At 37.0% G+C, this 72,089-nt stretch overlaps 3 protein-coding genes across 4 annotated transcripts in view; 1 reads left to right on the top strand and 2 right to left on the bottom strand.

The window, feature by feature from the left end:
• Positions 1–13,005, bottom strand: part of LOC140150345 (diacylglycerol kinase epsilon-like) — a 17,796-nt gene extending 4,791 nt beyond the window's left edge. The window contains 9 exon segments of the mRNA XM_072172353.1: positions 1–136; positions 1,195–1,306; positions 2,561–2,787; positions 3,880–4,065; positions 4,956–5,010; positions 5,910–6,055; positions 8,809–8,952; positions 11,446–12,291; positions 12,770–13,005. The exon segment at positions 1–136 is cut by the window's left edge and continues 4,791 nt beyond it. Coding sequence (XP_072028454.1) covers positions 20–136; positions 1,195–1,306; positions 2,561–2,787; positions 3,880–4,065; positions 4,956–5,010; positions 5,910–6,055; positions 8,809–8,952; positions 11,446–12,291; positions 12,770–12,880 — 1,944 coding nt within the window. The 5' untranslated portion in view covers positions 12,881–13,005 and the 3' untranslated portion in view covers positions 1–19.
• A 6,449-nt stretch (positions 13,006–19,454) lies between these two features.
• On the top strand, positions 19,455–36,436 carry LOC140151303 (cilia- and flagella-associated protein 52-like). The gene is given in 14 exon segments (XM_072173589.1): positions 19,455–19,645; positions 23,507–23,706; positions 24,258–24,392; positions 24,394–24,439; positions 24,442–24,523; positions 24,792–24,891; positions 25,538–25,755; positions 26,720–26,783; positions 27,954–28,066; positions 28,899–29,047; positions 32,220–32,520; positions 32,815–32,917; positions 34,781–34,915; positions 35,369–36,436. Coding segments are annotated over 14 exon segments (1,884 nt in total). The 5' UTR covers positions 19,455–19,572; the 3' UTR covers positions 35,534–36,436.
• Positions 36,437–45,422: 8,986 nt separating this feature from the next.
• On the bottom strand, positions 45,423–69,247 carry LOC140151302 (putative methyltransferase DDB_G0268948). 2 transcript variants are annotated; one of them, XM_072173587.1, is made up of 7 exons: positions 69,052–69,247; positions 61,377–61,571; positions 54,684–54,844; positions 50,354–50,570; positions 49,376–49,476; positions 48,453–48,581; positions 45,423–47,204 (listed from the first exon to the last, which is right to left on the bottom strand). In XM_072173587.1, the coding sequence occupies exons 2-7, from the start codon at positions 61,530–61,532 to the stop codon at positions 47,060–47,062; spliced, it is 909 nt and encodes a 302-aa protein (XP_072029688.1). In that variant the 5' UTR covers positions 61,533–61,571; positions 69,052–69,247; the 3' UTR covers positions 45,423–47,059. The 2 variants fall into 2 exon arrangements, with proteins under 2 accessions (XP_072029688.1, XP_072029689.1); XM_072173588.1 differs by having other exon boundaries at positions 69,056–69,247.
• Between the last annotated feature and the right edge of the window lie 2,842 nt (positions 69,248–72,089).

The raw sequence follows: 72,089 nt of genomic DNA, 5'->3' as shown, positions 1-72,089 counted from the left end.
ATCTTCCAGTGATGTGGTCCTAGGTTTGTTTGGCCAACATAAGTGCCTGTTCTTCGCATGATACATTGACTACCGCTGGACCTTGTTGCCATGGTTCCCCATCCATTTGCATTGGCATCTTGGATAGAATAGTTAACTGTACAAATAAATACAAAACATAACAAAAGTTACCATAATGGCACTTGATGTAGAATCAGTACTGACTCCACCATGTTTGTAGAACATATGCATTGGACAAGCCTTGTATGGGCACCAATGGCCAAAAACCCTTTGTATGTAATGCAATAAATGTCTGGAACTCACTCCGACATTCGATTTCGGACCCTTGCTGATGAATGCCAGAGGTACATTATAGTGGCCTCAATAAGCATCAAACAAAAATGCAATTTTGAGTCAAACTTTTAAGCGGTTGTCACCACTTTCATTTTGAAATAAGTGTAATTTATCATTGCTTTTATTCAATGATTATAAAACTAAGCACTGAAATGCTACAGACCATAGAAACAATAACCCAAGCCTAACGCATGGTCAAGTGTCATCCGGTCCGTGAAAATCAAGTGTTAAACAGTTTGTTCCACAAAATGATAAAAAAAAAAAAAAAAAAAGCGCAGTGATTTTATCGTGCGCTACGCACAGGCACAACGCCTAGACATTGATCCACAAGCCTCAGCACACTTTACAGGTTGTTACTGACCACTAGGGCCCCACATCATTCCACAAACCCTTAAACAACAAATCAGGGACTTTGCTGCTTCAAGAGCGCACACCCTAGACATTCCACAAATAACCATCGCAACCAGGATCAGCTCCCCGAGTTTCGTACGGGTTACAACGAGATAAATTAGCAGTGAGTTCCTTGTCCAGGGGAATTTCAAGCTAACTCAATTTTTCCATGTGAGCGTACTAGGCACCGCCAGGGTTCGAACCCGCAACCTCTCGCACCACAGTCGAACACCTTATCGATTGAGCTAACTTGACTGCTAACTGATACAATGGTGAGGAAATACATCCGTTTTCTTACCACTAATATTGTGTTTATTGTGACTATAATAATGTAGAAAAGATGTTAGCACATGTGAAATGTGCGGAGGCTTGTGAAGTGTGCGGAGGCACATCTAGGCGTTGTACCTGTGCGTAGTGCACTATTATAAATCATTGCGGTTTTTTTTTGTTATGTATATAATGTACACTTACTTTGACTGTTTTGGCTTGACCCAGTCTAACAGGGTCAGCAAGTCCACCTTGTAGTCTTGCCATGTGAAATGATGAATACAAGCCAACCACTTCAACCTGACCATCGTTGTGGCTACAAACAATGAAAACATCAAACATGGACAATTATTATTTGTGGTAGACATCAAATCAAATTCATGCTAGTGGCAAGGTGTTGCCAGAGACCTGTCTTTGGGTAATCTAAATGTAGACAGGTGGAAAAACCATCAACCCATCTTGTGGACGGGCACTTTTGGACTTGAAGCAATTATAAAAATGCATAATCTATCTGGTAAAAATCCCTGATGAGATAAACTGTTAGAACAATTCCCTTGAAAAGGCCTAAATTTGGGCAAACTCAACACAAAAACCCTAAATGTCTACTAGAAGGCAATTTCTGATGCATTATCACACTCGGAATGTAGTACAACAGTCGTTATTTTGATATTGCAATATACGAATGGTCAATTGGTCATAATTATTCACCATGCATAATGCATGTACTGGCGTACTCACTGGCTGGCAGCTTAAATCCCAGGTTGGAATGACCATTGGGTTTGTGGACGGCCCTAGGACAGATAAGTTTTGGATCCTAGTTAAGGCCCTGGCTATAGTGGCCAAGTGGTAAGTGCTTTTGTAGTCTTGACAAAACTGGAGATTAACCAAAATAACTGTAACTAGATCCAAATAATTTGCAGAGCTGAACAGGAACTGCTATAATACAAGTGCACTTGAAAGCAGGAGAGTCAACTCAAGAATCAACAACTCTTCCTATACCTTTATACAGGAGCCAAGCGTTGTTAATCGCTGATGAATCCACAGTCCAGAGTAGCGTATACGCGAACGCAAGGTTACGCGTACGGGTTAGTGCGTAAAATTCGTCATGACTGGAACGTAAACACTCTCTTATGAGTAGGTAGCAGCTAAACATTACCACTTTATTCTTGAAGTTTTATTCCTGATATCAACAGAGAAATAACCGATCTACTTGTAAGGTTGAGTGGCAATGACAAACGGACATTTCGAAGGAAAGAATTATTGTGAATTAGACGATCTTTAGCTTGTTTTCGTTGTTGGGATTCAATCATGTTTCACCTTTATTCATCACCGATTAACAACTCGTGTCCGGCGCGTCTGCGTGGTTTACTTCCCGAGGGCAGCTTTAACGATGCGTCCGGCAGTCAGATGCGGACGCATCATTGTTAATCGGTGATGAACAACGGTGAAACATGATTGAATCCCTAAATCACTACTCACCTTGTTGGTGGATAGCTGCCCACTGCATCAGTTCCTTTCCAGTTTTAACCCAGCACCTCCCCAGTTGACAATGTTAAGAATCACTACTCACCTTGTTGGTGGATAGCTGCCCTCTGCATCAGTTCCTTTCCATAGTTCTAACCCAGCACCTCCCCAGTTGACAATATTAAGAATCACTACTCACCTTGTTGGTGGATAGCTGCCCTCTGCATCAGTGCCTTTCCATAGTTCTAACCCAGCACCTCCCCAGTTGGCAATGTTTAGAATCACTATACCTTCTAGCTCTGGCAAATCAATCAACACACCATCCAATTCAAGCTGCAGTAGTAAAGTGATGATATATTAATACAGCGACATGTTGAGCCTGCTTCAATTGCAAATTACACAACAGAGAATAATCAAAAGGAATGAGTCTAATGTTGACAATTTTCAATTTGGATTTTTATTCATTCATTCACAGTTTAACCAGCGGCAGTTCTCGTGCCACAACTGGACTATGCAGCTTTGGCAGTATCGCTGCTCGTAGTGTCAGAACTGAGCCACTTCTGGGCCAGAAGCTATGTTGCGCAAGACCAAGAAACTATTGCTCAAGAACAAAAGATGACTCGAGGAATATAGGCCAAAATGGATTTATAAGAAAACATAAAAAATATATGGCCCAAACAGTCATTTGCTTTGCATATCCTAATGGTGGGCATCGCCAAGGTTTTCCAAGTCGCAATATTGTGGCAAAATTTGTAATAAATTTTAAGACCACGTTCGGCCTAATTTTTGCGCAATTTTCGACAAACCTAATAATTGAAATAATATTAAATCGATTCATGAAAGGAATTAGGTACATCGCAAGTGCTTCATTATAAGGTAAAATCTAACTAAAATATTATTGCCAAATTGGCAATTTTATTCATTTTTCATTTTGAGTCTATAGTTTATCATGGGATCATTGATGAAGCAGTGAGAATTATCGCATTGCGATAATGAATTGTTTCTTATGATATTGTCGCTTAGCGCAATATTGCACACCCTCAGCATAGACATGGCGCTACTAATCCAACTAGAACAAAGAAAATTTGCAGTATTTGTGTTAACTTGGTAGAGGTGCGTTTGGCCTTCGGCATGTGTACCCATAACAACACATTATCCAAGCAATGTGGTTTTTACAAATACCGTACTTGAAAAATTGCCTCCGATTACCTCAAATGAAGCTCCAACCCTCACCAATACAAGGAAATTTGCTTTTGTATTTCTTTGTTTTCAAATTTTTGATCCTCCCAATTAACAATCTCAACCTTTCCCAAAAGAAATTTATTAAAGACTTCCGTATCCAAAGCTGTTTGTTGCTACTTGTAGTTTCATATTCACATCATAACATTCTGCTTGAAATGTAGAGTTTGCTATTATGATACCTACTTGTACTTTCTTATGTAGATTCTTGCACTCTCGTTCATACATATCCTTGGAACCAAAGATGAGATACCAGGCTTTGTTAAAGATACGACTGGAAAACCAAAATGGGTTGCTCTTACGTTGACGATGAAAGTTGAGGGTCAGTAATGCATCACAACCAACTGATACATAATTATTCATGGTCAGCACCTGGTCAAAAATAAATAGATAAAGAAATTGTTGAATTTGAATGAATGAATGAATAGAATCTGGCAGAGATGATTAAATAATGCCCTCAATACATTAAAAATGTGTACCCAAATAGTTCCAAATGTGTCTGTTTTTCACAAATCCTCGATATCAGGGCAGGTTTTGACAGAAAGTCCTTTGACATGGATCCATGTTTTGAAAAATTGCGCAAATGGTATTCATCTTTGCGGAAAATCCTAAGTAAGTAGTCCACTTGGGAAGCTAATAAACAGAGGGAGTACTGTGACTGAAAAGATCACATGTAATAGCCAGAGTATGGCACAATGGGCAAGTGGACTACGGAGAAGTCTACAAAGTATACAGAGTACTGCACTCTCCTGGACCTGGGATTGGTTCCAATTGCACAACAATAATCTATCACCAGAGAAGGTACAGGCCATGGTTTATGATTGACACCATCCATTTTCAATGAGGACTCATCAGCTGGACTCAATGAAACTAAATAATTTAATGTTGCAACTTATTTTCAATGCGGACTCATCAGCTGGACTCAATGAAACTAAATAGTTTGATGTTGCATCTCATTTTCAATGCGGACTCATCAGCTGGACTCAATGAAACTAAATAGTTTGATGTTGCATCTCATTTTCAATGCGGACTCATCACCTGGACTCAATGAAACTAAATAATTTGATGTTGCATCTCATTTTCAATGCGGACTCATCAGCTGGACTCAATGAAACTAAATAGTTTGATGTTGCAACTCATTTTCAATGCGGACTCATCAGCTGGACTCAATGAAACTAAATAGTTTGATGTTGCAACTCATTTTCAATGCGGACTCATCAGCTGGTCTCAATGAAACTATATGATTTGATGTTGCAACTCACCTTTGGTCTTCTTGGTATTCGGAACCGGGGAACATGCTTGATTGAAACTGTCCATCTGAATACGAAAAAAACATACACAAAAGATCATACTGATGCTGTTTACAGCTTATAATTGAATACAAATATATCAAATTCAATGTGAAACCTCCAAGACTGCTGTCTTCAGACAGATCTTATCAGTCTTAGACTGAGAATATATTTAATATTGAAACAACACCGGAGCAGATCATAATTGAAAGGGGTTATCTTTATCACCCTACTGACAGAAACCTATATGGCTCACTGCACTTATGTCTCCTCTAATGTATAGCAAACCCTTATCATGTCCATGGTTCTATGTACCACAGTGAGGACAAAAATCTGAATTTACTTGTCTCTGTAACCAACTAATTAAATTCTCACTCCCATTCATTTTCCTGGCCAATACCCTGGTAAATTGAACCAGAAATTCATGAACCAGAGCACTCCCCTTTTATACTGTACTGAGAACAAAATTGCTTGACCTGATAGAAACCTGATTTAAATATAATGACTTTATGCTTCATCTACCATGTCATCTGAATATCCTTGTCCATTATCCCAAGCACTAGTGTAAGTGTTCAAGCCCCAAACATGGAATCGCTACTACGTTCCTTTCAATCAAATGGTGATTTTAGCCCTATCTATGGAACATTACACATTATGTACCCGGCATTGAGATTACAGCCAAATCCTGGTAATTAAGCCATCTTTAGTATACCTATAATTGGTAAGCATGGTGAAAATTATTTTGGTTTTGTGCATGTCAACAAGTCCCAACTTACGCTTGCCTAAATTCACATATATGCAAGCACCAGTCACCTATTATTATGCAAAGTGCAACTAGCTAGCATATCATTCCGATTCTATATCAATCCACAATGTTATGAGTCTCCCTAATTATAAGCCGAACAAAGTATAGAAGAGGGTACCTACCTATCTAATGGTGAGACTTTGGCCTGCATAATATCAGCTATGTACTCTTTGACATCATCACCAGCATTAAATCCATCTCCCCATCCTAGTACTCTAGCTAAATCATTCCCAGTGCCAAGAGGAAGGATTGCAATTTGTGGCTGCATCTGAAAGAAAATTATAATGATAAATAAGTGATAATGTACACTGTAATATGGTTAATACCACAATATGTCAGTTCCACATTGCTTCACCATACTTAAAGCCAAAATGTGTGATTTGCTCCACAGTGACACCAAGAATTTTTCTTGAATTTCCACTTTTTAAAAGTGAAAGACTAAGTCTGAAGTGCTTTAATTACAGTAAAATCCAGGATTTATTCAGTGTTCACCGATCAAGTGATGGCTGAAACGTCTTGTGCATGTATGGTCGCATGTCATGAGTTGGGTACAATTTCCATTACATGGTCAAAAATGACAAAAAATGTATTTTTTGATATGTTGTATATATTGAAAACCTCTAATAATTAACACCATTTTTAACCTTATCACATGCTTAATTTATGAGATAATGCTTAATTACTAATTAATTAATACACAGGTGTCTATGTAAATCTCAATTTTCAAATGAGTTTTTCTCAAATTGGACCTCAATTACAAAAATGACTGTAAATTTTTTATTTTATGCAAGAATGTCATCAGATTTGGAGGATATGGTCTCAATACATTAAAGCTTCAAATGAACTATTTGAAATAATTGTACGTATGTTAATTACATTGTGAAGGTCAATGACCTTTTAACGAGTAATTAGCGAGACGGTTATTCTATTATTAAGGAAATGAATATCATGAAGAGAAATGTACACTAGCATGTTGCTAAAAATACTGAAATTCAACTAGGATTTCATTAAAAATGAAAAAAAATGGAACATATAACCATTTAAGGTGGTACTACACCCCTTGAAAAATGTGTGACTATTTTTGCATTTCTCTCAAAAAATAATAACACATTGGTAACAAAAGTTATGTAAATTATAGGGGTATTAGGAATCAGTTACTACACTGGAATTTCAGTGACTCAAGATAAGCGGTATACTTTATTTATGATTTAAAGAGGTACCGCTAGAATGTACCTCATTTTTAACTTATATAATGAACCCCTTGTCTTGAATCACTGAAAGTATATTGGATTCCTTGCCCCAATAATATACATAACTTTTGTTACCAGTGTGTACACAAAATGTAGTAATTTTGAAGTTACTTTTTGAGAAAAATGCAAAATTAGTCACAAAATTTATCAGGGGGTGTAGTACCACCTTAAGGTTGGTCTGAACCCTGGAATTATGAAAACTTTCGGGCCTCATAACTGCTAAATTATTAGTCTAAAGAATATAAAAGTAGACATTTTTAGAATGGAAATGACTTGATGAATTCATCTGTGAGGTCCAATTAGGGCCAAAATGCTCATTTTTGGAGAAAATCCCAAAAAACGGGTTTTTTGGCCCAAATTTTTTCGTGCAACCTAACAAAAAAATTGTTTGGCCAAAATTTTTTTTTTACTAATTTTTAAAAACTAGATACAAATATCTAGGGACCGTTTTTTCATTTTTTTGAATTTTGACCAACTTCACCAAAAATATTTGAAATTTGGGCGAAAATCAGGCTTTTTTATGATTTTTTTGAAAATTTTGCATTTTTTGACCATTTTTGGTGCAAATTTCTCAAAGTTGGTCAAAATTCAAAAAAATAAAAAAACGGTCCTACATATTTTTATCTAGTTTTTTAAAAATTAATAAAAAATTTTTTTTGGCCAAACAATTTTTTTTGTTACGTTGCACTGAAAAATTTGGGCAAAAAACCCGTTTTTGGGATTTTCTCAAAAATGAGCATTTTGGCCCAAATTGACCTCACAGATGAATTCAGCAAGTCATTTCGGTCTAAAATGTATACTTTTATATTCTTTAGACTAATAATTTAGCAGTTATGAGGTCCAAAGTTTCCATAATTCCAGGGTTAAGACCACCCTTAAGTAGTCAGTAATTGTTTTAGTTGTACAAATTCAACATTCAAAGCTGTCAATACATCATATCCTCACTAGATTTGAAAAAGTAACCAGTAGTTTTGACATGCTGACATGTGAATTTTCACATAGGCCCTATTGCACACTCCCGCATCCGCCTGCTCCACATCCGCCTGCTCCTCCACCCCTGGCATTTTTCATTTCAACTGATGTGATTTTTTTACTGAATAATGTATAATTATATGCTTCAGTAGATTGAAAGAGTATAAAATTAGGTTTAAAATGAGGTATCAACCACTGCTGTAGGATATGGGGTTACGGAAAGCCAATCAAATTTGTAACACAATTTTCAGAAAAGTGTAATCCCTCCACCCTTTTTGCATACCCAACTTATGACATGCGACAGTATACATTGAATCATTGACGTATAAACTGTGCATATATATTGCTATTTGTATTAAAATAATTATTATTTATACATGTACCAGCTGCGTGAAGCTCCGCTCAATAACGATCAGCGAGCTAATTAATACACGCATTGACAATATTTATTGTTTCTTCAAAATACCTCGGTTGTTGTTTCTGAAATTTCTGATAACTTCATCTGTAGTGATAGCTACTGATAGGCTTAGACAAAGCATTTAGATTTGTCCAAAGTACCCCTTTTATCTTAATCTGACAAAAAAATAACCCTTTCCTGCAATATTTAGAATGATCATGGTTGCCCACTACAGTGATGAGGTAGGATTGGGGTACATATGTACATGATAGTAACCAAAATGGTCAGAAGGACCTAACATGTACTTCGTGGCTCTTCCTTCCAGATTGAGACACACAGTTCTTTTCTCATTTTAGGTTTAGGGTACGGGTTAGGATTAGAATTTAATGTACAATTTCATACCTTTGGTTTTAGAACATCTAGAGCACGCAGCACCCATCCTACAGTACCGTCACCGCCACATGCTAAAATACGACATCGGTGCTTAGGAATCAAATCGCAGAGTTGCAACGCCCTCTCTGGTGGAATGTCATGAATATCAATCACCTGTGAATTAAAAGAATATATATTATTTCTATGACAGAGTCACATTAGACATGATGGTGTAAAGAGGCTGTCATGCTGCTGTTCTAGCCTAAAGTCTACTCTACACTACGGGAACCCATCAGTCTTCAATGAATCTCTTGGCCATTTGTTTGAAGACTGAGTTTCAACTTTCAATCAAACATAATTTTCTTGTATCTTTTGAGATTTTCATGACCCATGATGACAACTGGTACAAAGTACAAGGACACAGTCTTGCAAAACTCAAGTTGAAAGACCTGTGAATTGTAACAGACATAAGAGAATGTCAGAGGTCATAAGCTACCAAGATATACTTCCGCTCCAAGATGTCCAAGACTTCCGCTCAATACATGGACTGCAGATGATGATTGGACATAACTTTTGCATGGGATCCCTCTTTGAGTAGGCTGGTAGACTGGGATCCTATCTGGCAAAACAAGCTAAAAATAAATGAACGTGCGGAAATTTTGACACAAAAATATGGAATTCCAGATTAAAAGGGCATTTCGTGATCGGTGATCCACAGCATCATCCCCCCTTTTTTCTCAAAAAAGTTGAGATTTTTCTATGATTGGAAACCTCTGGCTACATAATGTTTATATATGTACAAAAAATTTATTGCAGATTAATTCGTTTAGCAAAGATAATAAATCGTGAAATTTGAATTTCGTTCTGCGTAATAGTACGGCACTATAAATACCTGATATCCTTTTGTAAGGAAAACAAAAAATAAAGTTAAATTATCAAAAATTAAATTAGGCCTATATTTAGTTTTCAAGACCCTGAAAGAAGAACATGATTTAATGATAGAGATGAACAATAACTGATGTATTTTAACTGATCTGTTGATCTGTGTTGTTTTTGCAGGTTTAAGGGGGTACTACACCCATTGATTTTTTTTGTGCATTTTTTTGCATTTTGTGAAGAAATTACACACAAAAATTGGACAAAGTGGTATGCAAAATGAAGGGGCAAATCTTCTCGTTTTATTGGTGGTATCGGTATCAATGTAGCTTACATGCTTTTACAGATAGAAGCCAAAAGGAGGTACATCACTGATGATTTAAATTCACTTCATTTTGGAAAGCTTACTATCAACGGATTTCGTTAAAATTTTGGATATGTGTTGCTAACACATTAGGGAAATAAAGTTGATATGTAAAATGGGAATAAGTGGTTCCTGATTTCTTTTATGACTTCATGAACTTGGTGCTCCACAACTATCAAAAAAGGAACTGGTTAAAATGCTTCTATTTTCAATGTTGAGCTATATTTTGTATTTTTAACTTGCGACATTATTGCACTGAAACTTAATTAAGCCATAGGTAACAGGTTACAACAACCATACTACAGCAATGATGAAAAAAATTGTATTTCTTGTCACCTATACAACCATATTGGGTAGTTTTCCGTAAGCTTACCTTTTGTGATTTTGGTAACTATTTTATATTTATTTGTGAAATCCGTCTCAACTAGGCATTCTAAATTGTACTCACCATTTACATCCCAAGGTATATTAGTATATCCACCATGCACTTCTCGATATATATCCAGTTAAAGACAGAATATCAAAATTATGCCTCATATGATATCACAGACTCTCACATGTGTATTCAAAATTGATGCTTAAATTTGACCTGAACCAATTGACCTATAACCTGACATACGGTGACCTAATAGCCTTTTCTTCTCCTAACAACTAATGACTATGCATCTATTGTATAAGTGTGTATTTAATTTATTCAGTGTTATATCATGGTAGGTATTTTGCATGCACCACTATAGATTTTCTATAGAGAGTATAACAAAGGATTTAATGTATTCTATTCATGTACCCTACTTGAACATTTTGAAAAGAATAAATTATGGTTTGTTATGAAACACAGATCTGAGTTACTAGGTTACAGTAAACAAAAAATATATAGGGTTAAAATGACTTACTAAAATGGTTGAAAGTCACTTTATATGTAGATATATTTTATAAGTTAAGGACATGAGGTGATAAACATATATATGTACTTAATAAATTTGCAAGAAAAAAAAGAAGAGGGGTACTGATGAAAATCGGGGTATTATATCGCCTTAACACTTCTGTGGGCCTTGGAATTGTTAATTTTTGGCTATCGAACTTTATGCCTAATTTTGTTGTTTTCTGTCAGTGGACAGTGGAAATCGTAGTGACGGAGGTGTGAGTACCTCGGGCTACTATCAATATCCCTCTAAAATCCCATGTGCAGGTGTCTTATCCCCATAAAAAATCATATATTTGGGTCAAGTGAAGTATAGAAAACATATATATGTAGGTTTCCTTGACCAGCCTGTCCAATCTGTTCTTTTAAATTTCTATGTAAATATGTATTGTGTTTGGGCCCCGGTCTAGGCGAATTTGGCTGACTAGCAAATTTATGTGTTAACTAAGGTTTGCCTCTCATACCTACATACTGCATTGCTTACTGTACACACACTTAAATTCACCTGTGCTGGATTTAACAAATGTCTGAAAGCACGTAATATCATTTCGCCTTCTTGATTTCCACTTTCGCGATTTGCTAACACAATTAATGGCATCCACTTCAGACTTGACGGCGGGTCCACTATCTCTGCCACGCTCCAGTGCCGACGTCCTTTCCAACCAACAAGCTTCAGACGAAGACTATTTGGAGGCAGAATCATATCTCGAAACTCACCAAAGTCACATTCTCCGGGTTCAGACTCTTTGCATTTGTCATGCAATGTTCGTCCACACCATGTACATTTGACATCACATAGCATTGGCTTTGTTCCACAGTGTTCCCCACACACATCACATACAGAACACAGTTGCAAGTTACCTCTAACCCAATGGTGTCTGAATACCAACTCACCATTGCCCTTCACATCACTATTTTTCACTACTTCTTGTTCATTTGACAGCTGCTTACACGGAAAGATTTTATTGGCAATTTTCTCGCAACGATCATCTGCACATATCCCGCAAGAATCGCAATATCCACCATGCAGAATATTTGATTCGCAGACATTACAATACGTAGGTCTGGGGAACACATCAAGATCAACCCAACGATGCCGGTGTCTTGTTCTTAAATTCTCGACTGGCAAATCAAAATTCTGCAAGCTTCGTTTTGATTTGGGTTTCCTTGAAAGTTTGCTAATTGCATAGCATACAATAAAAACAACGACAAGAATGAGGACAACTTGAATTGGGTCCCCAGTCCACTGTAACAGCTTCACATCTGAAATTATCATTATTTCAAGAAGGTTTTTCACTGTAAATTCAGTAAGCTTAAAAAGTTGCAGAATTCTACACCTTCGACAAGACCATCATCACCATCGCCATCACAAAACGACCACTAATTCGGTAATGAAGCAAAGCTCAGTTATTTCAGCTGCTTATCTTGATAAAGATGTACGCATATATATCAATTATACACGACCTATTAATTAGTCAACTACCATAAATAGAAACAAATCATCTTTATGACGTGGGAAAAGACCTGTCAAACACGTAAAATTACATCATGATCCTGTTTGTAAATATTGGCGCAGGGTTGCCAGTTCTCTCATTTTCCACCTGATTTTCCCTATCGCGATGGAATAATTATGGATTTTATGCGATGGAATATGGATTTTATGCTCAGCTTTTCCGCAGAATTCATTTTTTCACCTGAACTGCTTTTCAGAACGTTTTATTTAAAGGGGCATTTCGTGATCCACAGCCTCATCCCCCCACTTTTCTCAAAAAAAGTTGAGATTTTTATATCACTGTAAACCTCTGGGTACATAATGTTTATGTACAAAATATTTCTTGCAGATTAATTCGTTTTGCAAAGATATCGTGAAATTTGAATTTCGTTCTGGTGCACCAGAACGAAATTACAACGCATTGTCTATGGAGCAGTGTAATACACATAATCATGCATAACTCGCAAACGCAAAATCGGAATCAACTGAAATTTTGGGAATAGGCTTTTTTCGTGGATATGTACTGAAAAATGTCATAAAAAGAGGATGCTAGGATCACGAAATCCTCCTTTAAAAGGCACCCATGAATGTGTGCCGAAAATTGGCTTGCCAGAAATTGATTGCCCCCACCCCTCTTTTGGCTGGACAAAATGTCTTACCCCATTTTACCCTCCCCATCAAGGCAAGGGCTCATAATTATTGCACAGCCCCTTAGGTTTTCTGGGTTTTTTCCTAATTACTGAGCATTTGGCTTTATCAGAAAAGCGTTAAGAGAAAAATAATATTAATTGTTTTATCTGGGGGAAAACTTGACCTAACTAAAAGTATTAAAACTGAGCATTTAGCTTTTGTTCAGCAAAGTTTTATAATTTAACGCATTGCTGTCAGAAAAGAAAAAAAATAGCAGAAAACCAATGCAGAAAAAACACAGTGTTTCAGATGATAGGTTTGATTTGATTTGATTTGATTTGATTTGATTTATTGATAATCCAGGCAAACATACAAACAATAGCAGAAAAAAGCCTTAAAACAATAAACACAAATACAATAGTCAACGGGGTCCCTGGGTTAGACTATGCCATAGTCTATATTTTTTGATAAATAAAAGCATGTTATTAACCCGGGTTATTAATGTTAATCATGATGAAAGCATTCAGTTGAACTCGAAATTATACTGATATTTATTACATCAAAATATAAACTAGTATAAAATTGTTATGAAAAAGTTCATATAATTATAGGCCTATTAGTGACAGTAAAAGTAAAGTGTAGGCCTACGTAGGCTTATATTATTGAATGCAACATATCATAATGTCATAATTGTATTGGCACTTCACTGAACAATTCTGATTTTAAAATCTGCCAGTTTATTAATCGCGAAATTCCAGGTTAAAATAGACTATGGACTTTCAATTTTAAACGGGATTTTGAGCGGGCAAAGTCCCTAACACTCACACTGTCAATCATACTTGTTTATCAATCAAATTTAACCGCAAGCAAATACAATACGCGTTCATGCACTTATTGACGCGTTCATGCCCAATTACATAACACAATGGCGGCATACTTGTGTACCATGTAGTTATTAATGGTAAATGATAGGTACCCGGAGGATTTAAACCATAACGAGATCTGGGCGACCAATCACAAGCCAGATCCATTTAAAGATGCATTAGGCCTACATCATGGCCAATTTTAGTAGGCCAGATTTCCGACAATCTCATCCATAGAAGCTCATAGACAGCCGTGTTAAGCATCTCTGACCGCAATCCAAAGACAGTAGTCCACTTGGGGAGCTAACAAACAGAGGGTGTAGGGTGACTGAAAAGATCAGATGTGAAAATCTATCAATTGTGCACACATTAATTAAATCAGAGTTTTAAGCTTAAATACAATATCCAGAGTATATGCAGAATGGGCAAGTGGACTACGGGGTAGTCTAATGATAGGTCTATGAAAGATTTTGCCAAATTTTTAGGGTAAGACCAGTCCTGGGGGGGGGGGGGCACTTCAATTTGAAATGGATATAGGTGTAGGGCTGGCACTTTCGCACTAAAGGGCATCATCGGTGAGAGCAAAATGTAAAAAATATGGGGTCATTGGGTGAGAGCATGGTTTTTGGCATTCGGTGAGAGCAAAATGTAAAAGATATGGGGTCATTGGGAGAGAACATGACCTTTTTTTTTTTGGAATATTTGGGTGAGAACCGAAACAGCGCCTCAGAAACCTCGAAAATCGAATTTCTAGCTCTAAATGGCTTCAAATTTCTTTGTTTTTTTAAAATAAGTAACAAAATCAGTGATAAATGAAAGTTGCTGTTCAGACTTGTAGGGTCTTTGGGTGACAGATCAAATGGAAAAATAAGGGGTCTTCGGGTGACAGAGCATGTGTTCGTAAAAAATATGGGGTCTTTGGGTGACAGCGATGCTGAAAAAGGGGTCTTAATAACAGCCCTACATACGCGTCACCTCCAAAGTTGGAGTGCCCCCGGGCGCCGCCTCATTTGGCCGCTTCGTGGTCATGCCGCGCCGGCGCACACCCCTTCTCGAGGAACTAGAACTACTAGTTCCACCCACCCATTGAACAGGCTGCAGATGGATGGTGGTGGCAGTAAGGATTGAGTTGAGTTGAGTGGGACTATTTTCCAGGGGAGCACAGATGTTATGAGTCCATAGACCATAGGCATAAATCCAGGGGATTGTCCATACAATCATCCCCCCCCCCTCCCCAATGTTGACGCCTGTCGCGCGAATATATTCGACTTTTGCACCCGCTTAACGCGGCTGTGTACTCAAGACGTTGTTTCTTTCGCAAAATTGAGCTTTTTTGATATTTGTTACTTTGTTATGTTTTTTATAAATACAAGGAAAGAAAATCCAGATTTATAAACCCCAACTGCGCTATTTTATGGATTTTATTTCACTATTTCATTCGTGTTTGCAATTTTAAAGAGAAAAATCTTTGTTGTATCAGCGGGGTGACACGCGCGCAACAACGCATCGCGATGCGTATCGCGCAATTTGTTAACGCACAGATACGCTACGCATACGCGACGCTTATCTGCATGCGTGGCGCATCCTTTGGAAACACTAATTTCAAGTGGTCAAATGGCTCCGTTTTAGCTGATAAAATGTGGGTTTTTTCAAGTTCTTTTTCTCGATTTGAATATCAAGTTATGAATGGATTTCGCTCAAACTTCTCAACGGGCTGTGGATTTACCCGATGTTCACATAATATAAGGTAGAAAAACGAAAACTGCCGCATTCTCCTGTGAGATTCGATGAAAGGGCAAAATGTGACCACTTTAAACTTTAACGGCCATTACCGTAAAACCCCGTCTACAAGGATATACCTAAGAAACGCCCTCAATAAAATTGGTTGCTTTTTGTATTTGGAGTTTGAGCAAATATATACTGGCACTGGGTGGCTATGCATTCCATCTAAGTATGTTGTAACACCAATCAATTGTATTGACATAATAACGACTGTTTCGTATATCAGGATCGTATAGCGCAATTGATAGAGCGTCAGACTTTGGAACTGAAGACATGCTGAAGAGAGCATGGTCCGGGCACCGGTTCCGTTTTTTCATTCTCGTTTAATTTTAACTTTTTGACATGTTCTTTTTATCTTTCTTCAAATCTACCTTTCTACTTTTGATTTTAGGTGTGTGTTTTTTGTTTGTTTGTTTTTTTATAGTTTTTTTTTTAGTAATTTTGTGGTTTTATAGAAACTAGTAAAAGCATTTATTCTAAATAATAGCGAAACCCACGGTTAGACAGATGTGTTGTAACTACTTGTCTGTCCTCGTCTTTGCAATTAAAACCTATGTTGCACCTTTGTGCCATCCCAATTCTTGAGGAATGGTAGGTAGGGTGCGTTTTTGGCTTAAGCACGATTTTGTTTCTACTTGAAATGAAATCAAAATAAATATTGTTCTGTTGCCACAATTGCAGTTTTTTCAAAAAATAGATGAGGAATAATAATTATTCCATATTTGAATCTATTGTCCCATCAAGAATAGAGTGTCTTCAAAAACTTCAATCAATTCATCTGACAAAGGAAACTATTCTGGTCATTCAATTTGGTTTCGCTTGCACCTGTTATATCACAGGCGTTGGTAGAGAAGGCACACTTCTCTTGTCTTCACCGAAGTAGTGATGTAAACACTAACATGATTAATTACCATAGCTAGCAATGGACATACACTATTTTTTGTTCCACTTGAACCCATACTCGATGTGACGTAATTAATCGGATTAACTACCATAGCAATTGATGAATACAATTTCGAATATATAGCCCTGCACTTCATCGTTCACGTGGCACCTATGCATTAAACCATAGTTGTCAAAGAAATGCTAATCACTCGCCATGTAAGATTAGTATTTATGAAAAGAGTGGTATTCAATCTATGTTTGGTGACATACGCGGGTGATTAGTGCAATCTGCTTGATGGTAGTTATTGCGATTATCACGTCACTTCGACAGCAAATTGTAGTATAGACGAATCCAACAAGTCAAGTGATGGTCAGAATTTATTCGGCCATTATCATTATACGCTGGTGAAGTTGCGTAATTAATCGGATTAATTACCATAGCAATAGGTGAAAACAATTTTGAACATATCGCGCTGCGCTACAAGCAGGTTACACTCATCACCTGTACTGTGTATGTCTGCAATCATAGATTGAATACAATACTGGTCTTTTCAAAGATACTAATCTTACAGGTGCAGCATGATATGGTTCAATGAAGAGGTACCGCCTGAACGTATCAGTGTATAACATGGTATATTCAAAAATTGTTTTCACCTATTGCTATGGTAGTTAATCCGATTATTACGTAACTTCGCCAGCGTATTGGAATAAAACAGGAGGATGTGAGTTCATAAGGGCAATGTCGGGGATTATAGGTCACAATCGATGTGGAGAGATGGTCCGACCAACAGCCATAGCGAATGGTTCATGTTCAACTAATTCCAGCGGACGGTCTGTGGCTAGTAAGACCACATGCGCAGATCTGTCTCGTCAGGAATTTATTTAATATCCCGAATTTATAATAGGCCTATGCCTACCAGTTCCATCGTATAACCGATCTGCTAGAGAATATTTGTTACCATGTTTAATAAATTCGTATTTATCGTATAATAAAATGTAGCCAAATGTATATTATGTGTCACACGGTTTTCTGCTGAACCACTAGCAGGCTATGTTACCACATCTATGACAATGACAAAGGTGAATTTTGATGATTTTTACGATCGTCCGGATGAGCAAATCACTGAATGGGTCTTTAGTTCCCTCCTCTCCTTATCCTGCCAATATTATATGAATCAAAGAAAAATAAAGAAAAAATAAAATTAAACAAGAAAAAAAGACAAAGAAAAGAAACAATAAAAGAAAAACAATAGAATAAATGAAACTAAATATGAAAAAAAAATGATCACGAAAGGAGTCTTTAGAAAATGCAAGAAAATATAAATGAAAAGTTTGAACAATATTTTGTTTATAAAAGTTTGTGTGACCGTGATGAGGCTCGAACTCACCATCTTCCGATCTAAAGAACCAAAGTCTTATGCCTTGCCAAGTGAGCTATGCTCGTTAGATGCGAAATAAAGATAAAATAATACATTGTATACCTGCTTGTGTCGGTAAATGATTTGCTCAAATTCCATAATGATATAATATTGTGGAGGGCGCTAGCGTGAAATATGCTATCATCACAGTCGCTTCTATTCCTTGTAGACGGGTTTCTACGGTATTTCAATGTTAATTTTCTCGGTAAAATGACGATTTAGGTACACGATAACTCAATAAATACAGCATCTATAGGTAAGCAAATATGATCATCGTAAAAAGCATGATCGACTCAAGAAACGGTTTTCTCATTTTTAATATTTTGGTCTATTTCCGATTTTAGGCATCATTTTGTGCAAATAGGCGTTTGTGAATTTTAAAAGGTTCAATTTGATGCCTTATATGGTCAATATCTCAAAAACTAAGGCCAATATCGAAAAAATAAAAAAACCGTTTTTGGAATGGAGCCTCAAGATTGAGCTAAAACAAAATAAAATATTTTGGAAAGAGTGTTTTTTGTTATGATGTACCTAACAAATATTGCCAAAAACTCACTTTTTGTGATTTTCTTCATAATTGTTGTTTTTACCCCAAATCTGTATTTATATTAAGATTTATTGATGTCTTGCCTTTATAAAAATATATACTTTTATATGTCTTGCGCGAATAATTACAAAGTTATTGCACTTTTACTACATGCATGTCTGAGAGTACACAGCCACCTTAACCTTTTGCACCATTCATCATTTTAGCGTCAAAATGGCAAATTTTTTCTCGCGATGACCACGAACCTATTTGGTCGACAAAAGGTGTAGGATTCACTACGGTATACTTCAAGAAATTTTTTCCAACCCATCCCCCCTGAGCCGAACAAACCAAGTTCTCCCTTAACATGTTGGCACTTCATAATCACTCAATTTTTTCAGTTGCCACCATGGACTGTAGAAATAAACCTACAGTCCATGTTGGCACTTGAAATAATTAAATTTGGTTGAGAATGCCTGCTTTAGGGACCGTCACAAACACTTGTTTGGTGGGGCCTGATGCAAAACAATTTCATCGCAAAAATTTCATTGCCCCCTTTACAGACCTCAACAATTTCAGCCCCCCTTTTTTTTTTGACATGAAAATTATGTGTCAACCCCACGGTGGGTCAACCCCATAGAAAAGCATATAATATAAACTCAATTTTCCCAGGAAAATTTGGTCATTTTTTTTCAGGGCCCCCTTAGAAGGTTCAAACATTTTCAGCCCCCCCTTTTTTTTGCATCAGCCTCCCCCAACAAGTATTTGCGAACGGTCCCTTAGGCCTTAATCAAGTTTTGAGAACACTTGATAAAAAGGTGTTCTCAAATTGAAGTGCATCGAGTGTCATATACTGTCTGAGTACGAGAAATTGATGCAATAGCGCCATCAAAATCCTTCCCAAGTCCCACAATGCACTCGTGTTCCATAGCAACTGCAAGCGACGGATCGTCAAAGAGAGCCGAATTTGCTCATCTATATTTAAAAGAAATTAGGGTTTTTTTCATAATAAGAATTTTAATTTTCTACTTTCGATATGACCGAACAGAGAGAAGAAGTAAGCGAAGATATTCCGAGGCTGGAGCTGCTTTCCACCATTGGATTTAATGGTAAAACAGTGTGTGAACTTCAACAGGCAATGACAGCTTCAAAACATCATTCAATGCATGCATCATTCATACATGATATGCATACGTGTGCATGATTGAAATGAATGAAATCAAATCCATGCATGCATGAGATCATGATATATTATAGCTAAAATAATAGTTTCTCGATCATGAGACTCAATGAGAGTATGAATGTACTGCGAGCACTGCGTAATAAAATGACGCAAGTTTAGTGGAATGACACGATAGCGCGTTCAATTGTGTAGGTAACCCAGGCAAACCTTAGTTAGTTAACACATTTGCTAGTCAGTCAAATTCGCCGACAATGTCAATGCATTTTTACATAGAAATTTAAAACAAGTGCCCGAAGAAAGAAACATACATAAATATGTTTTCTATACTTCACTTGACCCAAATATATGATTTTTTATGGTGATAAGTCACCCGCACATGGAATTTTAGAGGGATTTGGATAGCATTTCCATTAAAAAAAGCTGCTATCATAATGAGACTAAGATCTAGAAACACCCCCGAAATGCCGTTTTGGGGAATTTTGCTATAGCTAAAATAATAGTTTCCCGATCATGAGAGCTCAATAGGCACGCAGTGACAATTGCGTCGCTGTACATGGCGTACAACGCCTACCACATACGCTTTGCCTTGGGTAGCGCTGCATTTCCTGTCGTGCACAATCGATCAGCTATTATCGTGTCATTCCACTAAACTTGCGAAATTATGCAGTGCACGCAGTACATTCATACTCTCATGATCGAGAAATTATTATTTTAGCTATAGCTGAAACTTTTTGATGAAAGTCAATCTTTGACAAGATGTAACTTTGCTACGGAAAGTGCTATGAAAAAATGGTTTTCAGTTTTGGCTTTGTTTACTCAAGGGCTTTAATTTGATATATAAAATGATGCAGTTTGATGGCAAATTTAAATTCACCTAGCATACCTAAATTGTGCACGCACAGGTGACACTGACATGCTGACAGGAAATGCAGCGCTACTGCGCTAGGGCAGGGACAGGCACATCTGAGCGAGGGCGCTATTTATTTTACTTGATATTAAAGCCCTATGTAAATCTGTGCCATTTTGTGCCACTGAAACACCATTTTTGGAGAAAATGATGAATAAAACCAAAATGAATCATTTTCAGACATGCAGATGCTATAGTTTGAATTGACAACAGATTCAATGGCCATGCTTTAGCGTAGGCATGTTCACAAAATTTTCAAGTAGGATATTTCACAATGAAATTATTTTGTTTAAACCTGTGATTATTTAACTTAAAAAATGAGGGGTCAACCATGTCTGTAGGTAAAAAATTAGCGAAGTTATGGGCAAATGTCTGTGTTTAGAAAACTGCGCTTTTCTGCGCCCATCATTGACAATGCCTTACACTGACTTACTGTACAAAAAAGCATGTAATGCACCATTTTTTACCACGATGATCCATTTTACACAAAGGCGATTTTATTTTATGAAATCTAACTTTCACTGCATGCGGACTTCTGTATCAAGGATAAAGTACCAGCACTTTTTAGACTACGTCGTCAAGTTTCTGGTGTCCAAATTTCAAATTTTTGTATTTCCCTATGGGGATTACACAGTTAAGCCATTGACTGTGAGCTACTGTGGACACAACTTTTTGGATTGAATGGGACACAACTTTTTGGATTGAATGTCACCTTCTATAATAAGCAATGTGGACATGTCTACTTTAGGAAGCAGAATGCAACATTGACTTCACTTTTTAATATTTTTTTCAGTGAGATATGCCTTGGTGAAAATCACCGTTTTGGTAAAAAAAGGGGGCATTTTTGGGAAAAATTTCTATTTTGACCCAAAATTCATCTTCTGACAAAAGGGAAACATGGTTTGACAACAACTTTAATCTTTTTCACATAACAATTCCAGTTTACTTATTTGCTGGGAGAAAGCACTTTTTTGTTATCGCTTGGGAAAAATCATTGTTTTTGCCTAAAATGGCCGAAAAATGGCAAAATTTGACCAAAATTAGCACAAAAATCACATCTTTACCACCTTAAAAATTGAATTTTCATACAAAATTTCACAGATGTGTTGGAAATGATAACATTCATAATACATAATATTCAACAAAAATTAGATAAATTACAATGAAAACAAAAAAAATTGACAGGGGGCACAAAATTATCAAGTCCCCCATGCACTCCTATGCCTGGTATTACCACTTTAAAGACTTAGTCTTTATCAGAGAAAATGGCCCAATGTTCCGACAGTAATTTCGTCATAACTTCACTTTATAGCCAAAATAAAAAATTCTCGATCATGAGAGGATGTATCTTCTGCGTCAGCGTACTTTTCATAGAATAACACGATCGCGCGACCCGCATGACCGAACCTTGACCTTGCCTAGCAACGACCGTGTGATTGGTCAATTCTCAAAAGCTGTGTTTGCGCCGTAAGCGCCGGTCTTTGCGTAGTACGCTCGGCGCAAATTACTGTGCGTACCCAAGTAGGCTCTCATGATCGAGAATTTATTATTTTGGCTATAGCAATACAGTAGAAGATTGGTTTTGGTGTGAAATTGTTTCTGAGAAGTTCTCTCTTCCAATAAACAACAATTCATGATATAGAATTAATTTGAAATTTTTATGCCTGTCCCTAACTGCGCTACCCATGGCCATGCCACCCATAGCAAAGCGTGTGTGGTAGGCGTTGTACACCGACGGCCCGACGCAATTGTCATTGCGTGCCTATTGACCTCATGATCGAGAAACTATTATTTTATATAAGAACCTCCATTCACATTCACTTTTACAAATCATGATTTGTTTCATGAAGTAAAATAGCTTACTCTCGATCATGAGACTTGAGAGCCAACTCGATATTTGCGTCGAGCGTACTACACAAGTCGCAAGACCACACACTCATGGACTGGTTTTCCTCAAATGGAAGAACAACTTGTAATTGATCAACCAATCATTTACTGAGAACCAAGCCTAGATCCTTGATGACTTGAACATCATTAAACAAGACCATCAGTAGGCATGTTCATAAAATTTTGAAATTTAATAAATTCATCTAAAATTGCTTTCATTAAAAAGAGAATCATTTAACTTAACAAATGAGGGGTCAATCATGTATGTAGGCCTATAATTGATTAATTGGCAATGTTATGAGGAAAAGTATGCTCGCCTGAATGTCCCAAAATGGGCCAAATTGTGTGTCCTGGCTATCAATGGCTTCCTATGTCATAACATGTGTGTATGTATTTTATGGCTAAATTTTTGAGCACGAAGGGCCATTTTACAAAACATTCGCAAATGTTTCATGCAATGTGGCTTTCATTACTTGATAGTATCAAATATTATTCAAATGCAGATTTTCTAAAAATCATGCAGGTTGGAGTTTTGAGGGTCAAAATCCAAATTTTCTTCATTTTCCTATTGGATTACACAGTTAAGACAGGATCTTGGATCACAAGTAAGCTTAATGAAGCCCGCCCTCACATGTTCAAAATGTGATCATGTCTACCATCAGTGTCTACTCAGTACTCACAGGCCGTATGTCACAATTTTGGCTCATTGACGCACACAAATTTGCAATGCTGCATTACAATTGGCCAATTTGAGGAATTACTGAGCCACACATTGGTCCAATTTCGGGGGATAATGTTTCATTTTGTTGCACTTAATTTCCAGGTATACAGGGTCAAATTATCTGCAATATTGCAGATAGTTTCACCACTGAAACCATATTATTTGTTAGCAAGACCTCAAACTTGTCTTCATGGCTAGGCCAGTTGGCCTGCTTAATTGCTTGGTGTCATAGCTACACACTATGTTAACTGTTTTGCTCCAATTTTCTACAGGTAAAGTTCTTGCTGGTCTCAAAGTGCACCCAGACAAAGAGAATGTCATCTATCCACTTGGCAATACAGTCATTGTTGAAAACATCAATAGTCACAAGCAAGTATTCCTCCAAGGACACACTGACGATGTGTCATGTCTCACGGTTTCCAAGAGTGGCAGGTTTCTGGCATCTGGCCAAGTCACGCACATGGGATTCAAGGTGAGTGTTAAATAGACTTTCCCGTTTGGTTTGCTCTGTGTGTGGGTAGTCCAAAATGTGTTTTTTTGTTTTTAGAAAATTTAACAAATTTCAAAAGCAATCTTTCATATAGTTAGGGCTTCCCAAAAGTTGATAGTATTTTGATGTATCCTTTTTTTTTGTGCATTACCCAAAAGACCATGATTGTATATTACTGGAGGATCTAGGAGGAGTAGATGGCACCAGTCCACCTGGCAAATCTACAAAAATCACCCTGAATGATCATATTTCCAGCCAATTTAAGTATTCAGCTCACCGATAATTTTGCCATATTTCAAATCTTGGATCCATACCTGGATTCCTGGAGCAGCTCATACCCCACCCTTGTTACCAGTACTGTCAAAACATGGTGAACTGCACACTGCTTTTTGAAGCATGTTTCACCAAATACCTTATTTGGTTTTGCATTTAAAATTGCAGGTTGTTCGATAATGAACAAAGAAAATTTTCTTATTGTAGTTATTATAAAATCAATTAATAAATTAATAATTTTCACATATTTCAAACCTCAGGCTGATGTTATAATCTGGAACTACCAAACGAAAGAAATGCACTGTCGTCTCACCCTACACAAGGTCAAAGTTCAATCGCTAACCTTCTCACCCAACGATAAGTTCTTGGTGTCTCTCGGTGGTCAAGATGATGGTAGCGAAAGAAGTATGGGATGTGCAAAAGAAAGAGGCTGTGTGCGGTGCTCCGCTGCTGTTATGAGTGCTGGAACCACCTTCTGTGTAGCTTTTGTCAACAATAGTGACTTCAAATTTGTGACTGGTGGAGAGTAAGTCAATGATTTTTAACTTTTAAAATCGAGGTGGTGCAATAATTCTACTGGGGAATGAGTTATTTGGGTAAAGCTTTTTTTAGGGGTGGGGGTCAAAATGGGGGTTAAGGCATAGAATATTATTGCACACCCCTGCAGAGTCAGTTTAGATTGTTACAGTATCGAAAATAAAACCTTAATGTAAAAGTGTTTCAGTTCGGTTTATTGACAAAGTTAACTGATGTAGTAACTTGTAAACTTATTCTGTTTGTTTGATCCTGTTTAGTCGCACAATAAGAGTGTGGGAGCTGGACCTGCCAAATCGCAAGATACGTCCAGCAGATTGCAGCATGGGCCAACTCAAGAGAATTGTCAAATGTATAGAGGTGAGGTTGGGATATTCAGGAGGGAATTCTTGCCTTGCAGACCCAGTGTTAATTGTCTTTGTCAATTCTTTTCAAACTGATTTTTACTATTCAGTGCATTTGCACAAATTATTCCAGTAACTAGTTATTGCAGTAGGGGGCACTGGTCATTGATTGGGGGGGGGGGTATCATTTTTGTGACCACAAAGTCTCAAAAAGGTTTTTACAAGGACTCATAAATATGACAAGTGCAATATGTTCTACCCTAAACAAGTATTAGCATTATTTTTATCCCCTTCAGAAGCATGTAAATTATTTTTTTGACCCTAAAACTAAGAAAACACATTTCAAAGGTTAGAACTTTTAACTTATTATGTCATGCTACATTTTTCTCAAGTCAGATGACCCTTTACTGATTTATTGTGCAAGGTCTACCCCTTTTTCTAAAATGTCCTTGTTTTTGATACCTTATTCACAAATCACAATACATGTGTACAGTGCCTGATCATGAAAAAAGACCATTTTTATGTGAATCTTTGGTAATGCAAGATATAAGTGGGACCCTGCAGCATAAACAAACAAAATACATACAAGATGAAAGAAGACTGAGCAACTTTTTATTTATTAACTTATTTTGTTGTATGTGTGATAACCGTTCTCATTACAGGTATCTGAAGATGATAAGTTTTTCTTCTGTGGTACAACCAGTGGCGATATCCTTCAAATCAATGTCGATAACCAGCTTCTAAGACACTATGGACCAGAGAAGAATAAGTACATCCTAGGAGTGACAGCGCTGGCTCTGGTCAAGACAGGCGAGATTGTTGTTGGTGCTGGAGATGGTACTGTTGCATTGATTAAAGGGGAGAAGTTCAAGAAAGTCAGGTAAAGAGTGTTCAGTACATACGACATACGTATACTTGGAAATTCAATTGGGCTATTCCAGATGAAATCCAAATGCCTGCGCTCCTATGACTCAACCATGTCCACACTGCCACAGAAAGGTTGTAGGATGCAGCAGCAGAGTCTTAGCCAGAAATCAGAAACCACCCGTCCAATCTATACCAACATTTGACCCACAAATATAAAACAACTTGTCTATACCCATGGAAGGCTCACTGGGTTCAAATATGTCCTGATTTGGCCTTTACATGTCACTTTGAATTAGTCCCAAGTTCATATACCCTTAAAAGCATCTGTTTTAGAGCTATCACATCTGTAAAATCCATAATATACCCGTCTAAAATTAGAGTAGCCCTTCTTATGACGGGCAGACGTATGGCTGGCTAAGACCTTGTGCAGCAGAGATGTGAAATTATACACAACTAACTGGCACAGTGTATTCATTTAATTGATACACTATTTTGCAAAGACCTTTCCCACTGACCGACCAATCGCGTATTAAAAACTAGGTCACGCTGGCATCATGCGACTATTCAGATTGAAAGACGAATGAGATGCTGCTGTGATGATGATGTGATTCAAATAGCCAATCAGAATCCGTCTTCATGTTTACGCCATAAACTGCGCTAAATCGGGCAGTGCAAAAGGTCTTTTCAAATTGGTGTAGTATTTAAGGGATTGTACCTGGTCCCGTTTTTATATGATCTTTCTAACTGTGATTGAAATATAACCTTAATCCTACTGTGTGACATTTGAAAACATTTTTGAGTATGAAATTTTATGCTTATCGTTTTAAAATAGTATCGCAATTTTGCACCCCACTTTCAAAGTTGTAAATTGCAATGTTCAGGGAACTTTGGATTGCAATTGCAATTGCTTAATTCTAGGTCTGTTTGATGTACATTAATAGTACAAGTGATGAACTTTTCTTGTTCTCTTATTTCAGGAGTGCCAAGGTTGATAACCCATCAGGCATTACATCCATTGCACTAAGAGGCCATGGACACCAGGTGAGTAAACAACTAAACACATGGTTCACTTCTTGCATCTTTTCCATACTTGACAAGTGAAGTGCTTCTGTCTGGCTCCCTACTTTGAAATGAAGCGTTACTTTTGTTTGTTCATTTTGTTCTCTGTTGGCTTTTGTTAGTAGTCATATTTAGATATGTGCAATGCCAATTAGCAGTGTTTTCAACTATTCCTGTCTCCATTGTTCATGCTTTGTATACAAAACACTGCTGGTTGGTTTCAATTTTATATTTGCTCTTCTTTGCCATTGATAAACTATAAGGCATGGTCATACTTTTTACATTTAGTTGTTGGATCTATTAGCAATGAGTGTACTTGGAAGCTATGGTAATATTGTATGCTGGGCAGGGAAACTGTTTGATCAGAATCTTGGTGTTTACATTATACTGAAACTATACTTTGTTTCACCTTTTGTTTGGTGGTGATGTTGAATCATTTTTCACTGGTCACAGTATTGAATGGCATGCAATAGCCTTATCCCTTAGAGGGTATGCACATAATTACAAGGGCCGTTTGTAGGCATGCTTTTAGCGCAACGCATAAACAATCTGACATCACTACAAAAGAGGACGTGAAACAAAGTTATTAACTTCAGTCACTTGATAATTGTTGGAATGTAAATACTGGGTTGGAAATACCAGTCTGAAAAACAAAGTTGCTCAACTAGTGGCAGGTGCTGGTGTTTACACAGCAAGATACACCAACACTCTAAATGACAGGGAAGTACACAATTTTAATGATAATCTCCTTTGAACTTTGCTAAGTGTATTTTTTTTCATGTATTGTATTTCCTGAATGTTTCAGGAATTTCCTGGTAAACTGCCAACTCTGATAAGTTGGTCAGTCAGTATTAGGCTAAAAAAAGTTTCGTTCATACAGGTGGCCTTCAAACCTAAATGCAAAATGTATTTTTTAATTTTTTTAGAGTCAGGATGTATGGTAACATACTTACTATATGCTTCAAATTACTTATAGTTATTGTCAAATCAGTGCAGGGTATGTTAGATATGAAAATCAACTTAGAAAATATTACAGATTGATTTTCATAGGAACAAGTTTGGTTACTCAATCAGTATACCAAATTGCCCCTACCTGGGCATATGAATCTTTCAGTATCATTGTTAATATTGTTTTTGATTTTTTCTTTTCAGTTCTTTTTCTTCTTTGACACATCTCACACATATCGATTCAATTTTGCCGAGTTCACCTATGAGATGATAACAACTGGCCATGATTTCCCTGTCAATGATGTTGTGTTTCCATTGTGAGTGTAATGTATACTAAATTCAATTTTCAAATTGGGTTCAAACTTATAAGGTGTACGTTGAGCATAATATGAGCGTGAACACAGAAGTGATAATCACGCTAGTTTACTGATCAACAATCATAACAACAAGATGGTTGACCCATTGGTTATCAAGTGTGTAGAAGGGGCAGAAATTTTGTGGAGTAAGCTGTATATTTTTGTTAGAGGAGTTAATTACAAATTAAGGGGCTCATAAGGTCCGCACATTCCGGTCCCTCTTTTGAATGACTGTTGAGATCCAGAGTTGTTGAACTACTTTCAAAATGCTATTTTTCACTAGGAATCTATTAAAGTTACTGTAGTACAAACTGGAATATTTAGAAATTGAATGTCAGTGGGCAATCAATTTGGGGCAGAAGTCAGCATTGCCATCAGTGCTCCTTGTACTTGCCTTGTCATTACAGTGCCTTTCATCCTGGGTCCCAACTGCACACATATTGCCTTGATGCCTGTTTGAAAAAGAGCATCCTATTGCCATGATTCTCTTTTGATGCAAATCAACGTTAGCCTGAATGGCCTGTATTATTTTGGAAATTGCCTTGTGTCCTTGTCCTTAGCTTTTTAAGTTTTTTCATACAGGATGGAAAAACATTTGTGGGTCCTGCGCTCAGTTAAGCAATTAGCTTTAAGTAATTCAAACCTTGATTAAATTCAGTTAGTTATATCATCAAAGATCCAAATTGACAAAATACTTTAAACAAGTGTGGTTGATTGACTTTGCAGATATGAAATAAAAAGTTGGACATTTTTAAGATCCTTAAAATATTTTGATTTCATTTTTTTCCAACAGTGGAACATCAGAGCTATTTGCTACCTGCTCCAAAAATGACATCCGTGTATGGAATGCTAAGACTAACAAGGAGCTGCTGAGATGCTCTGTACCCAACATGACTTGTCATGCTTTAGAATTCATGATGGATGGCAAGTCAATAATAAGTGGTAAGTCTGTAAACAAACTATGTCAATCACAACAGAAAAGGAAAAAATGGGGGTGGAGGGGGTGAGCAAAGATGGTTGATTGAATTAATGTCCTTATTTGGTCTTGATAACTGTTGCAAATTCCATATTTAACATAAAACTTAAAAGGCCATATGTGTACATCCATATCAAAACGATGCACTTGTGGGTTCATACCACTAAATCCGCCTGTGAAGCGGTTTCCGGTAAAAGTTTATCACGACTATAGTCCCAACTTTGCATAAAAAATGTGCAAAATCGGTACAATATTAACAATTTTAGTGTTGCAAATCGTGTTTTGCTAGAACTTGTGAATGTGATCTCTACTAATTTGAACAGAAAACGCGAAAATTTGAGTGATGTTTACGATGATGAGCGCATGAACACACGAGGTCAAAACAGCGGTTAGCAGTCGGACGTAAACACGGGAAATCGGGTCTTTTTATATAGCGCTATTTTTCTCAAAAAGTAGACCTAAAATATGGTGTCATTTTCAGATATGTTATGCAGAATTTTGTTCTGATTAAGATGATATCAAATATATATTTCAAAGTAAGGCGTAACTCGACTTATAGCCTAAAAACGTGACCCCTATTTTGCACGTAAAGTCTATGGAAAGCTTTTTAGTGGCATGTACCCTTTAAGGAGCAATTCCATGCGTTTTCCGCGCGTCTTTATCTATTTAAAATGCACGCGAAGAAAAGAGGAGGGACATCAACAAGCGCGTTCATGGGCGCCGCCAGGTTTTTTCGCTGTATGTGCGTTTGCCACGAATAGGCCTGCTTTTATTTCCAATTTAATAAAAGTTCCGATTTTGGTAGAAGTTTGAAACCTTTTGATATGAATAAAGAAGAGTTTCAAAATATTGAAAACATTGTTTATTGGTGTTTAAATTACAAAGAAGTTTTCAATTTCATTGTTATTTTTAACCAATTTTTTGTCATTTAAACTCAAGTTTTGGCCTTCAATTTTAATAAAATTACATAAAAAATTAAATTTAAGATATTTAAGTTTCTAGTTTGCTTTATTTATACCACTGCCCAGTATTTTAAATTGTTATAACATTCAAAGTTTAATTTATATTAATATTTAATTTCAAATAGCCATTCATTACATTTGCTTTTTGGACAAAACGGGTTAAAAGTGGCGCTGGAGGGGGGGGGGGTAGGCCTACTTGATTGACATTTCTTGTCTTTTTAAATATTCTGCAGGTACTGAGAATGTTTTAATTTTGAAGTTATGCACTTGTAAAAGATGTTCAAAGAACGTTTACTCTTAACATCAATTAATATCTTCATGAAGATAGCAAATCAGCAACCATTGTGCATTCATGTGCATCAAAATGACGAAAAATGGCAATTGTCGGCTATCATGCTTGTGCTTGAAATCGACATCCTGTCTAAAGTATGAAAGAAAATAACCCAAAATTTCTTACAATTAATTCAAAATGTAGTGAAAAAAATAACAAAATTATTTTCAAGGCCTAAAACCGATGTTTTAGCCTCTTCAAGGGTTCATACCACTAAATCCGCCTGTGAAGCGGTTTCCGGTAAAAGTTTATCACGACTATAGTCCCAACTTTGCATAAAAATGTGCAAAATCGGTACAATATTAACAATTTTAGTGTTGCAAATCGTGTTTTGCTAGAACTTGTGAATGTGATCTCTACTAATTTGAACAGAAAACGCGAAAATTTGAGTGATGTTTACGATGATGAGCGCATGAACACACGAGGTCAAAACGCGGTTGGCAGTCGGACGTAAACATGGGGAAATCAGTCTTTTTATATAGCGCTAATTTTCTCAAAAAGTAGACCTAAAATATGGTGTCATTTTCAGATATGTTATGCAGAATTTTGTTCTGATTAAGATGATATCAAATATATATTTCAAAGTAAGGCGTAACTTCGACTTATAGCCTAAAACGTGACCCCTATTTTGCACGTAAAGTCTATGGAAAGCTTTTTAGTGGCATGTACCCTTGTCGGCTGCTACATGTGTCTCTTTTTGCATAATAACTAGGAATAAATACCAGACTCATCTCAAGTGGAGGTCACTTCAAATTATCCCCAAGTCACATGGTTTAGGAATAAAGAGAACATTCTTTAACACACATGTAGCAGCTGACAAGTGCATCGTTTTGATATGGATGTACACATATAATATTAATTAATTTTTTTGTTTCAAATTTAAATGTTAATGCGGAATGTGGTTTTATTTTGCTTAATTTTATTTATTTTTAATGTTGACTATTAGAGGTAATGAGTGGGTCAATCAATTTAAACAATGCATGTTGGAGTTGGATGAGATAAGCTGCTTTGACTGAATTAAAGCGCACTCGCAAAAGAGAGTGCTTGCAGGCATGAGAATTTTCAGGTTTAAACCTGAATTCAGGCTTTTTGAATGTCCAAATTTCTGCACTTTCTTTTAATTTCGGACTATTTTTGGCCTTTTTAGCCCAATTCCACACACTTTTTAAGGCTTTTTTCAAACAATTATTTTCATGGATGATCATTCTCATGCCTGTGCTTGGGTTTAGCAAACTGGCATTCATAATTTTACCATTTTGGTGGACATTTAATAGAAAATAATTTTACCATTTTGGTGGACATTTAATAGAAAATAAAATTTAAAGAAACAAAACTATGAATTTTGAGATTTCCACTTATACAACACGCATGATTTTATTGATGTGCACAAGGGGCTTTGAGGCAAACAATTAAACTTATAATGATAACCATATTGAAGAATTCCAGTTGAAATCCATTCACCCCCTCTGGAAGACATAACCTTTATCTCCTACGGGGTGTAGATTTCAAATGGAGTCGCCCATTCAGGTGACTGAAATTAAAATACATTCTCCCTTTGTGCAGAGATGCCAACCCTCCTGATTCTCATGGATACTCCCTGAAATTAATGAATTTTGTGTACATTCCTAGCAACAAATTTGACAACCTCCCTGATTCAGGAAGGTTTTGTACCCATTACATTGTATGTTATTCTGAAAATCTCCCTGATTTCTGTGTGAAACCTCACTGATTGCTGAATGACAGAATGTGAATGTTGGCATCTCTGTTTGTGGAATATTAAGGTCATGTCTAAATTCCATGGGGGTGGTTCAACTAGAATAACCCATTAAATTGTTTGGCTTACAGCTTGGAATGATGGTATGATCAGAGTGTTTTATCCTGAATCGGGCAAACTCATGCACCAGATCAAGGACGCTCACAACAAAGGTGTCACCGCTATTGCCAGCACCTCGGACTGCAGACGTATCATCAGCGGAGGAGGCGAGGGTCAGGTACGCGTCTGGGAACTAACCGGTGCCAAAACTTCCAAGTTGGTGGAGGCAATGAAGGAGCACAAGGGTTCTGTGTCCTGCATCAAAGTACGCAAGAATGATGAGGAGTGTATCAGCGCCAGCTCTGATGGTACTTGCATTATTTGGGATTTAAGGCAAGAATGATTTGGTTGTAGCAAAGGCAGCTGGGACAATATTATTGTTACTTAGTGCACCTTGCAGAAGAGCGATGGTTGGTAATTAGGAAAAAATTCATGGGATTTTGACAGCTTATGTTTGCATATGTACATTAATATGCACAAGTTTACAGATGACATCATCAAGCAAAGTTTTTCATTTGTTGCTAACATTTAATTTTGTTTTCAGGACCATAACCCACATTAAGATGTATAATTTGGTGGAGCTATACCGTAGTAGTAATTTTGTTGACTCTCATTTTTCCTTTGTAGACGATTTGTACGCAACCAAGTGATTTTTGCAAACACGTTATTCAAGTGTGTTGTCTATCATCCAAAGGAATTCCAAGTCATTACTAGTGGCACAGACAGAAAGGTTAGTATACTCATTTCAACATTTTTGGACTGAAAATTGCATGGCATCATATCTAACTTTATGTCAAGTTAATCAGTTAAACAAAATGACATTTTTGCTTGACAAAACCAAGTGAATTTTTACTCACTGCAATATTTCGTCCTTCACATCGGAGGACTTCATCAGGTAAAGACTGTAAATGAGACTCGGCAACACCGGAAAACAGTTTTCCAGGAAAGTGGATCAGATGACCATATCAGTCATACCAATGTGAAGGACAAAATATTGTAGTGAGTAAAAATTCACTTTAGTGAGCAAAATTGTCATTTTGTTTATTTAATCAATGAACCTGATGAACTTATTCAACGGAGTTAATCAGTTTTTAGCTATTTCCATTATCATTAATAATTGGGATAATTTAGGCAAAGTAACATTAGATTGACAAAGTTAGTTATTTTGATGAGAAACTGTTATAGCTATGCAGGAGAGTGCATGGATTCCTGCCCAATGGTATTAGTGGATATTTTGGTGCAATGTCAAATTACAACATACACGATTGTCGGTCAACTTTAGGGTTAGAACTTTGGGTTAGAGTTGTGTATATAATGTATTCAGTAGTTTCCCTAGACTTATTTTTTTATGTAAAAGATGTGTCAAATGATTATCTATCCACTAAAGTATTTTAGATGGTGAACTGCTTGCCGTGTGAATTTCTCATTAATTTCTTTAAGGGGGTACTACACCCCTAGCCAATTGTATGCCTATTTTTGCATTTTTCTCAAAAATTATAGCACATTGGTGGCAAGTAAGATATGTATATTATATGGGCAAGGACTACAACTGCTGTACTGAAAATTCAGCAACTCAAAGCAAGTAGTTATTGATTTATTGATCAAATATTGGTTTTCCCTCATTTTTGACTGTAACCCCACAACTGTTGTCTGTGCTGAAATAAAATTTACAGTGCTGTGGTTGTAGTCCTTGCCCCTATAATATACATATCTTACTTGTCCCCAATGCGCTATAATTTTTAAGAAAAATGCAAAAATAGGCACAAATTTGGGCAGGGGTGTAGTACCCCCTTAAAGGTCCGTAACCCGATCGACAGCATCATCCCCCCGATTTTTTTCATTGTTGATTAGGTTTTGGTATCACATAATAGATACTATTTTTCTCATTACTATCCTGAAATTTGACGCTCCAAGTCGATGTATTTCCGGAGAAATCATGAAACACAGCGGTTTTACAGGCTACCGGTTTGTAAAAATAAAAATTATTTCGGATTTCTGGGTAGGGAATTAATTGCGAACCATCGAGGCGGTATGCCGTATTTAGTTATAAAAAATCCACGATGTACATCGTGGGCTGAATTGCTCAATCGGTTAGCGCGCTGTGCGTTACCGAGAGGTACCGGTTCAAAATCTCGTATCGGAAGATTTTTTTTTCCTCTCCATTTTAACCCAAACTTTTTATATTCATTTGAAATGTACATATTGCAAGGGAAATATATTTTGTTTCCTTTTTTCTCGGAAACGATGCGAAAACAACAACAAATTTTTCCGTTCAATACGGGCGGGCATTGTACAGCATGTCAGCATTCGTCATACCATGCATACGAACGGGAATAGTTGTTGCTTGCTTGCCTGCCCAGAATGCAATTCACGTATACCAAGGTATTGGATTGCAAATTTGGCTATTTATTCACATTTACGCTGAAAATGCTCTCGTTTTTTCACAAAGCAGCATAAAGGGGGCGATGTTTGATATTATTATGTAATTTTAAAGACAATCCATATCCAAAACCAATAGGGTTACCCCCTTTAAGAATTCTGAAGATTCAATATCAACAAGGTTAAATTTGTTATTTTTTATCTTTTGTTGTAGATTGGTTATTGGGATTCATTCGATGCGTCACAGATTCGTGAGTTAGACGGCTCGCGTTCTGGCTCTATCAATGGTATGGATATCGCACCTGATGGATTGACTCTTGTTACTGGTGGTGATGATAAACTCATCAAGGTAAGTATTGCCTGCTGGGGAACTTATTTCTTTTCTCTACACAAATTAGTTGGCATAAAGTGGCTATAATTTATACATGACAGTTGCCATAGCTTGTTACATGTTATATTACATGTTTGTACAGGCTCCTGTATCAGTAATACAGTTGCTCAAAGTCCACAAATAATTTCTTTTTTGTAGAGGATGTCTGCCTGTCATCAAGAAACCCTTGTTTAGAGGCATATATACTTGCAGATGGAATTTTACGGTATTTGCTCATTTATGTGCGGGTTGGAAGGAAGCTCATTTTGATTGAGTGCTGGTAAATGCTAGTGGTGGTTACAACCAACCAGCGTAGCTACAACCCCGACTGCTCTGTATGAATAAACATCATTATAACCGGTTACCTACTGTTTAATGGTAGAGTAGAGAACATAATTATATCAATCCTCTTTTTACTTTAATTCTGTTCAGGTATGGGACTACAACAATGGTGAAGTGACCCACGTTGGATTCGGACACAGCAGCTCCATCAACCGGCTAAGAATCTGTCCTAACATGAAGATCATCATTAGTGTTAGCGCTGATGGTGCCATCCTACGATGGAGATTCCCTGGATGTGCGCAGAATGGTCATTGATTCTTGTGTCAGTTAAAGAAAAATATAATTTTGCTGATATATTTATGTGTTTTTTTGATGAGGGGAAACTTATTTCAAAAAATATTTCCAAAAATGTTGAAGGAAGGAAAGAGAGGGAAAGACAAGGAACCAATACTCCCAAATTTCTCCCCATGACTGACATCGCCAATACACAGAGCAGATTCTCCTGTATCTATACCTGTTCAGATAAATCATGAGCAATTTTAAAACCAGTGGTACATGTCTGAATGAATGACATACCCTGTGATAGTGTCGAAAGAATGCATTTCACACATTTTTGTTTAACACGAATGACGATTTTTTTTATTCATGTTTTGCGAAAATGTCCACTTTACAGTAGCTGATATATTGTCAGCCTGATATAATTACATAAGTCGTCCGTACTGAGAATTGAGAAGGAGAAAAACAGCACAAAAACATGGTTACACACTGTACACATTAATTTGTATAAGATATGCATGAATGATTATGAAATATGGTTGGCCAGTGACTTTGAGTTTGATAGATGCACATGAATGGAAAGTTTATGTAATTATTTTATTACAAGGTAATGATATTTTGTGTCAGAACTGGGCAGTAAAGTAAGCTTTGGTTAGCTACAGCAACATCAATATAAATGCCCAGTTTTAATCTAACCTGGGGAACAATTAGATATATACTCATGATTGCTCTGTAAATATAAAATTACATCATTTATAAGATGATATTAATCTTCATTGCATTTCACAAAATAATCCGTCCAACATCCAATTTTTGTATTCATGTTTTGTGTGCTTGTAATGTATGTTCCTTTCAAAAAGTAATATGGAATTGAAAGGGATTGTGAAATGGCTGTGTGTCAAAGCACTGAATGATATTTGGCTCTTGTAAAGTTCCAATTATCATTTTGTCAATTAGATCCAGAAGTTTTTATTATCAATCCGTCCAGGAGTTACTATTATCAATCCGTCCAGAAGTTCTAACCAAAGTACTTAGCCATTCAATGCTAGTACCTTGTTTGACCGTTGCTTCCGTTTTGTGTGTCTATCCATTGTGCTATTTGTAAATACATTTTGATACATTCAGCTTTATTTATCCAAAGTATACTAGATTTATCTAAACATTGCAATTTTCATGAACCAGAATGTTTTAAAAGCATATTCAGCATGTCTTATAAAGATGTCTTATAAAGATGGTGAGTCAGATAATTGGTACCCAAATTAACTATTGTTTGTGTGTGTTTGGTAGTGCTCTACAAGAGAAGTATCTCATTAAGTAAAGTTTACTTGTGAAAATTTAAATTTTACTTGTGTAAAGTTTAAATTGTGAAAATAAGTTTTGATCAGAAGATACAGGTACAACCCACAGCAGCTGAAGGGAGTATCCCAGCATGCATTGCAGTCTTATCTGCTTGCTCCATAGCAAATACATACAAAATATGTAAGAGCCACTTAAATATTGAGAGCTATGGAAAGTTTCACAATACTTTAGAGATCATATTTTTACAAACAAAAGTCTAAGCTCCTCTGATATAAGGGCTGTGCAATAATTATGAGCCCTGGGGAGGGTAAAATTGGGGGGGGGGCAAGAAATTTTTGGCGAGCGAAGGGGGGCAAGCAATTTTGGCAAGGCGAAAGGGGGGCAAGCAATTTTGTACGCGCGATTAACGGGCGCCTTTTTAATAAAAACGCTCTAAAAGGCTTAGGAAAAGCGTCGAAACGCTTAAATATGCAAAATTTTCCTGCTCGCAACATACATCTAGACCATTTAAAGTTTGGAATTTGGGATCCCAAAAATTTGGCATGTTCGGAAAATTCAAGAGTGGCAATTGGTGACATAGCACATTCATGTATGAAAACTAATCCTGTCAAAAGATCCAAATAGCAATAAAAATAATCTGTGTATGATGTATTGATCACCAGGACAATTTCAAAAATAATAACAAAAAATATACATAAATATAATATGTAATGTAGGAATTGTACATTTTGTGATATTAATATCAATAAATTAATTGTAGACTTGTGAATTTCGTTATATAATTTGTCATCTTGGTTTTGATATCTTCACAGATAAAGCAAAATATTGCTGGCCATTTGATGCACCCAGTTTTCAAACCAGTCACATGCGCAAATTACAGACCAACCGGCCACAACGCTAAAAGACCCTATAATGGTCACTCTGAATTGAAATTGGGCTATTCCAGATGAAATCCATACACCCCCTATGGAAGACAAGATTTTAATCTTCTACTCATGGAGTGTGAATTTCAAATGGGGTTAATACCTGAATGGGTGGCTGCCATTTGAGAGCGACACTCCCTGTGTGGAAGATTAAGGTTATGTCTTCCATAGAAATGTATGGATTTCTAGAAGAGACTTTCCTGATGATGTCTACCATGCATTAAGATATTTAGTTCTAGAGTTGGGATCCAATTGGTATGCAAAATTGCAAATTGAAGGAAAAGTGGGCATATAAAGACATTAAAGCAATACTCTAACATGTGCTAAGGATGCCATCCACATTTTTTTTCAGGTCTTGTCACTCTGCCCAACACATCGAGCCAACCCAACTTGGTCATGATCAACACAGAGACATGCATTGGCACTGGAAGTAAATAGCAATTTAAATTTTCTTTTTAAATTACCTTGTTTATTCGGTTAAAATTAAAAGGGACATATCTGACAAAGTAAACTACCATTCTGTTGAAAAAAAATAAAAATCTAGTTTTTATGGAAATGTTAGGATATTGCCTCTTCAGGACCTAAAGATTCAGGTGAAATGAACACATTTTGTTTTGTCACAAAAAAATTAGACAAGAAAGTGCAGGCTTGTTTTTGCAATCAGAAAATGATCTGTAAAAATTTTCACAAACCTGCCTTTAGACAAGTCAAAATTTGAGAATTTGTGCTTACTGGAGGCATTTCGTGTTAAAAGTGGTTAAACAAGCTTTTTAAGATAATTCGAGGGTGCTGAATTTGAAAATGCTGTTTAACCAGTTCAGTTTTGGAGTCTTAGCCCTCAAAATTCAAAAAACAAAATGGCCGCCATTTTCAACATATTTTTGATAATAACTTGAATTTTAAACAGCATAGGAGGTTAAAAATGGTGCCAATATTCATGTTTATGATGCAGAGGAACCTAGATTGATTGTTACTTAAGTTTCAAGTGGTATGGTTTTGCCGCCATGTTGAATTCCAAAATGGCCGCCATTTTCATCAAGTTTATGCATTTCCTGCTATAACTTGGATAGTAGGCAGCATAGAAGTTTAAAAATGATGGCAGTACCCATGTTTTTAATACCAAGGATTCCAAATTATCTGTTACCTACTATCTGTTGTAACTAGTCACGGTTGCCACCATCTAGAATTCCAAGATGGCCGCCATTTTCATCAAGTTTCTGCATTTCATGTTATAACTTGGATAGTAGGCAACATAGAAGTTTAAAAAATGATGGCAGTACCCATCATTTTGATACCATGGATTACAAATTATCTGCTACCTACTACCTGCTGTAACTAGTTCTTGTAACTATTTGATTCTTTCTATTTGACCTTTCACTTTGTAGTTAATTGATGCCTTTTAAGGCAAGAATGCAAAAACAGAAGAGACTTGAAAGTCTCTTCTGTTTCTGCACTCTTGTTGGCTGTTAAATGCACACGTATGCACAACCATCTGTGCATGTTAGCTTAGCTTTCATGCAGCTGCAATTGTTTATACATCCATTGGTACATTTGCATGTTGGTGGTAGATTCTCCTGTGGACAACCCTTTGAGAATAGTATCACACATGCCTTATCGCATCTGTGCACATTATCTGGCATACACCTTGCAAATGAATTGTGCTAAGAGCTGTCAACAATTGCTTGAAACACCTCTGTCTTTTTGCCGTAGCCAGCAAGCTGTGACACACTGTCACAACCAGTTATGAAATAGAAGCAAAGCTTCCACTTGGCAAGGCAGCAGTTCCTGATGGATTTTGTGGATTGGGATGTATTTGGGCTTCTTACAGAACCTGCCTTCATCCACAGCTGTGTGCATAGCATCTTGTCAAAATAAGCAGCCAGCAAGACAAGTATGTCAGTGTCACATACTGAAACCACTACAGCTTCAGCATTTGTGTTAATGCAATGAAGTACAAAGTGAGTATCCGCCTCCTCGTGGCCTCTAGGGCTGTTGTGTCCATCCCTGAATCTGAAGATCTAACTTCTGTTATATGTGCAAATCCTCCAGCCACTACAAGTGTTGTGGGTGCAATTGATACAGCATTTGTCATAAGCTGTTGAGATAGGAGCGGCAAGATTTGCTTTATTCTCTCCAAGTTGTGGTTTTCTATTACCCGGCATACTATCAAAGGTTACCTCAATCCTCTGAAACTCAGCCGCCACTGCTTATATGCAGACTCCCATTCATGGCAGCAAGTGAAATTTGAACAGGCATAAGTTCATGCTGCAGAATCTGGTCCAAGTTGTACGTCCTGCCTTAGAGGCTGTCACAAATCGCTGTAGAATGTTTCTATCTGCCTTAAGGGCCGTATTAGTGGTGTTGTTTATGGTGTCAAGTGCGCTGAAGATCAGGAGTGCCAAGCACTTTACATTGGTAAAACCGACCAATCCCTGCAGAGTCGCATATATCCCAACTTAGACGCCGCTTAGTTCAAGTGGCAACGATTCAGCAGTCTACAAACATCTTGACGGCAGCGGTCACAGCTTTGACATTGACAAAGTTGTCATTTTGGACCGTGAACTATGTTGGTTCGAGCAGGGAGTCAAAGAAGTGTGGGTACAAGCCGAACAACGTCCCTCAACAGGAGCGGGGGCTTTAGAGTGAATCTGTCACATGGTTGGGATCAAGCAACTTCCTCATCGATTGACCTGGGATGACCCTAAATCATCCATGGGGGGATAGGGGGGATAAATTCCCCCAATATTTTGCCAGGGGGTGGTCCATACAATCATCCCCCTCCCAATGTTGAAGTCTGTATATGTGTGTTTCCAGCCAAATTAACATGATATTTGGCCATTTTAGCCTAAAACTGTAAAAAGTGCAAATTTGTGCGTGCATTTGTACCATCATCTTATTCTGTTGCCAAAAGGTTTTGACCCCCCCCCCCCCCATGTCGTCAAAAAGAAATCTATGCCACTAGCACTGGCTAAATCTTTGGTTGCAATATTCTACAGTACAGGAGATGGTACCCCCTTGCTGAAAACATTGAATCATCCGAAAGCTGAGTCGACTTCTCCTCAACAGGTTGTCACGCTGGATGGTGTAATCTCGTTGTACACATACTAACTTTCCAATTGGGAGTGTTCCATCATCAGCACTTGTCTAATTTACTTGATATGCAAGTTCTCATGTTATATAAGAGAGTACCCATCTGCCTAATGCAGTGATACTTCTTGTGATACCTACAATCCCGCCGCTCCTCTTCCCAGTACCATTCAACCATTCTTGGCTATAATCAGGGGATACTTGGTTGAATTTCCGCCTGGACTCCTTTACAACGAAATTTCCTGCCTGGAATTCAAGGAGGACTTTTGGTGGACATGGTGGAAGGTAGCTCATTTCTGCCATATAAGTGGTACCCCATTTGGCATAGTGGTATGATCATACCTAAAAAGAAAGTTAGCATCCTACTGAAGGCATACAAGTGGAGATCCCAGACACCATCACGGTGTGCTCTGATGAAAGCAAGAGAATGCTCACCATGTCCATATAATTGCCAGATGATGTGGACAGATGCGATAAGGCACGGGTGATACTATTTTCAAGGGTTGTCCACAGGAGAATCTACCACCAACATCTGATGCAGTAAGGCTTCATACAAAGTATGCACATTACCAGGCTTGTATTTGGAAACAAGCAGTCACCATTTCTCCAATTCTCCCCAAAGTAACTGACATGGGATGGACCTACATAGGTAGAACCTAGCTCCACAACTGATGACACTACCTCCAATTCCCAAAGCATGTCGCGAGATAGTTTCATGCATGTATAAATGGCAATTGCAGTTGCAAAAAGGCTAAGCACATTTAACAGCCAACAAGAGTGCAAAAACAGAAGAGGCTAAATTCATTAATCAGAGTTTGGAATCAATGTACTACGGAGTGAAAGGTCAAATAGAAAGAATCAAATAGTTGCAAGATCCTAACGGGAACAATTAGCCGTAAGTAAAATCAAGTGCCAATGTTGCCAGTTTTATGAGTTGTACGGTGTAAAGTATAGGCCTAGTAGCTAAAAGGCGGCCATTTTGAAATCTTTAACCTTTTAAAATGCACTTGGAAAACTAATTCAATATCACTGTTTTGTTCTAAAGAAATTAAAAGTGCATTTAGCCAGAGAAAGTAACCTACCCTTATGAAAACGATGACAATTTGTTTTTCTGAAACACACCCTAGAAATTACCTAATGAATGGCGGCCATCTTGGAATTCTAGATGGTGGCAACCCTAACTAGTTACAACAGATAGTAGGTAACAGATAATTTGGAATCCTTAGTATTAAAAACACGGGTACTGCCATCATTTATAAACTTCTACGTTGCCTACTATCCAAGTTATAGCAGAAAATGCAGAAACTGGATGAAAATGGCGGCCATTTTGGAATTCAACATGGCAGCAAAACCATACCAGTTAAAACTTCAGTAACAATCAATTTGGGTTCATCTGTATCATAAACATGGATATTGCCACCATTTTTAACCTCCTATGTTGTTTAAAATTCAAGTTATTATCAAAAATATGTTGAAAATGGCGGCCATTTTGTTTTTTGAATTTTGAGGGCTAAGACTCCAAAACTGAACCGGATAAACAGCATTTTCGTATTCAGCACCCTCAAATTATCTTAAAAAGCTTGTTTAACCACTTTTAACACGAAATGCCTCCAACCTTTTAAGAAAGCACAAATTCTCAAATTTTGACCTGTCTACTTTGGAATGAGATTTTTCTGTCCATTTACCGTAACCACTCGGGTATAAGCCCACCTTCGGCTATAAGCCCGCCCCCTATTTTTCAAACCATTCGGGGAACAAGGGTGCACTCGGGTATAAGCCCAGTAGTCATTTTGACCAAGTTTTTAAATCATATCAATGCTTTTCTTTCACATTTAAGAACAAATATTTAAAAAATATCAGTTAAAAATTAACATTCCATTTATTGACAAAGATGATTAAATTACACTACAAGATTCCTGACGACGGAGTACCTCTGCTGCAATGTTACTTCGCGGCTACTACCGCTGCTACTACCGAGTACACAAGCCCTTTGTGGCCGACGTTGGTACTACACCAAAGTACCAGCGTCGGCCACCATACTGTAGATACCCCCGTAGCAAAGTACTCACATCGATACTCCACCATGCGCCACCCACGAGTCAACTGCGATGTACCGGTAGGTGACTTATAGGCAGACCATGGTCGGGGTACTTTCGATGGCCCTTCAGCGGAAGTACCTGCACAGTAACCGCATCCATGGTGTACCCATGTGTCAGCAGTGAAGGTACTCGCCACGAGGTACTCCGTCGCTAAAGTCCTTTGATCGTAAAGTTCATTGACTTCAAAGGCGCCGCGCCGCCGTGGTACAACTACGCTGACCGACTCAAGAGTTCAACTACGCGTTCAACAAGGCTTGCACACAAAAGCGTTGAAGTGGAATTATTAATTTGTTATGATCTGGATGCAATTGCTTGTTGCACAATGCAGTTTTTCCGTACGCCGGCGACAGTGTTATAATTCCGTTGTTTTTCTTTTGTTTTCCGTTTTTTGTTTGTTTGATTGTTTAATTGGTTGGTTAGTTAGCTGTTTGCTTGGCTGATGGTTGCTCAGCTTGGTTGTTTTCATTTGTAATTTTTATGTTATTTAATTATTTAGTAAATTTATTATTTTTCAGAAATATTTAGAAAAGATTATATTATGTATTTTATGTTCATATGTTTTTTTATTCATTAACTCATTACTTGCTTTAGTTATTTTACTGATTGATTTATTACCTGTTTATTTATTTAGTTGGTTACTTATTTATTTACTTATGTACTTATAAATTTACTTAGTTCTTTCTTTCTTTATTTAATTGTTTTTATACTTATTTATTATCTTCACTTATTTATTTACTTACTCATTTAGATATTTATTTATTTATTTAGTTGCTTATTTACTTACTTGGTTATTTTCTTATCTTCATATTTTCTTGTTTATGTACTTATTTAGTTATTATTTACCTAATTATTTACTTATTTGTATAATTAGTTATTTACCTATCTCCCTACTATTTATTTATTTATTTATTTACATCTTTGGGTTATTATTTATTTAATAACTTATTTACTTGTTTACCTATTTCCTTATTTATTTACTTACTGCTTTAGTTATTTGCTTACTTATTTACTTCTTTATTTACTTACATATGTATTGTTATTTACTTATTTATTCACTCATTTACTAATAGGCCTACTTAACTTATCCGCTTAAAAATGCCCAAAGAATAAAATAAGAAACATAAATCAAGAACATATTAATCAATATAAATTAATATGGCAACATAAATAAATAAGAAATGGCAACCCGCTTGCCTCATTTTTTTTGCCAGAGTACCCATGTCGGTACTCAGCTGCAGAGTACCTGGCAGGTGAGTACCAGTGCCGGTACTGGAGTACCTTCAAAGTACCTACGCCCACGAGGTATTCAGTTGCAGCCGGCTTGCTGGGCCACAAGGGTCTGGTGGCCAACGTAGGTACTCGAGAGTAGCAGCGCTACTACTCTCATGAGAATCCCGTGAGTGTACTGATACGTTGGGCATATATATAAATGAAGAGCTTTGTTTCAAAACCCCTTACATCCACTTGCCCATTTTTGAGAACACATAAAAAATAATCAAAAAATTCACTGATATATGGGGGTTTGCAACAAAAGCAGTTTTTGGCGGGACGCTTTGGTAGGAGCATCCCGCCAAAAACTGTTTTTTGTTGAAAAACACCTTATATCGGTGATTATTTTGATGATTTTTTGATGTGCTCTCAAAATTGGGCAAGTGGATGTAAGGGGTTTTGAAACAAAGCTCTTCAAATGGGGAAGATTATTCTTATTTTTTTAATTCAACTATTAACCCCTCCCTGGTTATAAGCCCACCCCTATTTTTGAAGTGAAATTGCCCAGCTAGGGGGGGCTTATACCCGAGTGGTTACGGTAATTTTCTAAAAATATTTACTTATTAAATTATGTGTACATCCATATCAAAACGATGCACTTGATAGAGCAGCTGTTACATGTGTCCCTATTTACATAATAGCTCGAATATAAATACCAGACTCATCTCAAGTGGAGGTCACTTCAAATCATCCCCAAGTATCGTTTTTTAGGAATATAGAGAACATTCCCGCCTCGTAAAAACAGAAACGCCTGAAAGTTAATGTTAATCAAATTAACTGAAACAGTTGTCACATTGTTTGTTTTTGTTTTATTTCCTCTTGAACCTTTGGTTACTATTTCAGTAGATAGTACAATAATTAGTCCTGTCCTTCTATGAAGACCAGGGTTCACAACAATAATACAAACACCAAAATACACTATAAAATTTTACTTAAGGGGTACTACACCCTGGCCAATTTTGTGCCTATTTTTGCATTTTCTCAAAATTTATAGCGCATTGGTGACAGGTAAGATATGTATATTATAGGGGCAAGGACTACAACTACTGCACAGAAAATTCAGCAACTCAAGGCAAGTAGTTATTGATTTATTGATCAAATATTGGTTTTCCCTCATTTTTGACTGTAACTCCACAACTGTTGTCTGTGTTGAAATAAAATTTCCAGTGCAGTAGTTGTAGTCCTTGCCCCTATAATATACATATCTTACTTGTCCCCAGTGCGCTATAATTTTTGAGAAAAATGCAAAAATAGGCACAAAATTGGGCAGGGGTGTAGTACTCTTAAAATAAAAACAGTTGTTAAATATTAAGTACCTTACAATAAGCTATTTTATCATACCACCATTCACCATATTATTATAGAGTAATACATTAAATATCGTTGTTCTTTGTTCGGCAAGAGAAGGTCATTTATCATACTTGATTCTGTTTTCACAGCTGAAAACCATTAATTTTTTACACTTCCTGGTAGAGCAGTTTCAGAGTATACCACAGTCTATGTGGGTTTTTTTTCTCATTGATATGCTAGAGATCATTAGCCTAAAGCTGCGTGCAAATTGATAACCCTGTTTCTCAAAAGTTTTGATTTCAGCCAATGGACGGTTATATTTTTTCAGCTTTTCCACATGCTTTTTTGGTTCTGGCGACGCAAATCAAGATATTCTTTGGTGACCCATTGAATGTACAATGTCACATATTGCTGTAACCATGTTTTAGACCACGCAGCTCATGCAGAAAGACCCTGTATTAATCTAAACAGAACAGTCAAACTGAAAGACTCTTGATTTTAATAACTTCAGCTCTAACATGTCTAAAAAACCCACAAATTGCCCATTCCTATCATTACTGGGGTTTTAAAGGTGATTTCAACCAGAAAGACCAAGTTGGCAGTTCACGGTTCCAAAAGATCCCTTTTCACCGATATGCTGACAACTCTCAAAGAGCACACCATTTCCAGTTCCGGGCATGGGCGTCACCCCCTCCCTCCCTTAGCACATCAGACACACCAAAATTACATTCTGGATACGAGGAATGTCCTTCTAATATCAAATAATTGATTTTTTGGATATTTGTGATATATTAGAATATAAAATTTTTTAGCTCTTTTGGGGAAACAAATGTATAACAATACAAAAGGTCAAAATTACCAAATGAATAACGGCTTTTCCTCCCAGCTACATACAAATGTTTTGATAATTTGCCATAAAATTTGTATTATATCGCAAGTTTCAAAAAAGTGTTATTATTTGATGTGTCTGATGTGCTCTCATGTCCCACAAATAATAATGTGCAAACCGAATATCCTGTTATCCGATCCCTTAAAGCCATAATGTGCAATTTGCTTCACAGCGACGCCCTCAATTTTTGCTGAATTTCTACTTTTTGCATCATTGTAATGCGCAATGGTGTACTGAAATACCATATAAAAGACTAAGCCTGAAGTGCTTTACAGTAAAATTTAAGTCCTTATATTAAAACCGGAGATCTCCGGTTTTATTAAGAGTTTATCGATTAAGTGGTGGCTTATCACATCGCATGCATGTGTATTATTGAATCGGTGACGTATAAACTATGTGCATATCGCTATTCATCTTACGTCTTGACATATAAACTGTGTGCATATCGCTATTCATCTCGCGTCTTGTTTTGTTCTATCTGTGTGAGCTACATGTATACATGCGTTGAATCTACTCTTTATGCAAATCACACATTATGACCTTAAATTAACCTCATAAGAATATTCACAGCAGTGTTATTGAAAACCAGAGAACTGCAAAATTGAGTAGGCCTTAGCTATATAATTACAAATTCCTGCCACTTGATGAAAAAAAAAAAATTGAATAACATGTTCACAATGTCTAACTATATGGAATAACTCGGTTTACTTTATTCTTTTTTTTCCTCAAAGGTGAAATGAAAACGTTTCATTTCTTCCTCATCAGGCTTGCGTGCCATCAACAAATATAGTGGGCAACCTGTTGTAACAATGGTCTTGTCTGCTTCTGTGTTCGCGTTCAATGCTCGCAGAAATCTGAAACAAATGAAACAAAAATAGAACTCTGTATCAATTGGTTTTTGTTCTCATTGTAGTATGAACACACTGCCTGTTTAGGTGTGTGCCACTGATTTAACAGCATATGTTGGAATAAATAAATACTGGTAATATAGTTGGTGAAAGCCTCGGGATGAGACTAAAAATGCAAGGATACAAAGAAGGTTATTGCAAAATATTTTTAGCAAACATTTATTAGTTTGCAAAATACAATAAGAACCTAGGCTATGTTAGAATGTTTTGCAGCAAAATGTTTTACACCCTTTACACTGTATAATAAATTAGGGGTTCATTCATATATTTTCATGACTAAACGGTTGTTTATGCCCGAGGGGCCGCTTCCCGTTCATACATACCATAACATTTTGTGATTCTTATTTCATCAAAATAATAACAAAAAATTACAAGTAACATAATTAAAAAACATGACTTTCCTTGCATTTTCCCTACCCGGCGATCGCACATCCGGGTCACCGGGCATGAACGGTGCCCGGCTCTCGACCAATCACACGCGCTGTTACATAGCTTGTATGTATGAACTGTCATTTAAACATTTTCAGTACAGCATTTTGTGTTCAGTGAGTTACTACTTTCTTGCACCAAAGAAGATGCTTTCTCATCTAATCTGCTTGTACTAACCCCTTCAGGGAGGTAAATAACATGTTAACTGGGTGGGCAAATGCCCACCCAGTAAATTATTTTGCCCACCCAGTAAATTCAACTTGCCCATTGCCCAAAAGTGCCCACCCAGTAAATTATTTTGCCCACAACAAATTGGGCACCATAATAATTATCATAAAACTAGTACCAACGTGCATTTTGAAAGTGATGTTGAATAATGAAAGTGATGTATCTTTTCTTAACATTTGCCAATTTATTCATTTACCATGTTTACAACTTCGAAGAGGAATAATGATCACACAGTACAAAATGGTATATAAGAAGCCAAAAATTAATATAATTTGGAGCAATTTCCACACAAAACCTGAAAAGATTCTTATCATGCTTATGAGCCATAAATTTGGGTAAAGTCCACTTTTTACATCAAAGCCAACTTCCACGCAAAACCAGGTCTACATTTCCGAAAATCCAAAGGCCTTTATGAAATTAATTATCACTACCCACCCAGTAAATTATTTTCCCTAATTTGAAAATAAATTAAATTGCCCACCCAGTAAATTATCTTTATTTACCTCCCTGAACCCCTTGTTTAATGTTTAGGCCTACCTTGCATGAAGTGGTGTAAATATATCTTCATCTGGGTTTTCTTTACGGAATCGTTGATAGGCTGTGAAGCTACTAATAAATCCTGTCAGATCTGTTAGATTCATGTCCAATGAAGACTGCATCGTGCACCTGCAGAAACAATGCAAATAAAAATCAATACATCAGCGATATCATGGAGGGGGGTACTCACATGGGGTCCCAATTTTCAATAGGCCTATTTTCAATTCATATTTCAATATGGCACACATATATAATAATAATATTTTTATATGAGTAACCTATTGATTGTTGTTTATGAGTAGATTAAGTTCCATAGAGGTTAATAACTGCATTGGTTATTTGGAGGCATTGTGAAAAATCTAAGCATTTTGCCTTTGGAACCGAGGAATACCCTGACTACGCCCCGAGGTCCAAAGCAAAATGTTTAGATTTTTCACAATGCCCGACATATTACCGATGCAAAGTTATTAACCTCATTTATAACCGTCACTTTGATCTTTTAACTTTACAAAATAACACAAAATATTCCTCAAAAGTTTATAAAAATAAACAATTTTTACATCTTCCCTTTCCCAAAATCGATCAGGCTAAAATAAGACGACCAATAACAAAAGTGCGTATCAGAATCTGTGCAAAAATGGTAACGCGCAATCCAAATTACGGCAGCCAGCGCAGTTTTGTTGGACGACAATACGGCGCACGCGAAGTCAATTGTAAAGTACATTGGAACAAATACGTTATTTTGAATATGATTGGATCGCACGCATCGCGTTTTATTAATGAGGTGTTATGAATGTAAGTTAATTTTATTTTGTAGTGTATTATTATTATTATTATTATTATCATCAACGGATATGCGACAACAATTATAGCAGCAGCAACATCGTCATCATAAACACATTTCCTATTGATATTAGTCCTACCTATAGAAGTCTGGGTAAGGTATGTTGAGATCCACGTATCCCCTTTGTCTGGTGGCATGAACAGGGTCATTCCAGTAGTTCTTCAACGTTTTCCATGTACACTGAATTCAGAACAAAACAGAAAGTATGAGAGTGATGATATAGTACGCAAGGTATGAGTGCATAAACTGGCTTCACTCTAGTGGGGCCGCCCCACTCTGGCCCCTCAAGTCTGTTGTACTTATTTACAAAGCAAATGGTGAATATTTATTCTAGTGATTCCACTTAGCACCTCGTTGGCCGCAGCAGCCCCAGTTTTTAAAATGTGCAGTAGTTCTGAAGTTATTTGTGATTAATTCGGAGCGATTACCGAATAGGGTGCAACTCTACTAGTCTCATTACAAGACTGCCCTACCCCAACCCTAAACCCCAACCCTAAACTCTGTAAACAAGGACTGGACTCAAGTCTAGCAAGTTGCACCCTATTCTGTAATTGTACCATTAATTCATTACAATGAAAGAAGTCTAATGCTTGCACTTGAAATTCAATGGAATCAGTGATAAAACAAACTTCATTCATTATCCTGATTTGAATGTGAAGAGCAAAAGTGCATCGGTTTGTGGCAGTTGCATTGGGAGTATGCCTATGACCAACTTGGGCTTAATTACCCGAACCCGAATTCCTTAGGCTTCTCCCACCCTTACTCGCTTTATACCATAACCATATAAACAAGTGACATGAATTAAGTTTCAAAAGCACATAATATCTTTAAACTTTACACCATAGCACGATTATGAAATTATATTATCATCTATAAGCCGTCAGCTAGCACCCCTCCACCTCTTAGAGGACCGTGTCCATTTTGGACTCTTTTTCTTTTTTTAGGGAGGCCTAGTATTATACAGACTACATGCAGTCCTTTGAAGTCAATTCTTGGGGTTTTTTGGTCTAGATTGGTATCCAATATTTGCACAAACATATTTTAACTGAAAGTTTACCTCTTTATAGATTGTTGTAAGTTCTTTTTCTAGTACTGGGTCGTCATGGAGTAGAACATAATCACCACGTGAATACACTGCTATTACGCCATTTGGGGTCAGAATACGGTCCACTTCTCGCAAAAATGTATCAAAGTCAAACCAATGCACCGCCTGTGAGCAGGTGACGAGCTCAACCGAGTTGTCTGGTACAGGGATGTTTTCAGCATCTCCAACCCTGATAAAGAAAAAAAAATGATTTATTAAAAAAATGGACTCCTACAATACCGTATTTGGATATCACATACCCGAGTCTTCCGCAGGTATGCATTTAGTTTAATATCAGAACACAAAAGATGTCCAATTGAAAAAATAAATAACTAGAGTCAGTGTCCGATTTACAATTTTTTTCCTACCTGCACTGGTGCATGTAGCCCAAAATTTCTACATGCACAGCAAAAGTGTGCATGCACCAAAATTAAAGCAAACATAAAATCACATTGAATCACGATCATTGTCAGTTAAGCTTGTAATAATATTCCCGGCTCCACTGTCAGTGTCATTTTTGTGCCGATCACTCGCCCCTTCACTCGCCGATTTCTCAGCCAAAACACTGGATGCTGTGGCTTTCATCTGTTCTAGAACTAGTCGCCACGACGAGGTGCACGATTTCTAGAATGATGCAAGTGTTTTTGAGCTATTTCCTTTTTGCTGGACATTATTATGATTATTTTCCGTCGTAGACAAATATTTCCCACGGTTTAAATGCCGGTTCTTTTTTTTTCAATGAAATGAAAATGACACTCTTCTACATGTGCGAGAGTATCGGGAATTGGTGGCATATGATGTCACATTACGCTAGCCCCTCTAAGGGAAGTCATAGTCTTGGACCAGATTGTATGTGGCTATCACGAATGTTCGTTAGGATGGACGAGTATCAGACCGATGCAAACTGGCTGTGTAGAAGACTAGGGAAGTCAATGAAGTGACAGTTCTCACATGATAGGGGTCAGGTGGTGTATGACGTGCAGTCCCTAAATTCAGTAAATTTTCATCGTCGACCGTGTAATCGAATGGGATTATTTTGAAATTTTAAAACGCTTGAAATATCACAAACAAATAGGCCTATGTTGATAAATAATATAAATACAAGCTAAAACCGTTGGGGTTCGATAATGAACCCCACAAAACTAACCGAGTATATGGAAAATGCCATACGGCCGGGCGGTTTCACGAGTTGCCGCTCGATCATGTCATCCGCCGCCTGGATAGGGGTATCGGGAATTGTCAATTGTGCGATTTGTGCCAGCCCTTCTAATGAAGTCAGAAGATGTTGCGCTAAAAATAGATTGGGTTTTTCCCAATCGGACTGACTGCTTGCTTACTTTTGTATATTGGCCTTGTCATATCGCTAGTGCTAAAATCGCATATGCACGCAGGCAGGTAGGTGTGAAAGCTGCATGCACAGAGGGAATGTTACATGCACTGGTGCAGGTATGCAGGTGGTAAATCGAACACTGACTAGAGTCAACAGACGCTGAATACAAGCCGCAATTTGACCCCCTATAACTTGACCCCTGGGTTACGGATGGGGTCAACTGCTCTTGCATTGTGCTTAGGATGTCATAAGAAATATTCCTGGTGAATTTCAGCTTAATCGAACTTATACATGGATTTTGATTTTAAAAATTTTGATTGACCTTTTGACCGACTAAAGTCGAGTCACATGATATAACCATGTTCTCATCGCATGAAATTTGTGGAAGGAGTAGCATTTTTGTGAAATCACATTTTGACCATTATAGCTAGGTCAAAGGTCACAGTCGGGTCAAAGTCAAATGAAACGCTTTGGCCTAGTCCAGTGGTCATTTGGCTCAAGTATGGTTGAAATCTGTCAAAGCATAAGAGAGCTAGGGCTAAACGTGGCAAGTCACGCAAAAATGTCACGAGTTGCCAGAAGAAGAAGAATTGGGAAGAGACAGAACAAGCCGACGTTTGTCGTCGGCTTGTAATATAAATTTTAATTGATTTTAATAGGTATACCCATTAAAATAAGTTTCCAAGTGATTTAACAGACTTTTTTTTAAACTAACAATTGTCAAAAATAAAAATAGAACTGCTTTATTTTTATCAAAATTTATGATCGGGCAACTACCAGTACAGTATATTGTAAAATACATAAACCTGAATCAAATTTTAACATTTGCTCAGCCTCAGTCTTAATAAATCAGTAAATTGGGCATTTAAAATAAATAATCACACATTTATTAATGCCTGATATAATAAGCCATAAATGAAGAGGCATCATTGCGTGAGGCAGTAATGTCATATGTGCAAGCAGCTAATGCCCTTGATAGTGTCAACTGGATACAAGTCACTGATTGGCCTTAAGTTCAGTTCTGTGTAAATGAGGTGAACGTGTACTGTAGGGTTTTTACATGTTTGAAGTCAAAACAAGAGGTTGGTTCTTTTAATTGCTTTAAACAGAACAATTGTGATGTGTCAGCATTTGTTACGGTGTAGTCTAAGTGATACATCTATCTCATTTCCCTGGTGACGGACACTCTGACATAACACCACAGGAAGTACCATGAGTACTGGTGTAACCTTATCAAAGTAAATGTTTTTTGAGAATACACTGAGATTTAAGTATGAAGACGCCCTTTTAGCAGTTCAAGTAGTATTCTTGTATTTCCTCAAAGTCTGACTGAAAATTTTGTAACATGTCATTCCGTGTATCATAAAAGTTACTTTTACTTAGTACATCAGCTAGAGGCAACCCTATCAAAATATAAACTGAGCTCAAAAAGAAACTTATAATTTTTTGCAACTTGTGAATCACAAGGTCATATCTTAAAATACTGTCAATCAAAATGAACCAAAATTACACACAGGATTACCTTAATATTCTACTCAAAACACATGTCAGTAACCAAGCAGTTGTACAACTGACACAACAGCAAAATGCACTGTCATGGGACAGCTTCCTGGACTTCCCTCACTTTCACAGCCCAACATTTGGCACCCAGGACAAAAAGTCTGTGAGAATGTACACAAGATCCTTGCACAGATGATAAAACGGAGCTGCATTCTGCTTTTCATACACTTTTTTCATGAAACAGGGCTGGGCTGTAAATGTGGTCCAGGAAGCTGTCCCATGTCAGTGCATTTTGCTGTTGTGTCAGTTGGATAACTGCTTGGTTACTGACATGTGTTAAGAGTGAAGTATTGAAGTAAATCTGTGTGTAATTTTGGTTCAATTTGATGGACAGGATTTCAAGATATGACCTTGTGAAAAATTATAAGTTTTTTTTTGAGCTCAGTTTACATTGGGTAGGCCATTGCCTCTACCGGTACCTGTGTTTTAGATAGGTGTTATGGTTTTGATGTTACATGTTTCTGAGGAGGTGCTACTTTTTGACAACTTTTTCATGCATATTTGGATAAACCACCTACTGAAAATTAGATGCCATATTTGGAAAGATTGGATTTTCCCATTCAGAAAATGTTTACTTTTGCTATGATATGATCTATAATTTGGAAGTTAAGAGTACGTGTTTCAATGCAAAATGATGTGTGATCCTGAAATTTACTTATGAAATGCAAAGGAACCCCACTTCATGACACATGACAGTTTGTGAGTTATGCACGATTATATGTAAAATCATTATAATTTAGGGGGTCACTAGGGACAAGCATATTGTGTTCAGGTTTTACTAGGAATTCTTTTGCGAGCGCAAAGCGCACATAAAATTTTAATTTCAAACTATTTTATAATAGCCAAAAATGAAGGTGTGGTTTGCTATTTTATGGGCCAGTGTGCGCAAGTGTGCAAAATTGTACAATTTTGCCCTACTTGGGCTAAAAAGGAAGATGCAGATGGCAATTATTGCTTTATTTCTTCTTCTATTATGATTTCAGGGGGGTTCAGACACCCACCTAAAATCACCCCCCCCCCCCTTCCACCGCCTATGATTTAGGGTACGGTACTTATAATTAGGATTAGGGTTAGTAGCTTACACAAAATAATTACATGAAGGGTTGACCCAGAAAACCTATATCCTTTATCACTGCATTTATGGTAAAGAATAACCAAATTCAAATGTGATTATACATTATGCTTGAAACAAGTGCGAAGAGTATGGAGGGTGGGATGAATCATCAACAATTCCAGGATTGCTATATATAATGGTATGTCAGAGCTATAGTGTTTTGCTACAATATTTAATAGGATTCACCAGAACACCAACCTTCCATCTATCTCCACGTCTTTTTGAAGACATTTCTTGTTTGACCACAGATATTATAATGCCTACAAAACTGATGATGCTTAAAATATTATAATGCTTACTTGTATTCAACATTTTTGTCCTTGTTTGTACGTATGGCTTCGTTGATTTGAGCAGAACTGATGTCAATTCCTATAACTTTATCAAAATGGGGAGCTAAACTTCCAGTGCCTTGTCCAGAACCGCAGGCAATATCCACAGCCAATGTCAAACTTGTAGATCTCTGAAATGAAAAAGGTATTTTCCAGAGGGTATATTCAACTACAATATTTTAAATATTATTGGACTTTAGGAGTCAAAAGCCAAGCATCACATTTTGTAACATTATTATTATTATAACACATCACAAAAAGTAACTACATTGTATCCTTCTTTTGTGAAGACGATAACTATATAATTAATTAGGAATTAACATCTATTTCATATGCATCCATGGCCTTAGTGCAGCAACAGTTAAAAGGGGTTATTTGAAACGAATGAAGTACAGTGGAAACTCTTTAATACGAAATTTGTGGGGCCACAAAATTTAGTTTATCTTATCAGTATTTTGTCTTATCCATCACATATTACATAGGGATTCAGTGCCAGGGACCTGAAAATCAAGCTTGTCTTATCAGGTTTTTTCCACCATGGTGGGATAATTCTGAATTGACACTTAATTTAGGTGTACTTTGTCTTGGGTCCAATCTCTACCATGGAAAGTTTGCTGTATCTTTCTAAATATATGATTGTTTGTTCTAGATTTGGATTTTAGCGTTTCATATTTGAAAGAACTAATGTTTGATTGCAACATTTCGAAACCACAAACCAAAACTGGGTGCTATGATGTACAAGATTGGGCTACGAGTATACATTGTACCAAGTTAGCAATAGGTAATTGCTTCATTTTGCATATGCATGACTTTCTTTATTATACCCAAAATCGGATTTTATTATACATGTTATAAGGAAGTTGTTTACGTGCATTAGGCTCCTTCACAGCCGGTTTCTGTCGTGTATGTTTGCGAGTGAGCCACAAGCAGACTGGGTTGCCAGGGACTACAGGACAAAATACCTGTTTCTGACAATAACTATTAGCAAGTTCTGGATTTGGCCCTACCAGCTATACTGATAATGGTTAATTGGAAATCAATAAACACTTATTTTGTAAACAGATGATACTCTGTGATTATTTATGGATGGAAACTTAGGAAATTGCTGTTAATGGAATAATTGATATACATACATTTTGTTTTGTCAACGATAAAAATCCATTCACAAATAAGGTTTTTAGGAACCATTTGACATTAAATATTTTGAACAATTGCTCTATGAAAAATGATATAAATGCACCCCTGCTGATCCAGGCTACTGATAAGCTGTCAACAAGTGACCACTAATTCAACAATTATAATGAGCAATTATCTGACCAGACAGGAACCATGCTGGATATAAGGTGCCCAGGCACCTGCACTGTTAACTAGGGTTAGTTTATACCATCACTAATTGATGTTGGGAGTGACACTAGTGGGGGGGGGGGTTAAGTATAGGATAATGGCCAAGGATTAGAACGTGAGTGGATAAAATGGCTGAGTCGCTGAGCGACGGGCCATTCTTATCCACTCACGCTCTAATCTGCGCCATTAACCGACTTAATACACACCTATGACGTCAGCGCTATTGTTTTACCGCCCATTATTTTTCACGAATGGAGTGTTATTGAAATAGGTTGCTCTTTACAAATTGATCAATTACTCATTGATGCCGGACAATACACTAATATAATGATCGTACTAAATTTTAGGTGCGAGAGCAAAAATAGTCCGACTCAGCTTTATGTAAAATTTCTATAGAAATACCCATCATATCACGATCCAGGTGTTTAGTTCAAATCATCCGTAACCACCTTCTTGAATTATAAAGATTTAAAATGTTTGTTACACAAATTGAATAAACGTAGATTCAGTAAAATCATCCAAGTGATTAGACAATCAATAGTTCTTTATGCCCACTTCTAATGCGCGTTAACTGTTGAAGTAGTTGCGCTTAGGTCTCTATTTTGCATAATAAGGAAAATGGGCAAAAAGGTCATATAGGTTCATATGAAATGGTCATTACAGTTGTGTACCTCAAGAAAGCCACACCTATCGCTATACCTGAGCAATGATACTCTTCTCTGTGAATCGAGTGTTCGATTTTGGAACAACCATGCAATTATGGACACTATTGTTTATCTTGGATAATTTTGTGATGGAATCATTCCGAGGATATATATCGTTGATTCGCAGCAGAAGGACCAAAATCAGGTACGAAAAGTTTAAATGTACTACAACACATTTACCTAGGCCTATTATGTCCCTGAACTTTGTCGGCAAAAAACAAAACAAACTTCGCCGCCTTCGACGCTAAATAAAAGCCACCTCAACTTCCAGTCCCCTTCCGAAATCAAATGGAGCGTCCCTAACATTGTAATATTTAATTACCGTTATATGGGGGTAACTTCGTAAGCGGGTAACTTTGGTCGCTCAAATATCTTTTTAAATGGTCATATTTCCGCATACAGCAATATTGTTTTTAGTCATATTTGGACTCAATTTGTTAAGAAATATATTTGGAAGAAATAAAAGTCGTTCATGTCAAATTTCGTTCAAAGTTACGAAAATATTGGCATTTTTGACCAAAGTGAGCAAGGATGCGTGCTTGCTTAATTTTGCAAGGGGTCAAATGTCACAAAACAAAACCTTGCCCATATACAGCGAAGATCAATTTTTTTCATTTTTTTTCTTCATGGAATGTAATACTCTGACCAAAGTTTCCCCAAATGCGGGGTAACTTTGGTCAGGCTATTTTCAACCCCTAGGGCACCCTTTCAAAATTATTCAAAAATCTTTTTCAACTTCAAGGTGTAGAAGGGAACCCTAATGTCATAAAAAAAGAGATAATTTGAAATATATTTGGTTTTGTTTGGAAGCAGTGGTTTAAAAACTCTGAAAAGTGCCCAAAGTTACCCCATTTTACGGTATCGGATAGGCCTACTGATCGATGTATGTAAATATTCAAGCATGCCAAAATACCATCAGATGAAACATCAGATATAGGCCTACTAATGACAAATAAAAATTATACAGAAAATAGACCTACTGTGGCTTTTAATCATTATTAAACATGCCCAAGAGAACGATTTAAAATAAACAGATTCATAGGCCTAAATACATTGATACAGAATGTATGTAGCAATGTTGCCCAAAATATGACAAATTATATGTAGGGCCTAAGCCACTGAAAACGATATAAAAATATAAAGAAGAAAAAAATGTTATAAAAAACAGTAAGCGAGAAAGAAAGGTCGAAATAAATAAATAAAGGGCCTACGAAGTAAAGCCTAAATAAGCATTTTCCAAAGTGAGGGTAAAAACACATCTTGCATAATAAGTACAACTTAGCCAACAATTTAACCTGCCCGCTTTGATCTTGACTTGCTTTTCACAGATTGCATTGTAAGGGCTCGGATAGCTTACGCTTTTACATATTTTTTTTGTGGCACCTGAGAGCAAATCAGACACATCCTTCTGATATCAAATAATTTAGATTTTTATTAAATTCGCGATACAATACACATTTTATGGCAAATTATTAAAAATTGATATTTTTGAAATTTAACAGTCCTCAAAGTAAATTGTATAAATCTAACGATATGCAGTAAATAGTAGGAAGTTGGGTTGAACAGCCGTCAATCATATGAAAATTGTGACCTTCATTATTAAAGATATAGATTTTTTCCTCAAAACACTAAAAAATGTAGGTCTTTTTGGAAAAAAATGTTTAATTTCAATATGAAAGGTCAAATTTTCAATTGAGTCGGCTTTTCATCCCAGCTACATAGGCCTATAGTTTAATTACATATCATTAGATTTATAAAGTTTCCTTCGAGGACTGTTAAATTTGGAAAATATAAAAATATGAAATTTTAATAATTTGTATTATATCGCTAATTTCACAAAATCAAAATTATTATTATTTTTAGATATAGGGACAATCCTCGTATTCAGCATGCAATTCGATATGTCTGATGTGCTCTCAGGTCCCATAACAATACTGTGCAAATGTTGCTATCCGCTTCCTAAATTTATTGTATTAATGAAAATCATTTTCTTGTTTTTTCGTATCATTGTTTTGCATGAATGAAGTGATGATAACAATACCGCACTTTTCGCAAATACTTGCTTTTCAAAAGTGCAATTGATATTAACACTACATTCGTAAATGCCAGTACTTTTTCCCTGAAAAGTATTTGCTTTTCAGAGAAAAGAGAAATGCATTTACGAATGGCATGTTATTGTGATCATCGCTCCATTCGTGAAAAATAATGGGAGTGGTAAAACAATAGCGCGACGTCATAGGTGTGTATTAAATACCAGTAATTGGGGTAGATAGTTGCTTTGGTTTTATACATTTTGGTAGAGCAACTGGGCAGTTAGTAGTAACAATTATAATCAACACATTCAGAAAATAAAGATTGAATTGAGCCAGAGAACCCCTGGGATTGAGTAATCAGTCTTTTTGATTATAATTGTTAAAGGTCATCTGAGCCTGAGGTGGAATAAGTATATATTGTTGGATTGTCAGAGTGTTCAAAGTCATGTCATAAAACGTTATCACAAAGTCGTCTGAATATAGATTGTTGGATTGATGCGAAACTTGGTGGATGTGATTTGTACAAGTATAAATTAAGTATAAATTAAATGTAGACCTATTTAACACACATTTTTCAATTTAGCTTATAGTATGTCATTGGTGGTATTTGTGGTAACAACATTTCCAACCCGGTTAGTTGTGCATGTGCTACACACAAAAAATCACTAGCATTCCAAGTACTTGTCAATGTAAAATTATGAAACATGAATTTCATCCATGGTGTTGTCTTTTTAAAGACATTTCTTGTTGTATTATCAGAGCTTGTATTAACAAGTTTCCATTGCATCTTCAATCTTAAAATTGGATGTACACAGTGGTGGCACCTAGGGGGCATAGTCTGGTGCCTAAGCCAAAAACCTGAAAGTAGCATCCTCACAATGTTTTATTGTGTTTTCTATATCTTTGAGATGACCTACCTATTCAGAATCTGGCGGGTGGCACCCTGGCACCCTTGGGCATTTTGAAATAAATGACCCCATGGGATTATACAGGGGTCAAAATTGAAAGTACTTCAAAGTACATGTATATCAAATTATTTGTATACGCTCAAGGATCATAAATATGTTTAAAAAATTCTCAATCCCACCCTTTGGTTCAGAAATTATGTACTGCAACAATTTAAGGGTCAATTTGCAGTTTGCGTAGGGGTCAAAAATTAAAGTCGCTCAGATTTTCATGAAAGTTGTAGCAAATTGTTTGTCTACCAAAAGGAATTCAGAAACATAATAATTTACATTAGCTCCGATGTCTGGTTGATGATATTGTATAGGTCAATATCAATAGGATCAAATGGCAACCTATGGTGTTTGACCTTTGTGGTCGATCTTCATCAGGGCTCGACTTTTACACATGCCTGCACGCCAATGGCATGTACTTTTGCTATCGGGCGTGTAACTTTCACTCTATTTGGTCACTCTATTTGGCAATTTAGCCTTAAAAATGCCAATTTTTGCTCTCATCGTGCGAATTTGTTCAACTTTTGCACCAAAGGCCCTCTTCACAATTTTAGCTTCAATATGGCAACAATTTTCGCGCTCGCAATTGTACCATAAACTTGATTTGTCACCAAAAGGTGCTGGATTCACTATATATTCACTATATGTCAAAAAGAAATCTACGTCAATGTTTTATGAAGAATAAGTCACAAACAGGGCTCACATCTAAATTGTTACATGCTACATGTATTACAATTACTAGACTATCGTCTTCTTTTTCGCATAATTTATTGTAACATTATTTCCTTCAAAAATTCGGGCTTGTAAAATTTCTGTCAGGCGTGTAACTTTTTAGAGTTACACGCCCGACTGGCTTGTGCCAAAAAAAGTCGAGCCCTGTCTATCTTAGCAACTATACATTGTAGATAGTGCAAATTATTATATTTCTGAATTCCTTTTGGTAGACTAACAATTGGCTACACTTTTTCATTAAGTCTGCAAAATTTGTTGATTTTTGTCCACCCCCCCACCACCCCTAAACAATTCCTGGTGCAGCAACTGGATGTTGGCAGATTTCGAGTTATTTTGCCTTTCAAAAATGGCATGGGTAACCCTAATTTACATGTTGTGATAATGTTACACTGAAAGATGCAGAGGGGCTCAAAATGATGGGGGGATAATAAAAGGGCAAAGTACAAAATTCAGTGGGGTAAAAATTTCAAATGGCATACCAAAAATTGCTTCCCCCCACCTTGTTATTTCAGCTCAAAATGGACAGAAACCATTCCCGATAATTATTACTACTACTAGCATTATGTCAGCATGTTGAGTATAAAATAACATATTTAAAATTTGAAGGAAATCATACATTAAGGCTTTAAGCCTTTTTAGACTAGAGCGTGTTATTTAAAAGGTGCCCCATAAATGTCTGCCAAAAACTGCTTGCCTCCCCCTCCCGGCATAATTATTTCACAGCACCAAAGTTACAGGTGTGGGTGGATCAGGGTACCACAGTGATACAGAAGTCCTAAATATTGTGGCCCAAGACCCTGAAATACTGTTTAAAGTAAATTTGGCACTTGGCATATGAAATAGTACAGCTCAGGTCAGAACAAATATTTATTCAAAAGCACAAACAATCATTACCTTTTCTTTGACATAGTTTATTATTCTTTGAATTGCTGTGGAGTCTGCTTGTGGTCTGTATTTCTTGTATATTATGGCATGTTTTTCTGCTGCAAATTGGTTGCGAGTGGCAGCATCCATCTCCTTCTCATCAATCTTCATTCTCTTTGCATCCATATTGTTATATTGTGATTGTATTTTGTTGTCCTTTCTTACCTAGATATAAGGAAAAAGAGAGAGAAGTTGGAGAGATTGGGCATTCGAGTTGAAATCCATACACCCCCATGAAAGACATAAACAACAACAAAATGCAGTGATTTATAGTGTGCTACACACAGGCACACCGCCTAAACGTTGATTCACAAGCCTCAGCACACTTTACAGGTTGTCGCTGACCACTATGGCCCAACATCATTCAATAAACCATTTTGAATTCCGGGACTTTGCTGCTACAAGAGCGCACACCCGTGGGAGCACGAATCAGTAGTAATAAACAGTATTTACTAGCGAAATTTTCAGTCTGTTCCCCCCCCCCCCCCCCCCACACACACACACACACACACACACCCCATTTTAGACTACCCTCTGGGCAATGTTTTATATATCCCTTCAGATGACAATCCAAATTGAAAGGGTTAAAAAAAATGGAATATACCAAAACCCAGTCTATGGAGAAAATGTCTTCCATATGGTGTGTATAGATTTCAACTGCAATAGCCCACTGGAAAAGAATGTAAATAATAACAACCACAATATAAATTAACAGGGCTTCAACTGGCCCTTTGCAAAAATATAGGGATAAATATAGAGACATTTTGAACAAATTTTATAGGGCCAATATCTTGGAAAAGGGCAAATTTATAGACATAACATAAGCATTTGCAACAGATGTAAAACAAAATATATACTCATTCAGAATAATTAATTATACTCATACAGTGTTCATAAATATTTTTGGATTAATAAAAATATTATCCTGTTTTGCAAAATGAAACATAGCTGATCCTTTAGTTCTAGCTGGCAATAATATTTAAAGGTCAAATTTCAATTGCTCTGCAATTTGAGGGAAAATGGGTAAAAAACATGTAATTTTGCAGTCACAACATCCAAAGACTTGAAACAAGTCTAAGCCATTCAAAATTTTGTGTATGGCTAGCATTTCCTATTATCCTATAATGGATAGGGCATCCTAGAGATTAGAAGGTCATGGGTTTGAATCCCATACTGGAACATTCCTTTGCTTTTTTTTCCAAGTTGGGTTGTGTGCTGGTCGTTGTCTTGTAAAAAAAAAGGTAACACTTTGGGTTAATTGGTATTCTTTCTTTCTTCTAGTTCTATTAACATTATATTCAGTTTCCTCTTGTATTTGTTTGAGTCAGAATGTATTGTATACCTCGACTGCCTACATTAGTAGCCAGTTTAACCACCGTTTATCAGTGGGAGCTGGTAGCCTAATGGATAAGGCATCCATCTAGAGATCAGAAGGTTGTGGGTTCGAATCCCATGCCAGCATATTCCCTTGCTTTTTTTCAAAATTGGGTTGTGTGCCTGTCAGGATTTGTGTGTTTTTTTTGTCTTGTTTAATTATAACACTTGGTTGGTAAACTGTTCTTTCTTTCTTTCTTTTTTTTTTCTTTGTCTTTCAATGTATATTGGATTTTTATTATGAAAAAATTATCAACAAATGACAAAAATCACAAAAAAGCAACAGCAGACATTTAAAAACATAAAACAGAATTTAAAACAGCATTTACAATAATGGTGGGTATTTCAAAGTATGTGTACATATGATCATGTAGCCATTGTAAATAAAGGTAAAGGTCAAATCTCCATTCACAGAAGTGTGAGCTGAGGTTACCTTTTCATTTTTTGCAATTAAATATTCAATTTCCCTATTATTCTTAATACAGACCTTGAGGCTTTCTTTCTCTTTGTAGCAAGCAATCATTTGTTCTTTCTTGTGCAGGATGTATAGCACCACTACTTTATATAGTATGAAAAACAAGGCGGTTCTCGAACCACGAGTCTCGCCTGCTTTCGTGACCACCTGCTTTTGCGATTACTTTTGGTAGAGGTAAATGAATTTGGTGGTTATCGGCTGGGCACAATTATCTGGCTGATGGTGACCGTACCCATCAAGTTTCATGCCCACCAAGATTCATGCCCGACCAACAGTTTTTACTATTTTGACCTCAGATGACCCTTGGTGACCTCGAAATGACCTTCCAAAAATTGGGCTTTAAATGTTGACTGTACCCACCAAGTTTCATGCCCGTACAACAGTTTGTACTAAATTTGACCTCAGATGACCCCTGGTGACCTTGAAATGACCTTCCAAAAATTGGGCTTTAAATGTTGACTGAACCCACCAAGTTTCATGCCCCTACAACAGTTTTTACTCATTTGACCTCAGATGACCCCTAGTGACCTTGAAATGACCTTCCAAAAATTTGGCTTTAAATGTTGACTGTACCCACCAAGTTTCATGCCTGTACAACAGTTTTACTTAATTTGACCTCAGATGACCCCTGGTGACCTTGAAATGACCTTCCAAAATTTGGCTTCAAATGTTGACTGTACCCACCAAGTTTCATGCCCGTACAACAGTTTTTACTAATTTGACCTCAGATGACCCCTGGTGACCTTGAAATGACCTTCCAAAAATTTGGCTTTAAATGTTGCCTGTACCAACCAAGTTTCATGCCCGTACAACAGTTTTTACTAATTTGACCTCTGATGACCCCTGGTGACCTTGAAATGACCTTCCAAAAATTTGGCTTTAAATGTTGACTGCACCCACCAAGTTTCATGCCCATACGACAGTTTTTACTAATTTGACCTCAGATGACCCCTGGTGACCTTGAAATGACCTTCCTAAAATTCGGCTTTAAATGTTGACTGTACCAACCAAGTTTCATGCCCATACGACAGTGTTTACTAATTTGACCTCAGATGACCCCTGGTGACCTTGAAATGACCTTCCAAAAATTGGGCTTTAAATGTTGACTGTACCCACCAAGTTTCATGCCCGTACAACAGTTTGTACTAAATTTGACCTCAGATGACCCCTGGTGACCTTGAAATGACCTTCCAAAAATTGGGCTTTAAATGTTGACTGTACCCACCAAGTTTCATGCCCCTACAACAGTTTTTACTCATTTGACCTCAGATGACCCCTAGTGACCTCGAAATGACCTTCCAAAAATTTGGCTTTAAATGTTGACTGTACCCACCAAGTTTCATGCCCGTACAACAGTATTTACTTAATTTGACCTCAGATGACCCCTGGTGACCTTGAAATGACCTTCCAAAAATTTGGCTTTAAATGTTGACTGTACCCACCAAGTTTAATGCTCGTATAACAGTTTTTACTAATTTGACCTCAGATGACCCCTGGTGACCTTGAAATGACCTTCCAAAAATTTGGCTTTAAATGTTGACTGTACCAACAAAGTTTCATGCCCGCATACAACAGTTTTTACTAATTTGACCTCTGATGACCCCTGGTGACCTTGAAATGACCTTCCAAAAATTTGGCTTTAAATGTTGACTGCACCCACCAAGTTTCATGCCCATACGACAGTTTTTACTAATTTGACCTCAGATGACCCCTGGTGACCTTGAAATGACCTTCCAAAAATTCGGCTTTAAATGTTGACTGTACCAACCAAGTTTCATGCCCATACGACAGTTTTTACTAATTTGACCTCAGATGACCCCTGGTGACCTTGAAATGACCTTCCAAAAATTTGGCTTTAAATGTTGACTGTACCAACCAAGTTTCATGCCCATACGACAGTTTTTACTAATTTGACCTCAGATGACCCCTACATGACCTCAGTGACCTTGACGCACTAACCAATACAAACCGGTTCTGTCTCGGTCAAGATGCACCCACCCACCAAGTTTGAGGAACGTATGACTCATAGTCTCCGAGAAAATAGGCGGAAGGCAAACTTTAACCAAAACTTTAACCAAATTTGTCACATACACACACACATACACACATACACACATACACACATCTGCACATCTGCACGGAAAAGTGATTATATAGTCTCCTGCCTTATCAGGCGAGACAATGATATAAAATTGCTACACATTCCAAAATTGTGTAGCAAATGATGAAAATTGTGTAGCATTTTGCTACTGCTACGTACACACTTATTGCAGACACTGCTAATAAATTCAGTAATTGATGAATAAAGATAATTATTAGAAAATAATTGTGTTTTTCAAAAATTAAAATGCATTAATCTGAAATTAGTTTTGGGGTTGATTGTCACAGGCCCAGCATATGAAAAACAACCTGAAAATGCATGTTTTTGGCCAATTTTGTCAAGAATTAGCCAAATATCAAAATTTGACTTTTGCTGCCAGCTACAACTAATAATTTGATCCAAAAAATTAGTTCTGTATTTTCTGGAATCCAAAATACGGAGGATTTAGGATTAGGATGCATGGCATCAATTTTAGATCTATGCAAAAACTCAACATGAACTGTGAAAAGGTCTAGTGTAGGTTCATATGGCAAAGTCCCAAGAAGTTCTGGGAAGTGAAGGGCAAAAATGCAACCTGAAATGAAATGAATACAAATAAGCCTGATGGGGTCCACAGGGCAAAGGCTCTGGAAGCTCTTGGGGTTTTATGTATTTGGAGTGCAAAATTGAGCCAAAAAAAGACATTTATCCTCAATAAAAAGACATTCAGCAACAAATATTTTACATCTGATTAAAAACTAGAGCGGTTACCGCACCATAGCTGAACCATGGGGCTTTGTCAGTATATTGTTGTACGTATATATATATCACCCCTTTATGACCCCTTAATGGCCTTAAATGAATTTTAAAATATTTTAAACATGTTTAGAATGTCATGAGGATCATTGCATTTAAATTTCAGCTCAATTGGAGCATTTTTGAAAACTTGACCTTTGACCCCTTTATGACCCCTTAATGACCTTAAATGAATATTAAATTATTTTAAAAACATATGCTTAGAATGTCATAAGGATCATTGCATTTAAATTTCACCTCAATTGGAGCATTTTTGAAAACTTGACCTTTGACCCCTTTATGACCCCTTAATGACCTTAAATGAATATTAAAATATTTAAAACATATGCTTAGAATGTCATAAGGATCATTGCATATAAATTTCAGCTTAATTGGAGCATTTTTGGTTAAAATGACCTTTTTTGACCCCTGTGACCCCTTGGATGACCTCTGACGTTAGGAAATATTTTTATCATATTCTTTACTTCGTTCTCTTTCATTTGACACCACTTGGGGGGTTCATACCTTCGTGGCATTTAAAGATATGTCCATTTTAGACCAAATGGTTGGTAAGTAAGAAAGTAAGCAAGCAAGTAAGTAACATACACTAATATAGGCTGATACCATTTCATGGTTCAGCAAAAATATAGGGATTAGGCCAATGAAAGTCATTTCCTTGTTTCCCGTTGCACAATTTTTCATGACTGTGTAGGTGACCATTTCATTTTTCATTATTTCATACCATTTCATTATATGCATCTGTTACAGGTGTAAACCAATAACTACCCACATACATGTGATAAATCACAGTTTGTAGTTTACAGATGTAGTTTACAACCCCATGAAGGTGATTGTACAACTATTATCAAAAGTTTCACAATATTTTTTACGGGATGAGATCAGAGCAGATCAAAAGGTGTGGGACAGAGAAGTGAGTTCGAGTAGGCCTAGGTATTCATTAATTCATTATTAACCATATACCATGCTCCTACTGCAAAGAAAACCCCTAAAAATCAACAGAAAGAGATTTATGATATATTTAACAGAGGATGATATATTTAACAGCTAGGATTTTATTGGTATGTTAAAGTTTGTTAGAAATCAACATTTTATTCAAAATGATGAAATATTTGGCCAGCAATTGGTTTTGAGCGGAGTAGGGTAACGGGAAACAAGGAATCGACTTTCATTAGCCTTATGGGGTTTTTAAAACTATATTGGGAAATAAAGAACAATCTTAAAAATGTAGGATATACAGTGGCGGCGCCATGGGAGGGGGGGAATGCACCCCAGTCAGAACTCTTGCCCCCCCTGTTGCCCCCCAGTAAAACCCAACAATTACGAAAAATAACACTTTAAAAATTTTGTCGATTTTGCCCCCTGAAATTCACTTTGCCCCCAATGCCCCGAAAAAAAATTCCTGGTGCCGCCACTGAGGATATATATAAAGGCTGGTTGATGCCCTGAATTAATTTATCCAACATCATGGAAAAAATAATTCATTACCAGAAATTAAATTGAAATTGTGATGGAGAAATTCAAATTAATTTATGCATAATAATAATTAAACGTTGGATCAGTTATTTGCATTGGAGAAATTATTTCACATCAATTGGATAAATTACTCATCGCGTGCCAATATTAAGAGAAATCAGGTTGGAGAAATAAATTATATGAATTTGAGAAATCATAGGCCTGATTGTGCAACAAATAGGCCTATTAGTACTTATAGCTATTAGTATTCATGCAGGTCTACTCCCTATTCCAGAAAAATACAGCACTATTTATTTAAAAACTATTAATCCTATTTTGCTATTAAAAAATTGAAACGAAACATAGCTAAATCCTCATCCTTTAGTTAGTTCTACCTGGCAATAAAAGTGAAATTTTGATATTTTTCCAATTTGAAGGAAAATGGCCTAAACAATTGTAGCCACAAAATTCCAAGCCTTGGCACAAGTCTAAGCATTCAAAATCATGAATAGCCTATAATAGACCAAGAGTTAGCTCATCAATTTAATATTAATTATGTTATTTTTGATAAAATTTTGGTTCAGTGAAAAATATTAGAAAATGTGTTTACCAAATATGTGAGTCGCATAATAACATTTCATGATTTGCATAAAAATGTAAGCACTCAGTACACAATAAGCTTGAAAATGATACCAATAGCATCAATACTTTTTTAGTGTTGTATTTTTCTGGAATAGGGAGTAACCGGTGCGTAGGCCTACATGTAGGCCCCCTGCTGCGATATGCATTCCCATATGCACTAGCTTGCACCACAGGATCTGTGCTTGCACTGACCATGCTGACGGTGGGCATGCTTCTTCACCATTCTGTCATCAGAGCACGCACGTGACAGAGACCCCGGGACACAGACCGCCCCGCCCCCCTAGTCAAAGTGAACCTAATTGCAGGCCTGCCTAATTGCAGGTTTTCGGATTTAGTAAAGTACAAGTGGTATTAGCCAGGGAGATCGGGAATTGCATCCCGCAGAATATTTTCAGGGATAAAATCGGAACGGCAAAGAGTAAATTGTGGTTAAAAATGACAGCCTCAAAATGCATTGGGACAAATGAGGATGAATCAGTTGGTTCCCCGCCCCTAGCGCCGCACACACTGATGGACCGGTAAAACATTACAAATATGCCAAAAAATAAGGTTTGAAAAAAAATTACCAATAAATTTAATATACGATCATATGTACATCATGGCTTCAATATTGTATTGCACATTTTTCGCTCAATTGTCACACGTTGAAATTTTGGTTGGCACGCTATCATTGGCTATGCACTGAAAGCTGGAAAGCTACTGGTTCATATATTATGAACAATCGACGCGCCGGTGAAATCGTGTTTTTGTCAGTACAGTCAGTAAAATTGTGCCACACCTGCTCCGAAAACCTACGACATCCTTACTTGCCTTCCGTTCTCCGCTGTATGATGACCACGGTCACGTTGACAAATCCTTGCAGAAACGGTATTTTACTCCCTCTTCTGGGCACTGAAAAGTGATTTAAACCCGGGTTTAAACTGTACAGATATTGGAACTTGAATGTACGTGTTTCGACAACCGCTTCTATACGTCGTTAGTGTATTCTGCTGTCTTTGCATGTGTAAATGCTAATGCAAGGTCAACCCGTTGAACTTGTAATAAGAAAGGCTCGTGTTGTGAGGAAAGCGTCCATGTGATAACAATGGTTAATCGTGGTATTGCCATGGCAATTGATCAAAAAAAGCCTATGCGCTGATTTTAAGGTTACACTATAAGGCCGTGTAAAATTAATGTTTTGGTTTTCGTCCCTCCCTCCTCAATTTCTGGGATTTGTCAGATTTTTTGATTTTTAGATTTTTCAATTTTTTAGACTTTGGAATGATTTATGAAATCTTCATACATATAAATAAGTTTATTAGAGAACAAGCATCACTTCCAAGTCTTTTTGTGGTACTCTAGGGGCTTATCCTCAGAATCTCACATAGGCCTATGAAAAAAAGGGCCTCATCGTTTCCTCGAGCGGGGAGTGTTCGCCCTATTTTTTTCTGACCAGCCTAGCGATGTCAATTTTAAGGTTAGGGATAACCTGATTAGCCCATGTGAAAGCCCTATGTCTTAGCTATATACGGCCACAATCCCAGAACTATAGGCCTTACAATAGCAACAGGATAGAGCAAACAAAAAAGTTTCGGCAAAGTGGCGAACTTGCCCCATATTGGGGCATGTTCGCCCATATGGTGGGGTAAGTTCACCCTAATCACAAAAAAAGATTTAAACATTGCATAACAATAACATATTCAATGCAAACATTTAGCAAGAGTATACAGGGCATTCATTCTCTTCTGGGGAGTCACTAAATTTGTTGCAGGAGACGGGTCATGGTAAAATGTAGGGGTCCAAAGTGAGCTTAAACGTATCATGTTTACAACTTCGGGGAGATTATGGATTAGGGCATAAACGGTGGTATGAGTAATACTGATACCACATAACTTTAAAAAACATGCTTTTCAGTAGTTTTACCTTGTTTAATGGTATAATTATCAATATTTTGCATAATACGCTGATGGGGCAGGTCCGCCCTCCAGTTTGGGGTAAGTCCGCCCGGGGAAGATATAGGGGGAAGGTGGGGCATAACGGAACACTTAACTTTGAGGATGCTCTGTGACGTCACCATAAGTAATATGACTGTAAAAAGTGTATGTTCAGTTGAAGTTTGTATTTACCTTTAATATACCAGTAACCAATATAACTTGAATCTTACAATTTTTTATAAAAATGAAGAAATATTTTCAAAAAAAAATCCGTTTTGCCCCACTATCGGGGCAAAACGGAACCCCCTATTGTGCAAAACGGCACCCTGGGTGCAAACTTATATCTGTTGTTCCATCGGTAGGCCCTAGGCCTAGTTATATGTAGGCCTATATTCAGTTACAATATTAAGTGGGCCTACCATCTCTGTGGAGTGAGTGGTTAACTTCTTATAGGCCTAGTAGGCCTATAATATGTATGACCAATATTTGATTAGAAAGAAATACTCAGTAGGCCTACCATCTCTGTGGAGTAAGTGGTTAACTTTTAATCATTAATTCTATCTGTAGGTCTAGTTATATGTCTATGTTTCAGCGAAGTGTACGTTTACCATGTTCGAGTAGGCCCCTAGATAACGCCTACATTTCCTTGAGTGAAGACAACTTATGTCCAATTGGGGCAAAACGGAACCCATCTGTGGGACAAAACGCCCGGGGCAAAACGGAACCCTGTTCCGTTATGCCCCACACCTAGGGTTCCGTTTTGCCCCATACCCAATTTTTAGAAATAGGTTGCATGCATAATACATCGTAGCATATAGGCCATGCACTTAATACAGCTCATGGCTAGTACCTTCGTGTTTACAATATACACAATTATTTGGGAATCTGATATTAATGAAGTAAAATTTCAGCGCATTAAACATCTACATATCTTACACCAGACGGGTAGTAATTTTTGACTCGATCTTGCTCGAATGTCAGTGTATTGTTTCAGATAAAATTTTTGTTGTAAATCCTCGTAGCCATACTTGTGTTCCTCAATATAATTTGCATAGGCGGCAGTATTGCCAAGGCCTATTTTTCCAGGTGGTTCCGTTTTGCCCCGGGGGTCCGTTATGCCCCACCTTCCCCTAGGGCAAACATGCCCCATCCTCAAAAGGGCGAACGTGCCCCTTGTGCACATTTTTGTATTTTCTTCAGGGTATGCAAAATACAAATCGAATAAGGAGTTTATAACTGCATTAAATCTTTGAGAAATCCCATATGTTCCCAACACAGATTTTCATTAAAACCATCTGTATTTATGTATCAATGATAATACAACATTATTAATGCAACAAAAAATTACGTTTTGGTGTAATTTTTTTGTTTTGGCTGCAGTTCGATGAACACGTCCCTATATGTCGTGTAGCTAATATGAGAAGTTTGTAATGACCTATGTCACCTAATTTTGCCATCACCAAATCCCCCGATAGCCGTAGTGCTGAGAGACAAGGGGTGGGCGAACCTGCCCCTAGGGCGAACACTCCCCGCTCTCCCCACTGTTGGAGAAGACCGAAAACTACTGACAATGCTAATTTTACATTGAAAAAAAAAAAAAAAAAAAAAAAAAAAAAAACCTCCCTCCCTCATCAATTCATGAAAATCCTCTGGACGAGAACCAAAACATTAATTTTATACGGCCTAAGCAGGGATGAGACAAGCTACTATAGTTGGGAATTAAATTAAATTATTATTTTAAATCCTACAGATTTAAGGGATGGGGTATGAACATTTGGACAGTAGGCCTATTTATTGTGGGACATATAGAGCATATAGGTACGTCTATGATCAGACATATCGAATTGCATTCTGACCGCCCCACGAAGAATGTCCTTCTGATATCAAATAATTTAGATTTTTTTGAAATTCGCGATCATGTATAAATAGGC

Source organism: Amphiura filiformis, chromosome 4 (assembly GCF_039555335.1).
Source record: "Amphiura filiformis chromosome 4, Afil_fr2py, whole genome shotgun sequence".
NCBI classification, from domain to species: domain Eukaryota; kingdom Metazoa; phylum Echinodermata; class Ophiuroidea; order Amphilepidida; family Amphiuridae; genus Amphiura; species Amphiura filiformis.
Note: the sequence above shows the minus strand (reverse complement) of the source record. Positions and strands in the feature narration are given on the sequence as shown.

Coding starts and splice junctions, on each gene's coding strand:
- LOC140151302 (XM_072173587.1), bottom strand. CDS start 61,532: ATGGATGCAAAGAGAATGAAGATTGATGAGAAGGAGATGGATGCTGCC. Junction 50,571..54,683: donor GACAAAAATGTTGAATACAA/GTAAGCATTATA, acceptor TTTCTTTATCAG/GGTTGGAGATGCTGAAAACA. Junction 47,205..48,452: donor TTTACACCACTTCATGCAAG/GTAGGCCTAAAC, acceptor CATTTGTTTCAG/ATTTCTGCGAGCATTGAACG.